Source organism: Salmo trutta, chromosome 5, assembly GCF_901001165.1.
Source record: "Salmo trutta chromosome 5, fSalTru1.1, whole genome shotgun sequence".
Lineage (NCBI taxonomy): Eukaryota > Metazoa > Chordata > Actinopteri > Salmoniformes > Salmonidae > Salmo > Salmo trutta.
This window is the reverse complement of record NC_042961.1, coordinates 48893757-48965845: the sequence shown is the minus strand read 5'-3', so window position 1 is coordinate 48965845 and position 72089 is coordinate 48893757. Positions and strand designations below refer to the sequence as shown.

The following is a 72089-nucleotide window of genomic DNA, read 5'->3' as shown; positions in this document are numbered from 1 at the left end:
CTCGGGAGGCAAAGGTCGAGTCATGTGTCCTCCGAAACATGACCCGCCAAATCTTTCTTACAGTGCCTTGCAAAAGTATTCATCCCCCTTGGGATTTTTCGAATTTCTTTGCATTGCAACCTGTAATTTAAATGGATTTTATTTGAATTTCTTGTAATGGACATGGACAAAAAATTACTTGTTTCAATTATATATATTTTTTTAAATAATGGAAAAGTGGTGCATGCATACAGTATGTATTCACCCCTTTGCTATGAAGCCCCTAAATAAGATCTGGTGCAACCAATTACCTTCAGAAGTCACATAATTAGTTAAATAAAGTCCACCTGTGTGCAATCTAAGTGTCACATGATCTGTCACATGATCTCAGTATATACCTGTTCTGAAAGGCCCCAGAGTCTGCAACAGCACTAAGCAAGGGCCACCACCAAGCAAGCGGCACCATGAAGACTAAGGAGCTCTCCAAACAGGTCAGGGACAAAGTTGTGGAGAAGTACAGATCAGGGTTGGGTTATATAAAAAATATCTGAAACTTTGAACATCCCACGGAGCACCATTAAATCCATTATTAAAAAATTGAAAGAATCTGGCACCACAACAAACCTGCCAAGAGAGGGCCACCCACCAAAACTCACGGACCAGGCAAGGAGGGCATTAATCAGAGAGGCAACAAAGAGACCAAAGGTAACCCTGAAGGAGCTGCAAAGCTCCACAGCGGAGATTGGAGTGTCTGTCCATTGGACCACTTTAAGCCATACACTCCACAGAGCTGGGCTTTACGGAAGAATGGTCAGAAAAAAAGTAATTGCATAAAGAACAAAAATAAGCAAACACATTTGGTGTTTGCCAAAAGGCATGTGGGAGATCCCCCAAACATATGGAAGAAGGTACTCAGGTCAGATGAAACTAAAATTGAGCTTTTTGGTCATCAAGGAAAACGCTATGTCTGGTGCAAACCCAACACCTCTCATCAACCTAAGAACACCATTCCCACAGTGAAGCATGGTGGTGGCAGCATCATGCTGTGGGGATGTTTTTTTATCGGCAGGGACTGGGAAACTGGTCAGAATTGAAGGAATGATGGATGGCGCTAAATATAGGGAAATTCTTGAGGGAAACCTGTTTCAGTCTTTCAGAGATTTGAGACTGGGATGGAGGTTCACCTTCCAGCAGGACAATGACCCTAAGCATACTGCTAAAGCAACGTGGTTTAAGGGGAAACATTTAAATGTCTTGGAATGGCCTAGTCAATGCCCAGACCTCAAACCAATTGAGCATCTGTGGTATGACTTAAAGATTGCTGTCTACCAGCGGAACCCAAACAACTTGTAGGAGCTGGAGCAGTTTTGCCTTGAAGAATGGGCAAAAATCCCAGTGGCTAGATGTGCCAAGCTTATAGAGACATACCCCAAGAGACTTGCTGCTGTAATTGCTGCAAAAGGTGGCTCTACAACGTATTGATTTGGGGGGAGGGTGAATAGTTATGCACACTCGAGTTTTCTGTTTTTTTTGTCTTATTTCTTGTTTGTTTTACAATAAAAAATATTTTGTATCGTCAAAGTGGTAGGCATGTTGTGTAAATGAAATGATACAAACCCCCCAAAAATCTATTTTAATTCCAGGTTGTAAGGCAACAAAATAGGAAAAATGCCAAGGGGGGTGTCATGACGTTGGCCTGTGGGTAAGGTTTATAACCCCCCCCATAAATACCTTTCTCCCTTCCCTCTCTCTCTGACTCTATTGAAGGACTCTTGAATCGCCTTTGTTAAACATAGAGAGTCTGGGAACATCAAACAAGTGGGGGGAAAGGAACCATATTTTGGTAATAGAACCAGTTGAAAATATGCCTTGGTACTTAATGAATATGATGTCAGTTCGGTTGTCATCTGAGACATTATGACTGATGACAGGACGACATAAACTGTATCTGTCTACACATTCTAGTTATCAGATTCACATGGAATTGTTGTGCAATTTAAATGTTTGAATATGAAACTATTTGTGAAAAGATTACATGTAATTTTAGCTTCCAAATGAGAGAACTGGGTTTTCATAAGGTTAGAGCTCTGCTCAATCAGTGGCCCGCCCCTCTGAAGAGACATTGGTTATAATCTATGAAACACACCCTTCTCTCCCTCCACTATAAAAGCCCTTGACGAAAATGTAACCTTCTGTTCCGAGTACGTGAGGCCTGCAGCCTCTGCGTTAAAAGGGCGAATACATTTCTGTTCCGGGTACATTAGGGCGACGGTCCGATGTCAGAAGGATTCAGATAATAACTACAGAACTAAGCCAACCTCAGCGTGAGCTTTGGTTGCGAATGGTATGAACTTTGAACTCTTATTCACTACAGAAGTGATACCTCCTCGCCGTTGAGTTAGCAGCGGCCGCTGTAAATGCGGGCTAGGAAAGGACGGACGACGTACCCAGTCCAACACACAACGACGATACTACAACATATCCCATTTACCACCAGAGACATTCTTCCGAGGACAGCAAGATCTCTGTTGGGGAACACGGCCAGCATCTACGACCAACCTACCGAAGCGCAGCTCAGAGTAAATATTTATTGCATTTCCCTTTTCCAAATGGGCGGTAATTTAGAATGCATAAGATACTGTATTTACGATAGCGTAGCTTCTCCCTTTGTTCCTCAGTCTTCAGTCCTCAGTCTCTTTCACTCAAACCCAACCCCCTTTCATTTGTGTAACCAGCCGTCATGTCGGCTCCGTCCACCAGGGACATTTTCTGTATGACATCATTTGCATTCTGTGTATATGTAATTCTGTGTGATTAGTTAGGTATTTAGTAAATAAATAATTAAACCCAATTTTGTATTGCTGATTCAACTTGTTAGCCAGGGTTCGTGAAGGTAACCAAGATTTTACAACTTTCATATGAGACTGAAATAAGGTGACGATTAATATTGACTGCTATTGATGTAAAATATTACTAGGTCTTTAAGAGTTTATTCGGAAGATAACAGCTCTATAAACACTCTTTCGTGGTGCCCCGACTTTCTAGTTAATTACATTTACATGATTAGCTCAATCAGGTAATATTAATTACAGAGAAAGGATTTTATAGAATAGCATGTCATATCACTTAATCCGGCATAGCCAAAGACACGACAGGGGTGAATACTTTCGCAACATCACTGTATAGGACAGACACAATCTAACAAACTTCTTTTTGATTTTTTTTGGGGGGATTATGTTGTTCCATGTAGTGAATCTGTTATTCAATGTGTTTGTATTGGCTAATAACATTAAGGCCAAATACAATGTATCATCAAATCATTTTTGTATATATTTTTTTATACTCAAAATCTAAATGATCCTTGGTAAGGCCTTCTTAAAACAATTCCATATAGCTTAGTAGAACTGCTTAGACCGGGCTTAGACTCTTATGGGTTATTAAAGTTAGATCAAGTTGAATCAATGTCTGCAAGATCTCACATAATGATCGTAGTATTCCACATAACAGAACTGGATATTTTACCCATATGAGAGAAAAATGCTCTGGTGTTTTTGTCTACAGTAATTTCATACTATGCTATTATATTCAGTTCTGTTATGTAGAATACTGTGATTATGATGTGATTTTGCAGACATTAATTCAGCTTGATCTTACTTTGATCTAACTTCGCCTTAGTAGCTTGTTCTCTGTGCATAAATAATATTGTCGTGACTTTACTTTCAGTAGTCTGATGACTTGTCACACCCTGATCTGTTTCACCTGTCCTTGTGATTGTCTCCACCCCCCTCCAGGTGTCACCCATCTTCCCCATTATCCCCTGTGTATTTATACCTGTGCTCTCTGTTTGTCCTTTGCCAGTTAGTCTTGTTTGTTCAAGTCAACCAGCGTCTTGTGTCTCAGCTTCTGCTTTTTCCAGTCTCTCTTTTCTCACCCTCCTGGTTTTGGCCCTTGCCTGTCCTGACTTTGAGCCCGCCTGTCTGACCACTCTGCCTGCCCCTGAGCCTGCCTGCCGACATGTACCTTTGCCCCCTCTGGATTACCAACCTCTGCCTTACCCTGACCCCGAGCTTGCCTGCCGCCCGGTACCGTTGCCCCACCTCTGGTTTACTGACCCCTGCCTGCCTTGACCTGTCTAATGCCTGCCCCGTTGGAATATTAAACTATTGTTTATTCAACGTGTTCTGCATCTGGGTCTTACCTTCATATCTGATATGACTTATTTATTTAATACACTAACTATGCTTAAATGTTACCCAATTAAATGAATCATGTAACAACTAACTCATTAGGAATTTGGGGCACCACAGAAGAGGTTGTTTAAGATATATATATCTATTACATTGATAAAACAGTCAACATATTAACCATTACCTCTTATCATATCATCATTCTGAACAGTTGTAACCTCATGCATCTGCAAAACCCCAGCCTTACTCATGATTCAGTACTACACCAATTGGTTTAATTATTTATTTAATAGCTAACTAAATAATAACAGAGTAAACATGCAACCTTTACATGAGACAAAGGTCCTTAGTGGGCAGACTAAAATATGACGGCTTGTTACAAGGTATGAAGAGGGGTGAGGAAGAGGGAGAGAGAAAAAAAGGGACACTTATCGTGGATACATTTTCGAAACTATTCTCACATTAATCATATACTTTGTTCACGAACCGCCGCCCATTTGGAATAAGAAATCATGAATGTATTTACATGTGTGACTGCCTTTGTTTGCCGTTTATCTCTGTCGGAACCAGGCATTCTTAGGAAGGTTGTCGGTTAGCCTTTCAGTGGCACACTGGTAAGGCTCTGATTGTCCAGAACGGTCCAGACCCGTCTCTTCAACTGTTGTTCACTCTGGAAGATAGCCAGCCATGTCGATGGTTCCCATTGGTGATGAGCGTAGTAGGATAGTCTCACTTAGATTTGCTTTTCTCGATATCTGACCATCTTTCCTGGTCTCTGAAATGTTAATTCTTAGCCAGTCCTTTTAAACACTCTGGTCAAAAAGGACAGTTCCATCAGGCTGACATGCTCACTGACCTCACTCAGGGCGTGGCTACTTAAGGTGCAAAGGATATGATTGGAAGTTATCTCTTAAGCCTCCTAAAATCCCATTCCTACGTTAACAATTTTTTTTTTTTTATATGCACAATGTATTGGATGGAAACTTGACAGTTAAAGGGGATATACTTTCCAAGTTACAGTATTTCGTCCATACCCTTTTTAATGACATCACAAAATAAAAACCAATATGACATTAGTTTTCTATTGCTCCCCACTGACCATTCCCCACATTCTTATGTTAGAATTAGAAATATTGTTCCACTATCCACTTTTGACCATGTTATAGTTTTGGCGGGAAAAGCCTGATAACAAAGACATTCCTCTGGTTGATTTTACTGGAGGTGGAGAAAGAAAGCCTCCTCCTGTAATTTACAACAGGGTGTGAACTGTCGACCACCCAGCAGCCCCCCCCCCCCCCCCCCCCCCCCGTGGGAGAGAGAGAGGCCTGGTGATCTGACCCATTGTGATCCTCACAGGACAGGCATTGTCACGACTTCAACCGAAGTCAGTCCCTCTCCTTGTTCGGGCGGTGTTCGGCGGTTAACATCACCGACCTTCTAGCCGTCGCTGATCCATTTTTCATTTTCCATTGGTTTTGTCTTGTCTTACATCACACCTGGTTCCAATCTCATCAATTACATGTTGTGTATTTAATTTTCTGTTTCCCCTCATGTCCTTGTCAGTGATTGTTTGCTTGTATGTGATGTGCAAGTTATGTTCTGGTGCGCGATGGGTTTTGTACCCACTTTTATTATTTTGTATATTTTGGTATTCGGAGTTTTGTGAGCACTTATTAAACGACTCCGTTTATACCAAGTTCGTTCTCCTGCGCCTGACTTCCCTGCCACCAGCACGCACCCATTACAGGCATGACAATATGCACATGGGCCGAATGTGATCCTGAAAAAGTCAGATCCATAGCCACTCCCTTAAAAAAAATACAATATGCAAAAAAAACGCTGGAGATAGAACTCACCACTATATCTGTGCCTCCACTCTAGCCATTTTGTTCACTTCCCTGTTGTGCTGTCTATCTGTCTCAGCATGTTCTCTGCTGTCACTCTCTGCGTCTTCTTCTTCTCTCTCTGTCTGTCTGTCTGCAAAATCCTTATACTTTATAAAAGCCAAGTTAACGAGGCTATATTGCAAATTAGTGCCTGTCATATGTGTTCCCCTGAATCAACACCTACCCTAAGTGTTAATTACTATTACAGGGCTCCAGACTAACATTTTCCCCTGGTGCCACTTTTACAGTTGGTGGCACCAGCCTCAGACCCAATCATGAGTAATCATCTTATAAAGTCATTCATAGTGCTTAATTAAGAATGTAAATAGACTATTCTAGAAAAAAGTTGTTTAATCTAACACATCCAAGAAGAAATGCATGACTCAAGATATTTTGTGCAACCTAATCCAGTGATTGTCATGAATTTTGGGTTGCCGATTAGACTATAGTTGCTATATTTTACTGTCAAAATAGGACTCCTTTCCTGATTTTTTTGTTGTTGTTCAATAGAGAGGAATTACATACATCTTTATAATAGCCTATGCTATTAGTACTAACACCTGAGGAATTAGAAACTCAAAACACATTAACTAGATCATTCACTCTAAATATAATACCCACTGCTAATAGCCATGTATTCATCCAACAGTAAATGAAATGTTCTAAATAAATGTTGCAGTTGTAGGCTACTACCCATGAGACCTATAGGCCTATGCCCTCACAACGGCCGGTACGCATTTTGCACCATATCAAATTTTGTGGTTGTAACATAACTGCTATTGAGCAGAATATTGAGAGGTGAGAAATAAAAATGATACCTACAGAAAGCTGAGGACCTCCTCTCTTCGACATGGACAAGGGAATGAAGCTTCCAAAGCTGTGCAACTGCATTTTGAAATGTTATATGATCATAACACATTTTTCTCTCTAGTAGTCCATGAAGGGAGAGGATGGCGTCTCGCTCATTACAGCAACAGGCCCCAGCAAAACAGGCACAGAGGGAGGGCACACACTTTCATTACAGGAATCATGAAGATAATGCACTTTACTGTTTCACTAAATCATGGTTTTAGATGCCCAAAAATAGGACGTTTTGAGTGAGGTGATAATGTAGAATGTGCTCTTTCTACGTTTATAGGTAACCTTTCCGTTTTTTACGATCCATGATCTTGGCTGTCTAACTAATGACAGAGTTGGAGCAGGTCTCTTTGGGGATGCCAAATTTGACTTTGAATGTGTGTTTGCGTGACCTCAGCTCAGCCTATCAGGAAACTGATCAGTGGGCAACGGCCGGCCCATCTTGGTAGTGGGGCCTGCGTTTCCCACTGATCAGCCATTATAGATTAGTATAACAGAGAAATTAAGCAAAAATCTTAACAGGCCCATTTATGTGTGTCAATTTCGACCAGCCCATCCAACAAAAGAATGGTCCAGCTCATCTGGCATTTGCCAGATTTGCCAGATTGCCAATCTGCCCCTGCCCAACAGTAAATCCACAACTCACTTTATGGATGCATGCACAATTTTCCTAGAGTAAATAGTTAACTTTGTTGCCAGACAAAACTTGTGTCCTCTTCTTGCGACCTCAATAAAACTCTGAGCTAGAATGGGCAGGTGCATTGTCCACATGCTTGTCCAAGCCCACTGATTGGGCTGAAACCGAAGGGCTGTGATTGACAGCTGAGATAGATATCTACCCTAAAGGGACAGTGGGGATAGTCACATGCACAGGCATGGACTTTTAAACTTCTCCATAATGTATCAGAATTAGCATACACGTGTTGTGTCTAGTGTGTGTGTGTGTCCTATGTGTTATCTGCTAAGTGTGTATTCTGTGTAAAAAATGCTGACGTTCGCTGAGAGAAGAGCTGGGGGTCGATCTTTTATTCATGACACGAACATCGTAAAATCACACACACACATATACACACACAGACACACACAATCATGTGGCGGAAAAATGTGCTTGTTTAATATTTCCATGAAGGGGCCTCCTCTCTCAAGGACCAAGTGAAATGTTACACACACACCAGTGGTTTGGATTACTGTAGGGGGGTTACTGCACTGATGAGCAGGGCCGGCCTTAGACTCCTGGAGGCCTTAAGCAAAATTCGGTTTTGCCAACATTGCGGCAAAACATTTTTGTGCCTGCCCTCTTGACGGCGGGGAGAAAAGTGTACTGCAATTCTACACATTTTGCCATTGGAAAGAAATTTGTGAGAACTTTTTTAAAGCTAATTTCTTGAAATGTTACATTTTTTTTCCATGACAAATGCCATGTTAATATAATATCTGAGGGAGACTAACAAAATCAATGAGGGCCCCTTGGAAGACAGGGCCCCTGGGCATTTGGGCTTCATAATTCGGCCATGATTACTACAAGTTTAAATAGCTGGCTAGACTAACTTAACAATTTAAAAATATTTTGCAGGCATGGGCTAATTGAGTGACTGTCAGTGACTGACATAAACATTTAAAAAAATGCTGAGGCACAACCAAATTCCTAAATTGTTTTATACTATTGTAACTCTCAACAGTAAGTTGACACCCCGACTGAGTTCCCCTCAAAAAATTGTTTGTAATAAAAGCCGACCCTGCTGATTAGCTTTCCCAACTGGCTGACTGTACCGACATTTCCATTCTATTACCAGCTGAAAAGATTGCATTATGTTGGTATATCATAAACTATGTGTGTGTCGGAGGGGTGTGTGTGTGTGTGTGTGTGTGTGTGTGTGTGTGTGTGTGTGTGTGTGTGTGTGTGTGCACCCTTGTTTTTTGAATACCTTTTTGAAAAGTAAATAGGACAACATTTCACAGGTAATTAAACAGACTGGGTCTGACAGTGCTGACAGAGGTAATTGTTTTGATTTATTTACTTAATTTCTCTTACGAATTTAGTTCCTGTTTGGTGGCACTTTACTGCCCTGTAAACAGAAACAGAGAGTAGGGAATGGAGAAATACTGATGTAAAATTAGAGCCTAAATCGAGTTTTGGAAACGAAATAAATCATCTTCCATGGAATAATGAGGTAGTCCAAAAGACCTGGGTTATCATGCTACCATGGGTGACATTATATGACATCATTGCCTTGGATGACTGAACAATCAAATGCCCTTCAGGCCTAAACACATTGGTTAGCACCATACATGTGATGATCTTGGATCATCTCTTCCAGTTACACAGTACACCATTTATAAGAGGATACTGATCCAGTGTCAGTTACTATACAGATAAAGTGTTGGTTCTATTCTATAACACTAAGGCTGCGTTTAGACAGGCAGCCCAATTCTGATATTTTTTCCACTTAGTGGAAAAGATCTGATGTGAAAAGATCTGATGTGATTGCTTTTCCACTCATTTGTTTTGTGGTCAATCTGAATTGGGCTGCCTGAGCTTGTGTTCCCCTGAATTAGTGTGGTACTTAGCCAGAACAGAGGAGCTCCACTTGCTCCTATTCCTCTAGTCTAGACATTCACCTCTTCTTCTTGTCTTGTTCACAACATATAACATGACAGGGAGGCTCAGTGAGCCCACAAATAAGCCTGCCATTTTTTTTCTCTCTCCCCAACATAAACAAGGTGGTGATTGCAGCTGTCTCTGCATTTTTTTCTCTCTCAACACTGAATGTGTGTGTGTGTGGGGGGGCGGCTTTTGTGTTTGTGCTTCCACGTGTGTGTGCTTCTGTGTGTGTGTGTGTGTGTGTGTGTGTGTGTGTGTGTGTGTGTGTGTGTGTGTGTGTGAGTGCTTTCGTGTTTGTGCTTCCACGTGTGTGCGCTTCTGTGTGTGTGTGTGTGTGTGTGTGTGTGTGTGTGTGAAGGCGACAGACAACAGACAACAGTGAACTAGGCTTGTCCCCTCATCTGATAACCTGTACGTCTACCTGAGACCCTGGGGGAAACACAATCACAACCTATTCTAATGAATGAACTTGTCAAATGGAAGTCATTCTATGGATGAGAGAAGGTAATCATCTCTCTTCTTAGCTATTATCTGGCTAGTTAGTTATAATAATATGTGTCTTGGCCTCGTAATTGAACTTGGAGAGACACACACGCACGTACGCACACACGCACACACACACACACACACCTTCAGGAGTCCAGCTGTCTGTCAACATCACGGTGCCCAGATTGAGATATTCAGATGGTCTAATAAGTAACCAGTGAGTCAGATGGGGTTTCATTAGTGAGAAGGAGGAGTGAGAAGGACGGGAAAAGAAGAAGATAGTCCAGGAGAAGTGTCTGAGATGGTTGACCTCTTGACTATACAGCCCTAAGACAGGACGTGACTGGATCACCAAACAAAGGGAAGAAACGTCTGGTCTGGTCAGACTTGATTAGAACGTCTTGTCTAACTAGAGATGTAGTTACACTGTAACTGCCAAACCATCAACACACTAAGCAGCTACAGTTTGGAACACTATAGGAACATCACACAGATAGACCGATGGATGGATTAAAGGAGCATTATGTAGAATTTTTGCATTATAATGTCATAAAATGTCCATAATACATCTGCAGTAATAGTGAAATGATAGTGTTTAAATTGAAATAAAAAATATAATGCTTTGGGCCCTTACAAAATGTTATTAAGAATTTCAGTTTTCCTATTGGTCAACAAAAGCAGGTGCGTCTCTTGTTTTCGAATTGGAGGTCTGCACCCTCTCTCTTCGAGCAGTGTCACTCGGATGCGTGGTTATCTTTTTCCGAGCACCATCAACATTGGTGGATTTCTAAGGCAAGGGTCCAGCCCCCCTGGTTGCTGATACAGGTTCCAAAAAAAGAAGAAGTTTAGCCAAGCGACTAAATGATAAGGCTCGGAGAAAAACCAGAGTAAATATAGGTAACAATATTAATCGCTCGAGAGAAGTTATGGCCCTAAATGGGCTGAAGTCTGATGCAGAGATGACCTGTCTTTTGCTTGAACGGTAACGTTACCAAGACGTTGAGCCAGCTAAAGTAGCTAGCTAGCTAATGTTAGCTGTGACGTTTGTGAATGGAGAATCCGGGTTAGCTTTATGCTATCTAAATTATATGGCTGTCTTGATAAATAACTAAGGTTTACATAGTATTTTACGATCGAAACCAGTCAGGATATAGACATAAGCATGTATGTTTTTGAGAGTCATGATAATTTAGAACCTACTTACATTTTTGCGTTGGAGGCTCGCTAACATTTCATGTGCATTTCTCTGTTTGAAAGTGATAGAACTGTAATGGCGCTCAGCTGTAACGTTAGCAGCTGTAATGGTGCTCGGCAGTATAGTTGCCTCGCCTTTATGAGACTTCCAAGGGACTAACGTTATTGCTAACATTGTTTCAGTAATGTTCTAGCTAACTAGCTAACATTATGTAGCTCGGTAGAAAGTTGACAAGCAAGCTCCCTAGCTAGGTTTTGTGACATACATTAGCAAGCTAGCTGGCTAGCTAGATATAATTTGATATAATACTTGGACGTGCGCAAAATAAAAATGTAATTTCTCATCTTCTAGTTAGGCCCCACCACAATCCACTCCAAGGAAAGTGTTACCTCTGCCTGCTTTATCAAGCATCAGAGTATCAGAGTGGCATCCAGCACCACACTGTCAGATAGGTGAGAATACATGCTTAATTTCAATAGGAGAATAGCTGGATACTTTTTTCCTATTCATTTCAATGATGGCTATTGGGTAGTGTGAACTTTCTTGTGTGTGCATCATTTATGGTTGGTTTCTGTGTTTTTGTGTCCCTCTCTTTGTGCTTGCCTTCTTTGAGTAGCCTATGTGGGGGTGTATCTCTCTGGTACAGTCATGCCTCCGTTTCTAGTATTCAAAATATTTGCCAGTAATGAAGATACTATATGCTTGGAGTATTACCGACTGTCTTTTTCTAAAGGGGGATGAGTTTCTGTACTCTCTGTACTTTGCTCTGTTTATCTTTCCCTTGATCCTGACTAGTCTCCCAGTCACTGCCGCTGAAAAACAACTCCACAGCATGATACTGCCACCACCATGCTTCACCGAAGGGATGGTGCCAGGATTCCTCCAGACATGATGCTTGGCATTCAGGCCAAAGAGTTCAATCTTTGTTTCATCAGACCAGAGAATCTTGTTTCTCATGGTCTGACTGTGCCTTTTGGCAAACTCCAAACGGGCTGTCATGTGCCTTTTACTGAGGAGTAGCTTCTGTCTGGCCACGTTACCATAAAGGCCTGATTAGTAGAGTGCTGCAGAGATGGTTGTCCTTCTAGAAGGTTCTCCTAGCTCCACAGAGGAATTCTGGAGCTCTGACAGAGGGACCATCGGGTTCTTGGTCACCTACCTGACCAAGGCCCTTCTCCCCCGATTGCTCGGTTTGGCCGGGCGGCCAGCTCTAGGAAGAGTCTTGGTGATTCCAAACTTCTTCCATTTAAGAATAATGGAGGCCACTGTGTTCTTGGGGACCTTCAATGCTGCAGACATTTTTGGTACCCTTACCAAAAAAAAAGAAAATCCTGTCTCGGAACTCCACGGACAATTCCTTCGACTTCATGGCTTTGTTTTTGCTCTGACATGCACTGTCAACTGTGGAACCTTATATAGACAGGTATGTGCCTTTCCAAATCATGTCCAAATCAATCAAATTTACCACCGGTGGACTCCAATAAAGTTATAGAAACATCAAAAAGGATGATTAATGGAAACAGGATGCACCTGAGCTCAATTTTAAGTCTCATAGCAAAGGGTCTGAATACGTATGTCAAAAGGTATTTCTGTTTTTTATTTTTAATACATTTGCAAAAATGTCTAAAAACCTGTTTACTCTTTGTCATTATGGTGTCTTGTGTGTAGATTGAAGAGGGAAAAAAATAATTGAATCAATTTTAGAATAAGGCTGTAACGTAACAAAATGTTGAAAAAAGGGAAGGGGTCTGAATACTTTCCGAATGCACTGTACTTTTTGGAGTTTTACATTATATTTCACCTCATCACTCGACATTCTGTGTGTCCAGTGGTTAGCTGGTAGACTGCTGCTGTAGCTGAAATGGCTGGCTAGCTAGCTATGCCTATGTAAACAAATCCACAAAGGTGGAGTGACTCTAGGCTTGTTGAGAAAGGGGGCAGGGGTGGGGAGGGGGGAGAGTTGTTTGAAAATAGCCTAACTTGTTTAAATACACCAAGCTTCCAGAATGTGGGGAAAAAAATAGCGATATCTCCTTTAACATCAGCTCACCATGCTCCTTCACACATGTAGAACCCGCTCTGGAAAGGGTTCTATATAGAACGCAAAAAGGTTCTACCTGGAACCAAAAAGGGTTCTAACTGGAACCAAATAGGTTCTACCTAGAACCAAAAAAAAGGTTATTTAAAGGGCTCTCCTATGAGGACAGCCAAATAACCTTTTTAGGTTCTAGATATCACCTTTGTACAGTACAATTCATTGATATGGGTCAGGCCAAGCAGAGCCATATACAGCAGATGAACAAGTACCATAGCAACTGCCATCAATGAGCTACACAATTTAAATCTACAGGTACACAGCTTCATCTAAAATCAGGTACAAACAAACACATCAATTAAGTTTCCATGACAGTTAAATGTTGATTAAGCATGAGATGATTGAAACCACGGGTTTAGTATGCTGCTGGATGCTGCTGAGTGAAGAGACGGGAATGTATTTATTTTAATGCAATAACATTTACTTAGCCTGTAACAGAGTTGCTGGCCTGTGCTTTTTCTAATTGGTGCCAGTGGCTAAATCCTATCCATTTGCATCGACCTCCTTTGAAGACAGATGCAGATGAGCCAAACAAGTTCGCTAATTATGCCGGAGCGGAGCACGCCGAGGAGTGTGTGTGTGTGCTCTGATTGCAACGGAGTACGTATGTCTGTGTGAGAGAGATAGAGAAAAAGAAAGAGAGAGAGAGAGAGAAAGAGAAAGTGTGAAAAGTGGCTGTGGAGCCAAGGGGATATACAGCCTGACATTTAACCAGAGTTCACCAGACACACCAATCATGAATGGTATCCCAAATTAAACTAATGCTATAAATTTACATAACTTTATATCACTGCACAAACACATTGCATGTCCAGCCCGGCGGCACCACACCAACACCCTCAGTAGGTACCAGAACTATACTCAACGGCTGTGGAAGGAATCACCTATTGGGAATATAATTCTGACAAATAAACTTTAAAATACCCCTTATGGACAATATGGTTGTATCCATAAAAGCCAATGTTCTTCCATCCCATCAAACCAAACAACAAGCAACAGTCCAGCTAAAATACGCAGATGGACACACGAATCTACACCCAACGATACCTAATCTCCACTCATTGGGCTGGGGTGCGTGATGTGCTGGTTGTGTCCTGGCCGTCTAATGGCTGGTGTTGTATCCCCCAGCACATAGACTAATGGCAGCCGACAGGCCTCTATCCACTGTGCACTGTGGTTGACACACACACACACACTGTCAAATTGTCCTGGAAATTCTAATCAATAATGAGGAGAGACAAGGTCAATCACCAATCAGGATATCACTTTATTCAGAACTTATTAATAACATCGATTAATTATTGCAATAATGAAGCTTGTCGACGACCCACCCGTCGGTGATTCATTGAGAAGCCCAACGAGCGGATTTGAGCCACAGCATTTTATAGCAAAGTCCATCCTCCTGGATGTTCATGACAAACAACATATGTATGGAATGGGTGACAAGGTTAAAATTTATACGAAAGACACAAATAATTCACAGCAAACAGCATCTGCAGTAAAGACTTCTCATTGTGTAGAAACCAGGGTCTGGCCCAGAGCCATCTCTCCCTGGTACCTTCCAGTCAGGCACACAGACACTAATCATGCTATGGAATGTTGTCTTTATCACCAATCCATCATAAATCCACTGTCTGTGGTAAATCCCCCAGAGGCCCACTTTCAGTTCCCACAGACACAATAGAGTTATAAGAACCCTCTATTCTGTTGCATGAAACAACCATTTGATGCAATAATAGTATTATAAAATAACCTTGTAATTTCTTTTCTGACACACACACACACACACACACACACACTCTCCACTGTGCATTGGGCTTATGTGTGTGATGTATAGTGAAGCAGTGAGTGAGTGTAGAACAAGCAGAGTGGTGGCAGGATGCTACTGATACACTAGGAGCAGGACAGTGAGATGTTAACCCCTCTGGAAGATTTCAATGTGACACATCGTTAGCACTCACAATAGGATGCAGTCTACCCTCTAAAACATATGCAAAATACATTCTCCCGAAAAAAATGCTTAGACATCTTGGACATCTATCAGCATCTTGATGAGAGAACATATTTTAGAGAGGATCTACCCCCTATGAAACATTCTAAAAGTCATAGTTACCCTTTCATTGTCAAGGCATTTCTTTGTTCAGCTGTCAGTGTATTGTTAATGCTTTTTATTTTTTTGGAGAGTAGCTGCTGCAATAGCGGGGAGCCTAATATAATAGCTATATAAAAAATAATGAAATAACTTAGGAGTTCATTTGATTGACGTAAAGCAGGTCAGGCAGAATGAAGAGAACTAGTAGAGGGCTACCTGAAATGACACATACACACAAAGCTGATGTAAGCCTATTTAATTCCCAGGAACAACTATTTAATAACATTTCTGTTACAAGGCAATAATAGTGCTTTTGTTAGCTACGAGTATTGAGCTCACTGTTCAGTTCATTCCCTGGTAGTTTTTTATAGGCAATGTTCTGTGTCGTGAGCTTCATGGCTTTACTCGTGTTGAATAGCTCCTTGAATAGCTCCATCACGACAAGGCAGGCTCACACACACACACACACACACACACACACACACACACACACACACACACGCGCACACACACACACACACACACACACACACACGCCAGGGGCAAATTGCCTGAAGATATCTGCCGCTGAACTGAAGCGCCCTAGACGGAAGAGGAGAGGCTCTCTGAAGTGAGATATATGTTTGCTTTTGAGGAACCTTACAGGAGACAGCTGCTGTGACTTACAGACCATTTGCTGCTTGTGAGGGAAAACAAGATGTAAAGCAATACTTTTCTGTGGTCCTTCCTCCATCTGTGTCTGGCTGGCGCAGGCCAAATTGAAAAGAACCTGTGGACTGTAATGAAAAAAGATAGAGTTTCGCGGTGTAACCGTGTAAGCAGGGGACATATATTGGCTACACACATGCAGGCACTGGCAGGAATACACACACAACTCAAACATACGCATGTACACACCGACACACGTACGCACCCACACACCTACCCACGCATGCATGCACACATTATACACTTACAGGGATATAATGAAGCCCTTTATCTACTTCCCCAGAGCCAGATGAACTCGTGGATACCATTTTATATCTCTGTGTGCAGTTTGAAGGAAGTTGCTAACTAGCACGATCAGTAACTAGTGTTGGGGCAATGATCGGAAGTCATTGTACTAACGGCAGTTAACTTTCCTCATACTGGATCCATTCACACCAACGCAAACTAATCATGACACATGAACACACTGCCAGACCCCCTCAGACAGGTATAGGAGAGAGAGAGAGAGAGAGAGAGAGAGAGAGAGAGAGAGAGAGAGAGAGAGAGAGAGAGAGAGAGAGAGAGAGAGAGAGAGAGAGAGAGAGAGAGAGAGAGAGAGAGAGAGAGAGAGAGAGAGAGAGAGAGAGAGAGAGAGAAAGAGAGAGAGAGAGAGAGAGAGAGAGAGAGAGAGAGAGAGAGAGAGAGAGAGAGAGAGAGAGAGAGAGAGAGAGAGAACAAGAGAGGCCTATCTCGCAGATGAGGGAGGACTGGAAGCCACAAGGCTTGTTTTTAATTAAACGCTAATTAAAAAGTGTTAATGACAAACATTGTATTAACATTCCTTACACATGCTTCTCTGTCACCCAGGATTTGATAGGATTTGATAATACATGCGGATGACTGTTTTCTGGGGGGGTTCTCAGCTACATGTATGTGCTGTGACCCTCATTAACATCAAACTATTAATTGGCAATAATGTAGGCCTACCCACATGAAAAAAATACTTTAATGTACACTATGGAAGGAATACTAAAGTATTCCCTGTAATGTTTTTTCATGTGGGTAGGCCTACATTATTACTGTTGTATTTACAGTTTACTATAGTATAAATACTGTAGTATTTATTTTTAAGCATTTTCTATAGTAATTACTGTACTGTTTTAGTGGACAGTAGTATACTGTTGTATTTACTGTAGTGCTTTGCAGACTGTAGTATACTGTAGTGTTTTTATAACCATTACTGTAGTATTTACTAAAAGTGTTTTTGTTTTATTATCTTTGACATAGAAGTGGGAGGTTTTCTCCTTGATGAAACCTACAAGAGAAATTCAAAACAATGACATTTTCCATAACCTGTAGGTAGGTAGGTAGGTAGGTATGGGTTCTGAATGGAGAATTCAGAGTTTTTTTTATGTGTTTTTGCAGACTGTATTGTTTTTGCAAACATTTCTGTAGTATTTACAACAGCATTTTGTTGGGCATAATACTATAGTATTCTACAGTATACTAAAAAATTCTATACTAAGTACTACACATGATCGAGGGATACTACAGTGTATAGTATAGTATTATACAGTATACTACAGTTGACTAAAGAATCCTATCGAAAGTACTGTAGTATTCTGTAGTAAATGGTAGGATTTTTTTTATGTAGGTAAGCTTTCTGGACAAATCTGCACAGTGGTTGAGACAGTAAAATAGTGCCCCCAGCTGGTCAACACAATTGTTCCACTTCTCAACAAGGAAGGATACAAGCAAATGTCTTATGTTATGTAGAAAAGTAAAGAACGTTATCGTTCCAGCATTTCCTGTTGACAGTGAAAATAGACTAGGCCTATATTCAAAATGTATCGTAACAAAGAAAAGGAGCTCACTGCTTGTGAAACATAAGTATTTTGAATTGTAATTGCATGAGCCATGAAGTGAACACTAATGCAACTCTCTTCACTGAGTCTCTGTAACTTTGTCAAGTTTTAGTGTGTAGTCTGTAAGGCAGTAATGGAGGGTTGGACAGACTAAGCCTTCTCTAAAGCTGGGTAACGTTTTAGAGTGAAAATGAAAATGGGAGAGTAGTGCTATAAATAATTTATGTGAACCGCATTGCTGTAATTCAAGCAGTCCTATGAATTATGGATTTCAAATGTAGCTCTTAAAACAGTCAAGGTAAAAAAGCTTGTTTTATATTTTATTTTATTTTAGCTGTGAATTTGAGGTTAGGCGGGTCATAGACAAGAGTGTGAGAGCTTTTATGCAGCCACTCTCCACCTCCCAAGGTTAACATTTTTAAGGCTATGCTGAGACAGGTCCAATTTTACCTGTGTACCTACAGTACATTGTCCAGCAGACAAATGACAACTATTGCCTACGCTCACATGACTGTGTTTTGTTGACTGTGCATAAGGCCCATTCAGAGCTAGGGAAAAAAAGTGTTCAAGGTCTCTGCCGCTTCCACTTGAAACAAGCTTCAAAATGTCCTGAAATTACAGGAGCTCATCCCTTTAAATTAGTTTAAAGCTAGAGTAAACACTATGATGGAAAATTAAGTGGGGGGCTGTCAATGTTTTGACACCTAGTTGGCCCCCCTAGACCCCCACACTTCCCCAAAATCATCTTTCTGCTCCATATGTAAATGTATGTTTTTAAACTGCAGTGCTTTATGTTTTATGCTGAATGTAGCTAGGTTTCCATCCAATTAGTGGCAGATTTTCAATTGAATATTCCAAAGTCTCCATGGAAAAAAGGTGTTTCCATCGAATTGACTTGTTGCGGATAAAAGGCTGTGCGTGATGACATATTCGCATAAAAATTACTTTTGCAATTAAATTCCCATGTACCAAATAAAAAATGCAAGTTAAATGGGTTTTCATTGCATTTTGAACTCTACCGGTGGTTCTGTTATGGTTACATAAAAGGTTATGTAGCGGAACGTGCCCACTCACGTGCACTCTAACCAACAGCTCGCAGATACATGGTGAGTATAGCCTACATGAAGAGATTTTATTGACAAAAGAGTGATATTATTTTTATTTGTCAAACGGCAGCCAGGCATCGATCATCATGTCACCAGAATGAGACCCTCGATATTTATTGGAAAGAAGCATCAAGCTCATCGCCATGCACCTTCACCACCCTGTGAAGTTCATCACAACTTATTTCATATGTACTTAAAGGTAGACACAGAGATATGACGTAGATGCAGAAAGTAAACAGCATAGTGGATCAATTTTTGCAACAACTAAGAGCGTTGAAGGTTGAGTCTCAACTTCTCCTCTGTTTTGGTGCCTGGATACCATGCTGTGAACAGCGTGAAGCGAACCCTGGCACATGCGCAGATACTGTGTGTGACTGTGTGACAGCAAAGTCTTGCATCTTGCTCATCTCAATATCTGCGTCGCTGCTAGCGTCAAAGTCATTTCACTGAGTCAACCTTTAATAAACTGCATGCTTTCCCGAATATTAGTGGGAGGACCACACAACATATCATCGCTTTACGCCAAGTTTACTTCGATATATGATAGTTATTATATCAATATTTGCACATAAAGGCATTTCCACCGCCATTTCTCGAATTATTAATTTTACATGCCTTTTCCATCAGGCCTGTCGTGCCATTTTTTTATCCGACATTACTCGCATAAAAAAGTTAGATGGAAACCTGGTTAGTGTGTCTGAAACTTTGTGTGCTTCAATTTTGGCCATGTCTTCTTGTAAAATAGATTGAGAGTAACAATGAGACTAGCCTGGTAAAATAAAGGTAAAATAACAATGTAATTGCACCACATGTACAACTCTGATTTGCACTGATAGGCCTAACAGTTTCTTTCTGTTATCACCAGTGTTAAGTTATGCTATTGTGATGGTGTACACTGGAGAGCGCCAGACATTTCATTTAGTGTCAAAATAGGCCTACGCTGTACAGTATATTGCAAATGCTTGCTAATTTTGGTTTATGTGACTAGCGATTTCTAGTGATGTTCTGTTTGATACCGGAGCTCCGGGGCATGCATCGAAATTGCTAAGCAATTTCCTTCAAAGCAGTGTGCCGATTGCTGTATCACTTTATTAGAAGCACGTCATCAATAACGTCCAAATCTTCATTTGATCATGTGCTTTTTCAGACCGTGGGAGAATCTCAATTGAACACTCCTCGCATCCTCTCTGTTCTCCTCGCCTCGTTCTCAAAACCCTGTGATGTGGTGAGATTGGACCCAGGTGCAGAGAAGAAACCAGACGAGGAATCAGTGGTTAAGGATAAACATAATTCTTTACTGAGAAACGGTAGCCGCAGGATCACAGTTCACCTGAAAACAACAAACACTAAGTCTCTAAATCTCACTCAGGAAATGAACGCACACGGAAAACAATTCAAGTTTCTGCAAAGGACAACAACAAAAAACACACCTCTTTTAAAAGGGAAAAGCATAATGAGTAAATTGGACACACCTGAGTGTTGTTAATGTCTCTAGGACGGTCTCTGACGCCCTCTGGTGACAGGTGGAACCATGACAAACCCATTGGAGGAGAAGGTAAGAGGGGAGGGACCTTTGACTTTCTCATCCAATGGGTTTTGAGGAGGTGAGGGACAAGAACAGAGGATTTGAGAGGTATGCAATTGAAATTCTCCCTGTGCTGCAAAATGCAAGATCCCACTGATTTTGCTGTGGTTCCGGTTCTTTCTTAGATTCCTAGCTGCTTTCAAACACCGAACTCGAATGGACAACGTACTTACAAATGTAGTTAGGATTTTTTACAGAAAGTTTCACCTGACCAGTCGCTTAGCAGGTAGAGTTGGGAACTATGGAACATTCAGGGACGGCAGGGTATGGGGTTGAATCCTGGTGAAGGCACACTTTTTAGAAAATAGTGTTATGTGAAACCACACTTTCTGCGCATTATTGTTCCAAAAATGGTTTAATTTAGTATACTATAAGCTTATGAATTAAGTATCCTAAATAATGCTATAGATTCACTGTTTTTGAAAAATAGTAAACTTGAAGGCAAAAAAAGGAAGCATGATGGCGCCGGAGGGGAAGGCTGACGTCTTATCGGCTCTTAACCAGCCATGCTATTTTGTTTATTTTTTCACGTTGTTCGTAACTTGTTTTGTACATAATGTTGCTGCTACTGTCTCTTTTGACTGAAAAGAGCTTCTGAACATCAGAACTGCGATTGCTCACCTCAAACTGGACGAAGAGTTCTTCTTCAATGAGTCGGATGGGAGGGATATAATACAGACACCCGACCAGATCCCTGTTATTCGCTGGAGAAGGAAACATAGATTTCACGGAAAGAGATCGGGCTGCCTTGTGAGGATCAGGCGACAAGTGGCTAATCTGACGATGCCTTCCGTGGTGCTAGCTAACGTTCAATCGCTGGAAAATAAATGGGACGAACTGAAAGCACGTTTATCCTACCAACGGGACATTAAAAACTGTAATATCTTATGTTTAACCGAGTCGTGGCTGAACGACGACAATAAGAACATACAGCTTGCGGGTTATACACTCTATCGGCAGGACAGAACAGCAGCCTCTGGTAAGACACGGGGCGGGGGCTATGCATTTATGTAAACAACTGCTGGTGCACGATATCTAAGGAAGTCTCGAGGTTTTGCTCACCTGAGGTAGAGTATCTCATGATAAGCTGTAGACTACACTATCAACCTAGAGAGTTTTCATCTGTATTTTTTGTAGCTGTCGACATACCACCACAGACTGATGCTGGCTCTAAAACCGCACTCAATGAGCTGCATACTGCCATAAGCAAACAGGAAAACGCTCATCCAGAAGTGGCGCTCCTAGTGGCCGGGGACTTTAATGCAGGGAAACATAAATCAGTTTTACCTAATTTCTATTAGCATGTTCAATGTGCAAGCAGAGGGAAAAAAATAATAGACCACCTTTACTCCACACACAGAGACATGTACAAAGCTCTCCCTCCATTTGGCAAATCTGACCATAATTATATCCTCCTGATTCCTCCTTACAAGCAAAAATTAAAGCAGGAAGCACCAGTGACTCGGTCTATAAAAAAGTGATCAGATAAATCAGATGCTAAACTACAGGACTGTTTTGCTAGCACAGACTGGAATGTGTTCTGGGATTACTCCGATGGCACTGAGTACACGGAAGCTTACAAGAAATCCCGCTATGCCCTCCGACATACCATCAAACAGGCAAAGCGTAAATACAGGACTAAGATCGAATTGTACTACACTGGCTCCTGTGGCAGGGCCTGCAAACTATTAAAAACTACAAAGGGAAGCACAGCCGAGAGCTGCCCAGTGACACAAGCCTACCAGATGAGCTAAATCACTTCTATGCTCGCTTTGAGGCAAGTAACACTGAAACATGCATGAGAGCATCAGCTGTTCCGGATGACTGTGTGATCACACTCTCCGCAGCCGATGTGAGTAAGACCTTTAAACAGGTCAACATTCACAAGGCCGCAGGGCCAGACGGATTACCAGGATGTGTACTCCGAACATGCACTGACCAACTGGCAAGTGTCTTCACTGACATTTTCAACCTCTCCCTGTCTGAGTCTGTAATACCAACATGTTTCAAGCAGACCACCGTAGTCCCTGTGCCCAAGAACACTAAGGTAAGCTCCCTAAATGACTACCGACCCGTAGCACTCACGTCTGTAGCCATGAAGAGCTTTGAAAGGATATCCCAGAAACCCTAGACCCACTCCAATTTGCATACCCCTCCACAGATACACAGATGATGCAATCTCTGTTGCACTCCACACTGCCCTTTCCCACCGGGACAAAAGAGAATGCTATTCATTGACTACAGCTCAGCGTTCAACACCATAGTGCCCTCAAAGTTCATCACTAAGCTAAGGACCCTAGGACTAAACACCTCCTTCTGCAACTGGATCCTGGACTTCCTGACGGGCCACCCCCAGGTGGTAAGGGTAGGTAACAACACATCCGCCACGCTGATCCTCGATACAGGGGCCCCTCAAGGGTGCGTGCTCAGTCCCCTCCTGTACTCCCTGTTCACTCATGACTGCATGGCCAGGCACGATTCCAACACCATCATTAAGTTTGCTGATGACACAACAGTGCTAGGCCTGATCACCGACAACGATGAGACAGAGACCTGACCGTGTGGTGCATGGACAACAACCTCTCCCTGAACATGATCAAGACAAAGGAGATCATTGTGGACTACAGGAAAAGGAGAACAGAGCACACCCCCATTCTCATCAACAGGGCTGTAGTGGAGCAGGTTGAGAGCTCCAAGTTATTTGGCGTCCACATCACCAATAAACTAACATGGTCCAAGCACACCAAGACAGTCGTGAAGAGGGCATGACAAAACCTATTCCCCCTCAGGAGACTGAAAAGATTTGTCATGGGTCCTCAGATCCTCAAAAGGTTTTACAGCTGCACCATCGAGAGCATCCTGACGGGTTGCATCACTGCCTGGTATGGCAACTGCTCGGCCTCTGACCGCAAGGCACTACAGAGGGTAGTGCGTACGGCCCAGTACATCACCAGGGCCAAGCTTCCTGCCATCCAGGACCTCTATACCAGGCAGTGTCAGAGGAAGGCCCTAAAAATGTTCAAAGACTCCAGCCACCCTAGTCATAGACTGTTCTCTCTGCTACCGCATGGGAAGCAGTACCAGAGTGCCAGGTCTAGGTCCAAGAGGCTCCTAAACAGCTTCTACCCCCAAGCCATAAGACTACTGAACAGCTAATCAAATGGCTACCCAGACTATTTGCATTGCACCCCCCAGTGAAAATCTCACTTTTAAAAGTTAATATTCTGTTAAATCATCCCCAAATAATGCTGTTGACTCATATTTGTGACTAAAGCATAAACTGGAGAAAAAACACTTCAAAAACCCCACCGTAAACTCTTATCTCAAACAGACCATTTCAAAAATGCTTGCTATTTCCTCATAGAGGGTAATATCATCCTCCTGAGGAGGATGAGCTGGGCAATCAGCGGTCTACTCGTATGTATATTTTTTAATGACTGGTATACGCCCACATCATTCTGTTGTTGGGGTGCGCTCACACCATTCCACCACAGAAAATGTGTTTTTTTTAACGTACTTAATTACAATTTTTTGGAAGGAAAACTATTTCACTCATAATGTAATTAACTATAGGTCATATTTTATAGAAATCTGGAAACACTGGACAATTACTTTGAAGGTAAACTTTTAAACTTTGGCCAAAAACGCTAAAATAATGGCTTTAAACTATATACCTTATCAATGCACCATCATACCAGGTCATTTAATGCTTAAAAACAGCAAAAAAATATGAATACGATATCTGGGACAGAAGTGCCATTTCTTACCGTTCTCTGCAGCTTCCGTCCAAAAACAAATCATTTGAAATGAAAATTGACAAAAACACGTACTGGGGCAGAAGTTACTGGCTAGCTACAAGTGTGAAGAGTTGGACTGTTTTTGTGCCCAAAGTAGTTTTTTAAAGCTAATTTCCTGCAATTCTAAACATTTTGCCATTGCTGATAACGTGTTCATGTGCTATCTGGAGGGCCCACAATTAAATAAATGATTGGGGGGGGCAAATCTGCCTGTTCTGCACATTGGGGGCGACATGTCCTCCCATCCCCTGAGGCAATTTCGCCTGTGATAAATAGCATAACTTTATAACAATGTCTGAAGATAGCAGAAAAGTACTGTTTTATGTGCAAATCAGTGTTGTGTTTGTGGCGCCATTCCATATGCATTTGTCTGAAGAGCTCTATTCGGCTAAACAAGGACATTTTCATTTTCCATAATGAGCAACAGTTATCTAAAAGTTATATAAAATGTATACCGAACATTGTAAACTGTAACACGATGGGCGCCATTATGGTTCAGTAAACAATTCTACCGGCGGATGTGCTCTCCCAGAAGAGCGCCCTACTGCCTGCAGTTTCCTTGATCTTTCAGTCATTTATCGGCTTGTAAAATTTAGCAATGACCGCGTCTTTGGTTGTGCAGAGGTTAGCAGGAGTGTCCGGGGCTCTTGCTGTCACGGCCGGGGCATACGGAGCTCACGGTAGGAATTCACGTCTTCGTAATTGTGCGGGGCATAACAACCAGATTAAATGATTGTGTAACGTTAGTGAACTTTAAAAGTTAGTCATGTTGTTGTGTATGCGCAGCAGGACAGGCTTATGTCACTCATTGGACCATGTTACTAGAGCTAAATAATAACAATGTATTTAGCTATATGTTGCCTACTGTGTGCTTTCCGGCTGCAGTTTCCAAGCTACTGTAAATGAAGCACATTAACCGAATGAAAAGGCGTGAATTGCAGGCTCCTGATGGCTAAACATAAAGTTACACAAATAGGCTTCACTGTTCTTGATATCACATGACATGACCACTCTGGCCCTTTACAATATCTCCAATTTGTTTATTCAGGTTTCAAAAACAAAGATCCAGAGGATTACTCGATAGTGGTAAGTGTTGTTTCATATGCTATTTAAGCAATAAGGCACCAGGGGGTGTGATATATGGCCAATATACCACGGCTAAGGGCTGTTCTCTTGCACAACGCAACGCGGCCGTGGTATATTGGCGATATATCACACCCCCTCGTGCGTTATTGCTTAAATAGCATTTTCTATTATAAACTGGTTACCAATGTAATTAGAGCAGCAAAAATAAATGTTTTGTCATACCTGTCATACAGTTGAAGTCGGAAGTTTACCTACACCTTGGCCAAATACATTTTAAACTCGGTTTTTCACTATTTCTGAAATTGAATCCTAGTAAAAATTCCCTGTTTTAGGTCAGTTAGGATCACCACTTTATTTTAAGAATGTGAAATGTCAGAATAATAGTAGAGTGATTTATTTCAGCTTTAATTTCTTTGATTTTTGAATTACTTTGAAGTTTACATACACTCAATTAGTATTTGGTAGCATTGCCTTTAAATTGTTTAACTTGGGTCAAATGTTTTGGGCAGCCTTCCACAAGCTTCCCACAAGAAGTTGGTTGAATTTTGTCCCATTCCTCCTGACAGAGCTCACTGCAGATGCACTCAGACCTGCCTGCTGCCATTCCTGAGCAAGCTCTGTACTGGTGTGCCCCGATCCCGCAGCTGAATCAACTTTAGGAGACGCTTGCTGGCGCTTGCTGGACTTTCTTGGGCGCCCTGAAGCCTTCTTCACAACAATTGAACCGCTCTCCTTGAAGTTCTTAATGATCCGATAAATGGTTGATTTAGGTACAATCTTACTGGCAGCAATATCCTTGCCTGTGAAGCCCTTATTTGTGCAAAGCAATGATGACGGCACGTGTTTCCTTGCAGATAACCTTGGTTGACAGAGGAAGAACAATGATTCCAAGCACCACCCTCCTTTTGAAGCTTCCAGTCTGTTATTTGAACTCAATCAGCATGACAGGGTGATCTCCAGCCTTGTCCTCGTCAACACTCACACCTGTGTTAACGAGAGAATCACTGACATGATGTCAGCTGGTCCTTTTGTGGCAGGGCTGAAATGCAGTGGAAATGGTTTTGGGGGATTGAGTTCATTTGCATGGCGAAGAGGGACTTTGCAATTAATTGCAATTCATCTGATCACTCTTCATAACATTCTGGAGTATATGCAAATTGCCATCATACAAACTGAGGCAGCAGACTGTGAAAATTAATATTTGTGTCATTCTCAAAACTTTTAGCCACAACTATATATACACACAAACAATTATAAACAGGGTAGCTTTGGTCTTGATGCTGATTGGCTAAAACAGCATTCCAGCTGTGTGTGTATGTCAGACGATATACCACAGGTATGATTCAAAAATACTTGTTAGGTGTTCTATGTATGTTGGTAACCAGTTTTTAAATCAACAAGGCACTTCAGGGGTTTGTGCAATATGGCTAATATACCACACTCCTGGGCTTATTGCTTAAAAATAACCAATATTAATATATTGCAATGTTATACCACCCTGTCAACTTATTTGTCAGACAGTTCTGGTCTCTAATGTATCTACCTCTCCTCAGCTGTATGAGACGGCCAACAAGTACCACTTCTACCACAGCATAGCTCTGCTGGGGGCCTCTCGCTGTAGGAAACCTGCTGTGGTATGTACTGTATACCTCGCTCCTATCATTATAATTACAGAATTAACTTTTGAACACTAGTGTTGTAATAGAACATACGGTGCCTTCAGAAAGTATTCATACCCCTTAAACTTATTCCACATTTTGTTGTTACAGCCTGAAATCAAAATGGATTAACCCATCTACACACAATACCGAAGTGAAAACATGTTTGTTGAAATTAAATGCAGAAATATTTACATAAGTATTCACACATGTAGAATCACCTTTGGCAGTGAATACAGCTGTGTCTTTCTGGCTAAGTCTAAGAGCTTTGCACACCTGGATTGTACAATATTTGCACATTATTGTTGAAATTCTTCAAGCTCTGTCAAGTTGGTTATTGATCATTGTTAGACATCCATTTTCAAGTCTTGCCGTAGATTTTGAAGCCAATTTAAGTAAAATTGATAACTCGGCCACTCGAGGAACATTCAATGTTACCCATAACATCATACCCATAACATGATATAGCCTCCACCATGCTTGGAAATATGAAGTGGTACTCAGTGATGCGTTGTGTTGGATTTTCCCCAAACATAACACATTGTGTTCAGGACATAAAGTGAATTCCTTTGCCACATTTTTTGCAGTTTTACTTTTGTGCCTTATTGCAACCAGGATACTTGTTTTGGAATATTTTTATTCTGTACTCTGTAAAGGCTTCCTTCTTTTCACTCTGTCAGTTAGGTTAGTATTGTAGATTAACTACAATGTTGTTGATCCATCCTCAGTTTTCTTTCACAGCCATTAAACTCTGTAACTGTTTTAAAGTCACCATTGGCCTCATGGTGAAATCCCCAAGTGGTTTCCTTCCAATAGGTGCCCATCTTTGCGAGGCATTGGAAAACCTCCCTGGTCTTTTGTTGAATCTGTGTTTGAAATTCACTGCTTGACTGAGGGATAGATAATTGTATGTGTGGGGTACAGAGATGAGGTAGTTGTTCAAAAATCATGTTAAACACTTATTGCACACAGAGTGAGTCCATGCATCTGAACTTATTCAGGCTTGCCATAACAAAGGGGTTGAATACGTATCGACTCAAGACATTTCAGCTTTTCATTTTTAATTAATTTGTAAAAATGTCTAAACATAATTTCACATTGACATTATGGGGTATTGTGTGTAGGCCAGTGACACAAAATATAAATGTTGTAACAACAATGTGGAAAAAGTCAAGGGGTGTGAATACTTTCTGAAGACACTGTAAATATGTATCTCTATGGTTTATTATAATCCTCCGCCTGCATGTATTTTCCATTTGTGTTTGCATTAGTGATTTGATGTCCAAATACATGTATTTTCAGATACTGTATGCCACATTCTGAGAAGGCTGTGTGTACGTCTTAAATGGTCAGCCTTAATGGTAAGCGGAGAAGCACACAGTCACTTTCCCCTCTTCCCTCTGCAGGCGGGCACCCTCCTGGTAGTGGGCATGGGGGCGTTCTGTGGCTCCCTGTATCACCAGGCCCTGACGGAGAACCCTGTCCTGAGGAAACTGGCTCCTTATGGGGGCATGTTCCTGATCGCTGGTTGGCTGGCCATAGCCATCTGAACTCTGACATTTTAACCACTGACCCCTACTTGGACCCCACTGGTGGTGAATGACCTCTCTCTACAGGACACAAACTGACTTATGTTCAGAGAAGAAGGGGCGTTGGTAAAATGTCACTTATCTAAACCCTGCTGTTGTTCTGTCATGGGTGTAAAGAGAAGATAAGGTTGTGAGGGATCACTTTTTACATTTTTCCGTCGTCATCACAGGCTGCGACGTACCCGTGACTTAAATTTCTCTTGTTTTTATGTGTGGGTGTTAACGCACGCACGTTTCAGTTTGAATGGATCCGAAAGACTAATGTATATTAATCCTTTATCATAAATAAACCTCTTGAAAAGAGTTGATGATCACCTCTCTGTAACCCGTGATTTGTTCCTTCTGAGGAAGCCTTCTGATAGTGAATGTCTCTATGGCCCCTCAGCATTTGATCTTCTAAGTACCGGTGTACAGAGAACACGGAGTTCATTAAACACTGGCCTCACTTTAGCCGGGGCTACGTTCCTTCAAACCTATCTGTATTCAAATTGGAAGTGAAATTCATTGAAGCGCTAATTCCTTCCTTCATTCCATCCTCCCGTTCCCTGATTGTAGGCTGTGTGTGTGAAGGCCGTCTGCGCAGGGATCTTTTGAAAATTGCTTTATAAATCTCCAGGTCAATTTGCAGGGGGTGGCTCGACGCTCATAAGCCAGCCGACTGACTCGGAGTCCATTGAAAGTAGAAATCCTGTTGACTAAAGCACATCCCAATGAACTTTGATCACGACTCATAAAATGCTCATTAGAAGGCCGATTAGTGGGCTTTGGGGAAAGCGGGGTCAGGCTATCAAACTGCCATTGTTATCTCTGGAATGGAAACACGATACACAAGTTAGTTAATTTGGGCTCCTGAGACAAGGAGAGGAAACAGGAAAATGTATGGACTGTTTGTGTAGGAGGGCTGCTGGAGGCATCCGTCTGCACATTGTAAGTTGAATATGTGAGATGGTGCCACGGACAGAGAAGAGAGATCTGCACCATCATAATGTGTTCAGAATCCATTCACACTCACCCAGCCACATCACATTGTGCCTGTGTTTCCCTCCACCTCCTGGTTGCTGACATTTTGGGCGTGCAGCATTGGGACTACACACACACACTCCCAAACAGTCACTCATTACTGAAGCAGCACAGTATCCCCTTGTTAGAATTGATAACCCTGATCACAACGTTCTGCTCCAATATGCTGTGTTAAAAAACAAAAAGGGAGTTCTTTCTCTGGTCTCTTCTCCCTCTCTCAGGCTGTGTCCCTCGCACTTGGGCTCAGTCTCTCTCTCTCAGGGCCTGTGCTTCACACTCTTTTTTGGTCTGTTCACTATCCCCCTCTTTGTTTTTGCAGGCCAAAGAAATCTCTGGCCAATGAGGATTCACCCTGTGAGTTTATTGCCTCAGCAATAAACTCTGCCGTTCATTCTGCATGTCCTCACTCTGCTTTTATTATCCTACAGTTGTGTGAGGCTGGGCACAGACTGTAAAGCAGGTTGCAATGCAATTAGCCCTTTGGCTAAGGGGTTAGGAATGGTGTTCTAGCTATAACTGGACCTCTCTCTGGTGTAGTGGGTGGGAGAGAAGGGAGATATTGTTAATTGTATCTTAAGGGAGTTTTGCTTCACAACCCTCTACTTTTGTTTATTTGTATTTTTTTACACAGAATTTATTAATTAGTTTTAAAGTATTTTTTTAATTTGTTTCTCTCTCACACCACCAAACTCAGTTGGGTAATTACCTCAGAACCGGGCTGTGTCCCAAATGGCAACATATTCCCTGCATTGTGCACTACTTTTGACCATGGCCCTTAGTGCTCTAGTCAAAAGTAGGGCACTCTGAAGGGAATATGGTGCCATTTGGCATGCAGACCAAGCTTCTTTAGGGAGAGCTCAACAGCCAATTGATTTCTTGGTTGTGGTCAGAATGAGCGTGAAGCTTGGCTGGTGTGAGACTATCACTCACACAAATACAGTCTGTCTGAATGCTGGTGGGACTGAGGAGAGAGAGATTGACGACTAGGTGGGAAGATGTGCTTCTCAGGATATTTTCCTCTGAATAAAAGTGTGAAATGAAACTACGCCTATAGCACCCGACACGATTACCCAAAGCCTCTCTCTAATACATACAACACACACACACACTATTCTATTGAGAGAGCACAGCAGCAACTAATCCTCTCTCTGAAGCATCAATTCACAGTACACAGAAGCCCACACATTGAAGCGGAATAAAATGTAATGGCTGTTCAAAGCTCTCAAACCACTGCTCCCTCCTGACCTTTACAGACCCTTAAATAGTCAGCACTATCAAACTTTCAGGTAGATCATCATCCCCTCACTTCAATGGGCACCGCGCCTCCGCATTAAACACTGGCCAAGTCCCAAATGACCTACATAGTGCACTACTTTTGACCAGGACCCATAGGGTGCCATTGAGACTCAGCTACTGCCTCTTTCAGCAGCACACACCTCTTTCTCTCTATCCCATTGTTTTACTGCAATTGAGGCTTCTATACAGGTTAGACACGATGCATGTGAGGCTAAGAGGAGTATGTATGAAAATGCATATAAAAATCCCCCCAGAAACCACCCAATGATTGCTACCTTTGAGGGAATGACTGAGGCTGCAGAGTAATGTTGACAAATAAATAGACAGCATTCACACAGAAATCGTATGTCATAGACGTAAACTGTAGCTATAAGTGCTGCCCCTCTCTGCCCTGCACCTCTCTCTGTCTCTCCACCACTTCCCTCACTTTGTCTTTGATGAATTTGCTGATGGATAGAAGAATTTGAGAAGTGGTTCAACAGATTCCAGTTCCTGGTTGGCTCTAGGTCCTCTCAGGTCTCTCCTCCATTACCTCCACTGGGCCAATTATCTGCACTGTCAGCCTCTCTGATATGGCTTCAAAGGGGGAGGTATTTCAAGGTGACACCGGCAAAGATGGGGTGATGGAGGGGAAACTGGCAATAGTTTGAAGATCTTTTGATCACTTTGCAAATCTCTCCCCTCCTGAAGAAAAAAGGGCAAAGGAGGAGAGGAAAGAGTTCAGAAGCTGTCAGAGGCAGAGCATCTCGTTCTGCAAGGGGAGCCTGTGGTGTCCCTTTGTCTTTTAAAAGCAGAGGGGCTTGTACAGGCGCCATCTCGCCCCCTTGTTCTGCATTGGAGTAGAGGTGTCACTTCACGTCAGCTGTGTGGAAGCTTTATTTTGCATATTTATTTTTTTATTTAACCTTTATTTAACTAGGCAAGTCAGTTAAGAACACATTCTTGTTTCAATTATGGCCTACCAAAAGCCTTCCTGCGGGGACGGGGGAATAAAAATATAGGACAAAACACACAATGACAACAGAGACACCACAACACAACCTAAGGAGAGACCTAAGAAAACAACACAGCATGGCAGCCACACAACATGACAACAACATGGCAGTAGCACAACATTGTAGCAGCACAAAACATGGTACAAACATTATTGGGCACAGACAACAGCACAAAGGGCAAGAAGATAGAGACAACAATACATCACACAAAGCAGCCATAACTGTCAATAAGAGTGATTGAGTCTTTGAATGAAGAGATGGAGAAAAAACTGTGAGTGTTTTTTGCAGCTTGTTCAAGTCACTAGCTGCAGAGAACTGAAAAGAGGAGCGACCCAGGGATGTGTGTGCTTTGGGGACCTTTCACAGAATGTGACTGGCAGAACAGGTGTTGTATGTGGAGGATGAGAGCTGCAGTAGATATCTCCGATAGGGGGCAGTGAGGCCTAAGAAGGTTTTATAAATAAGCATCAACCTATGGGTCTTGCGACGAGTTTACAGAGATGACTAGTTTGCAGAGGAGTATAGAGTGCAGTGATGTGTCGTATAAGGAGCATTGGTGGCAAATCTGATGGCCGAATGGTTAAGAACATCTAGCCCATCGATAGCACCCTTACCTGCTGATCTATAAATTACGTCTCAGTAATCTCACATGGGTAGGTTGGTCTTCTGAATCAGGGTTAGTTTGCCAGCTGAGGTGAAAGAGGAGTGATTACGATAGAGGAAACCAAGTCTAGATTTAACCTTAGCCTGCAGCTTTGATATGTGCTGAGAGAAGGACAGTGTACCGTCCAGCCATACTCCCAAGTACTTGTATGGGGTGACTACCACAAGCTCTAAACCCTCAGAGGTAGTAATCACACCAGTGGGGAGAGGGGCATTCTTCTTACCAAACCACATGACCTTTGTTTTGGAGGTGTTCAGAACAAGGTTCAGGACAGAGAAAGCTTGTTGGACACTAAGAAAGCTTTGTTGTAGAGTGTTTAACACAAAATCCAGGAAGGGGCCAGCTGAGTAAAAGACTGTCATCCTACTGCCTGAGCTATGTTGTTGATGTAAATTGAGAAGAGAGTGGGGCCTAGAGTCAAGCCTTGGGGTACTCCCTTGGTAACAGGCAGTGGCTGAGACAGCAGATGTTCTGACTTTATACACTGAACTCTTTGAGGTAGCTAGCAAACCAGGCCAAAGACCCCTCAGAGACACCAATACTCCTTAGCTGGCCCACAAGAATGGATTGGTCTTCCATATCAAAAGCTTTGGCCAAGTCAATAAAAATATCAGCACAACGTTGCTTAGAATCAAGGGAAATTGTGACATTATTGAGGACCTTTAAGGTTGCAGTGACACATCCATAACCTGAGCGGAAACCAGATTGCATACCAGAGAGAATGCTATAGACATCAGGAAAGCCAGTCAGTTGATTATTGACAAGTTTTTCCAACACTTTTGATAAACAGGGCAAAATAGGCCTATAACAGTTAGGGTCACCTTGATCTCCCCCTTTAAATAAAGAATGCACCAGGGCTGCCTTCCAAGCAATGGGAACCTCCCCAGAGAGGATAGACAGGCTAAAAAGGTCAGAGATTGGCTTGGTGATGATAGGGGCTGCAACCTTAAAGAAGAAAGGGTCCAAACCATCCGATCCAGATGGTTTTTGGGGTCAAGTTTAAGGAGCTTCTTTTGCACCTCAGACTCGGTGACTGCCTGCAGGGAGAAAGTTTGTAGCTGGGCAGGGGAAAAAGAGGGAGAAGCATCGGGGCTAGTTGCATAAGAAGGGGTGGGAGATGAGGAAATGTTGGATGGGCAAGGAGGCATGGCTGAGTCAAGTAGGAATCCTGACTTAATGAATTGGTGATTAAAGCGCTCAGCCATGTGCTCCTTGTCAGTAACAACTACATCATCAATATTAAGTGACATGGGCAGCTGTGAGGAGGAAGATTTATTCTTTAACCGTTTTCCAGAACTTCTTAGGGTTAGACCCACAGAAAGAGAACGGCTCCTTTAAGTAACTAACTTTGGCCTTCCGGATAGCCTGAGTGCACTTATTTCTTGTTTGCCTGAACGAGAGCCAGTCAGCCTGAGTATGCGTGTGCCGAGCCTTTCGCCAAATGGAATTCTTGAGGTGGATTAATTCAGATCACAGTCGAACCAGGCGCTGAACCTGTTTTTAATTCCAATTTTCTTTATGGGGGCGTGTTTAACAATACCACTGAAAATATTAAAAAAGAAAGTCCAAGCATCTTCGACAGAGCTAATTCTATACCAATTTACAGAGGCCAGGTCATGTAGGAAGGCTTGCTCATGAAAGTTTTTTAGCAAGAGTCTATGACAAATCAGCATATGTCGTTTTACTGAGCAGCCATTACGAACACAGGCTATAAAACAGTGATCACTAAGGTCATTACAGAAAACACCAGACTGATACATATCAAGATTATTTGTGAGGATAACATCAAGGAGAGTAGCCTTTTCTGGGTATTTGGAGTCATACCTTGTGGGATTGGTAATACTCTGAAAAAGATTTAGGGACTCCCATTGCTTTAGGACTTGGTCATGTGGTTTAAGCATGTCCCAGTTTAGGTCACCCAGCAGGACAAATTCAGACTTAGTGTAAGGGGCCAGGATATAACTTAGGGCAGGTAGGGTACAGGCCGGTACTGATGGTGGATGATAACATCCAGCGACAGTCAACAAAGAGCTATTTGAAAGTTTAATGCTTAAAACCAGCAAATCAAATTGTTTGGGGACAAACTTGGTGGAGACAACTGAGCACTGAAGGTGTTCCTTGGTAAAGATTGCTACTCCACCACCTTTGGAAGATCTGTCTTGCTGAAAAAGTTATAACCAGTGTTCAAAACACTCTTTCTTAACCACGTCTCAGTAATGACCAACACATCTGGATTGGAGCTGTGAGCCCACACTTTCAATTGATAGATTTTACGTAATTAGCTTCTAGTGTTAACGTGCAGAAAACCCAGGCTTTTATGAGAGTAGAAATCAATTAAGCAGATATCAGAGCACAAGTCAGAATTGGGGCTAGCAACTGTAGATGGGCCAGGATGTACATGCACATTTCCAGATATCATCAGCAGTAATACAATCAGGGCACGGCAGAGGACAGGGAGAGCTCTGCAGTGTTGATTTTTTATGACATTTGAATGTGCATCAGATGGCCACAAGATCATATTGTACAGTAATTTCATCAGGTAACATGAATACAAAGCCAGCGAGAGCTGGTTAGAATAGGATGGGAGGCCGAGAGTCCGTGTAACCAAAAGAGACTCCTGGGTGTGGGGACAAAAAGTCTGTTCTACGGTCTGGTAAACAAGCAAGTTCAGAGTCAACAAAGCACGCAGGAGTCATGAGGAAAATCGCATAAAGCTCAAGAAAAAAATATAACAACTTGGGGCTAGCCATTGTAAGTTCAAAGAGTCACTCAACCCCAACAGTGCTTGTGTGCTGGAGGCGAGCGAAAGCTCCGGAGAAAGGGGGGATTGTGGCGGGGGTACCTGTACCAGACAGGGGGAGACAGGCCAGGGCAGATAGCGAACAGATCGCCAGGTGAAATCCAAGCTGCAGTGCAGCAGGCAATGGAGTAGGTGTCACACCCACTTGGGAGAAGCTTTTTTTCGGGAGGCAGATTCCTTGTAGAAAATCCCATCTAGCTAGCTAGCTAGCTAGTCTCTGTCCACTGTTTTTTTCCACATGGAAAATTAGGTCGTTAGCTAGCTATGTCTCTTCAGTTTCGGTGAATGGTCCTTTACGACAGCCAAACAAAGTTGTCCTGTCGCTGTTGTATTTTGGAGATCGCGAGGAGGATATCTTCTGATGTGATCAAAGCAACAATATTGTTTCTTATTGAGGTAATTTACAACTGAAGTGTCCTGGCTGCATATCAGTTCAAAACAGAGATGAATCCAGGGGTACTGTGTTGTAATGACCTCTGCAGAGGGAGGGGGCTTCAATGGCCTCTGCATTTGGGTGGGGGAGGCTGGGCTTTGACACCTCTCACTTCACACCTAAGTGCTAATTGAAGTTGCAGTCAGATATGTTCTGTCCTAGCAAGCTTGGTAGCCTTAACTTAGCATTCAGTCCTTATAAAGTAAAATCTATAATTTGTATGTATTTTTCTGCTTGGCTTTAAAAGTAGCTTCAGAGTAAACATTACTCACTCAGTTCCAAGTTGGATGGTGTTTTCAGGTTTCCGTTGTGCTTCTTTTGCTGGTCATTGGTTTGCTAGAGCATTTGCTGTATTGACATTGGAATTATCATGTAAATTATAGTCCTATTAATTGCAAGCAAATGCTTCATAATCATGTTAACCATGTTCTATTGGGAAATAATAATCTTGATTTTTAATTGCATTAGACTCCAACAGATTTGATAATCATAGCACCATATCAAATCTCTGACCAGAGCTGTGCTGCACTGTCCTTATCTCAAGTGATCCACTTTACAGTAGGCCAGGGTTTCCCAATCCGCCAGCACTACACAGCTGTTTCAAATAACCAACTCATTCATCAAGCTTTGATTATTTGAATCAGCTGTGTAGTGCTAGTGTAAAAAACAAAACGTGCACCCAGGGGGGGCTCAGGACCGAGCATCGGGAAACCCTGCAGTAGGCTACAGAGTGACACAAATGTAATCATAGGCAACAAATCAGTTTTGTAGTTTTGGGGAGATATTACAAACACTACTAATCCCAAGATTCTCAGTGGAGGGCCGTGATTTCCGGGTTCTGTGTTGCTAGGGGGAAGGTGGCGCAGAGGACCTGTTGGAAATGACGGTGGAAGAAATCGGATTTCAATATAAAGTCCATAACAGTAAGCCTGGAAGATAGCAAAGAAACTTCACCAGACCTGCGTGCTAAGGGTGTGTGTGCGCGCGCTTGTTCAAATGTGTATTTATGTATTCAAATAGTGCAACGCTGCGGTGTGTGAAAGAATCGCTGTCTCGCATGCTGCTAGCTCAGCTGTGTTGTTGCACTTATCCCCACCTGTGTGGGTAACACGCCAGCCGGCTAGCTAGCTAGCTAATTTATTATCGAAAATCGACTCCGGTGTCCTCTCCGAATAATCTGAACTAGTTAGGAAGTCTAAACTGTCATCCATATATGGCTGTTGTGTTAAACTAATTTGCAGTTTACTTGCTTTCTAGCTAGCTAAGTAACTGGCTAACGTTACTCATAAATTAGCCAGCTAATTAGCATGCTAGCCAGTTAGCTAACTAGCTAGCTAATTGACCTAGTTTTGAGGACAGCGCCCATGCTTTCACTGCTTGACTACTGTATAAGTGGTGTATCAGATTAATATTCATTTTGATATTCATTTGAGGTCTGCGTTTACTGTGGATTAACAGATCAAAATAATGACACTTAGTCTAACTTGTTAGCTAGCTAAAATAGTTGATATGATTAGCTAATAATCAATGTGTGTGTGTGTGATTCACAACCCTCCAAGTTCCTGGTGTCACGCCCTCAGAATTCCAGTTAGCTAGTAGTCAGTGCTAGGACTGAGAGTGTAATAACAAAGTTACAATTCACTTTGTTTGCCTCTCACACACACTATGCAAACAACTGTTCTCTCCCCTCCATGATAAACATTCCTGACACCCGTCTGCCCCCTCCCTCCCTCCCTCACCCACCTCCATAGGGTGTGACTCACCATGGAGTCCCTGATGAGTGCGGTGGCCCCCCGGACCCCAGCCCTGGTGAAGAAGGCCTCTGAGGTGGACTTCCGGTCGGGGGCCACACTGGAGCAGCTGTCGGCCCAGGTGTCTGAGCTGGTCACCCTGGAGCAGGGGGACTTCGGGGACCAGCTGGCCCTCGAGGTCCACACAGCCAAAGACTTCATCTTCAACATGCTGGGTAAGACTCACCAACAGGCAGGATATTATATATGCTATTACATTTGGGTTAATACATGTTTGATTCACTACTGATATAGCAAGCATTATTAGCAGGGTGGTTCAAACCCTGAATGCTGATTGGCGGACAGCTGTGGTATAGCAGACCGTATACCACGGGTATGACACACTTATTTTTACTGCTCTAATTATGTTGGTAACCAGTTTATAATAGCAATAAGGCACCTCGGGGGTTTGTGTTATATGGCCAATATACCACGGCTAAAGGATGTATCCAGGCACTCCGCTTTGCGTCGTGCATAAGAACATTCCTTATACCTGGTCCATTCATGCCATATACAGTATATAAGACTCATCTTTCTTTGACCGAGGCCTATTGTGTGCTTGATAAAAACATATTGTGAGTAATGTGGTTGTAGATAAGTACAGATAGAGAAGGTGGTGGCTCAGCTGTGTTTATTTTCTGTGTCATGGATCAAGGTCCTAATATGCTTATCAGCCAGGTGAAGTGAGGTTCTTTGTCCAATAGGTGGCACTATTCCCTCTCCCTCTGTTCCTCAAGCTCTTCCCCTGCCTGCTCCTACGCTCTCTCCTTTTCTCTCCTCTCCTCTCTCCCTGCCTTTCCCAGTGCAACTGGAACCAAAGCCCCTTTTGGCCGGGATCCCTCCCTCTTTTGAGCTGCATATCCTCTCCTCTATTTCACTTTCTTGTCTTTTACTATTCCATCCCTCTTTTTCTTTCTCTCTTTCTGTTTTGCTTATCCCGCCCTCCTTATTGTGCCTGTTTGTTGATCATGTGCAGTTTGAGTGGGAAGCACAATACAAACACGCTATCTAGCACTAAGTCCACTCCCCTGTCCATCCCCCTATAGCTGTGAATAGGAGCCACGATTGGCAGTGAGTATTGTTTGCCCTAAAATATCGTAACAGCCCCTTCTTCTAATCCGGTCAAATATTGGATTGGTTTACTGCCAACACTCCTGTATCTCTCTGCCTCTCAGCCTCTGCACTAGATAGCCTAGCGTCCTCTTTTCCGCTCTCTTGCCTCTCTCTCTCTCGCCTCTCTCCCTCTACTCTTTCTCTACTCTCTCTCCTCCCTCTTTCTCTCTTCACTCTCTCAATTTGTACATGCCTGAGAAACCCCCCCAAAACAGTGATCTGTGCCTATTATCATCCTATTAAGCCGGGTGACTGAGAAGCATGTGTAAGGAATGTTAATACAATGTTTGTCATTAACACTGTTTAATTAGTGTTGAATTAAAAACAAGCCTCATGCCTTCCTGTCCTCCCTCATCTGTGAGAAAGGTCGCTCACTCACACACTTAATCCTCTGTCCCAATTGAATGACTCCCCCTGCCCTCACGGTGCACCCCCCCCCCTCTTTTCTTACCTCTCCCCTATTTTTTTATATTAATTAACTTATCCACTTTTTGTCGCTGTCTCCATTGACAGTCAGACTGACTGCTCTTTCATTTCCAACCGTTTGCCATTAAAAAGAATATCCATTTGCACTGTGACAAGGAAAAGAGATGGTGTGCGTGTAGGATTTTAGATTATTTGTAAATGCACGGTGTGTGCATTAGCGAGTAGCACTGTGACACTGTGTTTTGAAGAACCTTTAAGAGGAAGCCCAGGCAGTTGAAAGGAAATATCTCCACAACTACTAGAGCTCTTTATATGGAACATTTGCTGTGGTGTCTGTGTGTGTGCATCTCTATGGCTGTGTTTACACAGGCAGCCCAATCCAGCTCTTATTTTCCGCTGGTAAAACAAATAATATAAATCACATTTTTCTGAGCTGGTCTGATTGGACTAAATACCAATTAGTGACAAGATCAGAATTAGGCTGCCTGTGTAAACGTAGCCTACGTGTCTATCTGTGTGCATGTTAGCCCGCGCGCGTGTGTTTGACTTTCTTTTCTAGTTGGGTCTTTGTAAAAGTTCTCTCTCTAGCCTAGTTTGAGAAGCAGGAGGCTCCCCACCGGGAATTCAGTGCTGACAGAGAGGAAGAAGAGAGGAGGCGATGCATTGCACCACACAGTGAAACAGATCCACAGTTTGACAGATCCAAGGATGGAAAAGCCACTTATTTACCCGGTAGCTCGTCAGTAAACAGTGTTAGGCTAGCCTACAGCATGCCTGTGGAAACATGGATCTAGAATTCCCACAGGACTATATGGGTTGTGGGAATGTAGAATAATGACCAAAGGCTGGTTTTTACTTGGTCTAACGACATGTGGTGTACACCACAAGTCATTGATCTTATTTACAGTTAGATAATATCTTATTATTGTAGAGGTGTAGCTTAAACCCCTTCAGGTTGATGTGAAATCTAATTTGTATAAATAAAAAAATCCCCTTAATCTGTCAGTTTAAGGTAGATGCAGTGCATTCGGAAAGTATTTAGACCCCTTGACTTTTTCCACATTTTGTTAAGTTAGTCTTATTCTAAAATTGATCAAATTAGTTTTTCCTGATCAATCTACACACAATACCCCAAAACGACAAAGCGAAAACCGTTCTTTACAAAAAAAATTGTAAATGTATTAAAAAATAAAAACAGACGTTAATTACATAAGTATTCAGACCCTTTGCTATGAGACTCGAAATTCAGCTCAGGTGCATCCTGTTTCCATTGATCCTTGAGATGTTTCTACAACTTGATTGGAGTCCACCTGTGGTAAATTAAATTGATTTGGAAAGGCACACACCTGTCTATATAAGGTCCCACAGTTGACAGTGCATGTCAGAACAAAAACCAAGCCATGAGGTCGAAGGAATTGTGCCTAGAGCTCCGAGACAGGATTGTGTCAAGGCACAGATCTGGGGAAGGGTACCAAACAATTTCTGCAGCATTGAAGGTCCTCACGAACACAGTGGCCTCCATCATTCTTCAATGGAAGAAGTTTGGAATCGCCAAGAATCTTCCTATAGTTGGCCGCCCGGCCAAACTGAGCAATCGGGGAAGAAGGGAGGTGACCAAGAAGCCTATGGTCCCTCTGACAGAGTTCCTCTGTGGAGATGGGAGAAACTTCCAGAAGGACAACCATCTCTGCAGCACTCCACTAATCAGGCCTTTATGTTAGAGTGGCCAGTCGGAAGCCGCTCCTCAGTAAAAGGCTCATGACCGTCTGCTTGGAGTTTGCCAAAAGGCACCTAAAGGATTCTCAGACCATGAGAAACAAGATTCTCTGGTCTGAAACCATGATTGAACTCTTTGGCCTGAATGCCAACCGTCATGTCTGGAGGAAACCTGGTACCATCCCTACAGTGAAGCCTGGTGGTGGCAATATCATGCTGTGGGGATGTTTTTCAGCAGCAGGGACTGGGAGACTAGTCAGGTTTGAGGGAAAGATGAACAGAGCAAAGTACAGTGAGATCCTTGATGACAACCTGCTCCAGAGCGCTCAGGACCTCAGACTGGGGCGATGGTTCACCAACAGGACAAATTCTTCAGATTCTAAACTTTAAAATGTATGTCAATCAAAATCCATATTTTTTTAATTTTTATGAATAACATTTGACAACAGATTTACTTGGTCAGTGCAGATGCAAAGTTTGGTAACAGAATGATGGTTTGTGCTGTAATTCGTCAGTACCAGACTTTGCATCTACACTGTTCTTCCAGTAAGTTGTCCTTGTGCATAGAGTTTATTGAACTTTTAAATCAATGGATTTTGTTTGGCATACATTTTAAAGTGAAAAATGTGAGTCTCAACGTAATTCCGTTAGAGCGGATTTTCCCTCTAGTAGCGCTTCCTTCACTGGTTTTCAGTGTCATAATCTATTTCATATTGAATAATATTTGACAATGTAACGTTTCACTAAAATCAAGCTAGCTAGATTCATTAAAGGTTTCTAGCATGTTTTTCTGTCAGTACTGCCAACCCAATCACTCAGAATGTGAACTGAATGTTGATGTGTTGTTTTTATGGCTACGGGCTAGGCTGTAGCAGCTACTCTCATTCCGCCTGTGTTCAGGTAATGATCGGTTGTATAATGGTTGTGCTGACTGCTCCCAGCTGGTCTGTATTTTCTAACTTCCTGTTCTCAGGGCGTCGCTCCCACTCGCGTCCTTTTTGACGAATGTCGCTGTAAATGCCTACGGTCCGCTGTAGCTCTGGCAGCCGGCAGAGACACAGCAGCTCCCGCTGGAGCCCTTAAGGTGAAGAAAGAGTTCAGTACCGTCGCTTATATGGGAATGAAAAATTCGGAGCGTGTGTCGCAAGGCTTTTGGTTGAAGTTCTCCCAGAGAATCTGATGGTCGGTTAGGCCTCGTTTTGACATGAGCAAATCACTACAGAGCGTGGGAGTGTTCCCGAAGAGGATTGTTGGTCCCACTTGGGGACACGGCTCACCTCGGTATGGAGTGCAGTTCACTATGCATGTATCATCTCATCAGCTGGTGACTTTTTTTTGCTGTGATCGGTAAATTTGCTCCTGCATGGCCTCTAGGCAGGCTACACAGTAATGTCATTGCTTTAATTCAACCGGCGCGCCCTCCATTCAGATAGGATTTCTGGGCCTTGTTAACTGTCAAGAGCAGACCCATCCCTGATCCAAGTGGTTGCCTAGTCAGGCCTAGGCTAGATGCCGTTTCAATGAAACATGCATTCAAAACGCAGATCTTTTGAGCGTTTATTTGGAAGACGTATTCACTGTAGTTTACACTATAGACTAGTGTTGTACTCACTCGAAAGCGACAATACCATTCTTCGTTGCGTAGTCTTTTTGGGGAGATTTTCGAACTGCGTGCGCTTACTGTGAACGCACCTGTCATTTCATAATCTAACGTTTTTTTTCTTTCTTGCACTGTGATATGTAAATTTAGCCTGTATGTATATGCTCTGTTTTAAAAAGATACGGAACTATGCATTGCGCAGGTAATAAATTCAATGCAGTATTAACCTTGTATTTAGCTAATGTATGATGGGTTACTATGCATAAGCTTCTAACTCATCTAGTCTATGTCTTACTGTTCTCTGACGTGTTAAGAATATACACCACTGCTCTCCTCTTGTGCAGTCCCAGGGAAAGCTGGACTAGAATAGCTTGGACATTTATTTTGATTTTTTTACTAATATACTGTTCGAAGAGCGACGCAAGCGTGCTCTTCTTTTAGCTGAATGTAAAATACTTGTGCAGTTTGAAAGCGAGAATGAGCGACGCGTACAGCAGTTATTTATTCAGACCCATAAACATTAAGCTCTCGTGAAGAGAAGGCTCTTCTGATCTTATTCTAGTCTTGTGTTATGAGAGTCAACCTATTAATGATTTAAATGGGCCCTATAATTTAATACCAGTTGAAATTGACTAGCCTGTAATTGTAACTTTGTAGGCTGCATGTCCTGCACAAATCAATGAACTATCACTGTTGTGCGTTTTCTCCCAGCTTCCTGGTTTGACAGTGGTGTGTAATTCCACTCCATATAATACAATATACTACAGTACAATCCATACTACAGTACAATCCATACTACAGTACAATCCATACCAAAAAACTAGTTTTTTTTACATTTCTTTAAACTAGAGCTTGTTTAATTTATTTACCCAAGAGTGCATCCATCTATGGGCTGTTATGTTTTTCTGTTGTGCATAATGTACATGGGACTGGTCTAAATTGCTAGTTGGACCATGGGGTGGGGGCATTCTGATGAGTTGGGTCTGGGGGGGGAGCCGAGACCGAATGTAATTGATTTAAAACTAACCTTTATCACTCACTGTCATAGCAGCTCCGCAACCACCATCGTTGATGGTCCCGTGTGGCTCAGTTGGTAGAGCATGGTGTTTGCAACACCAGGGTTGTGGGTTCGATTCCCACGGGGGACCAGTACGGGAAAAAAATAATGTATGAAATGTATGCATTCACTACTGTAAGTTGCTCTGGATAAGAGCATCTGCTAAATGACTCCTGCGATCGCTAACGCACGCCAAGTCTCACTCCTACGAACTGCTCTGTGTGTGTGTGCAGCGACCCTATCCATATGACCCCGCCCCTCTGGTGTAGGGTCGTATGGCCAGCAGGAAGGTTACGGCTCATTAACTGAAGACTAACTGATAATTAACCATGCGAGTGCCATCATATGGTTGAACTGCTACAGCCAAATGTACATTACCCTCTCCCTCTGGGCTCTCTCTCTCTCTGGTCTTTCTCTCTCCCTCCATTTAGTGAATCACTTTTAATGTACATTACATGAAAAGCAATTTGACATTTACCACGTGTGAAAACCCAAAGGGACATATTGTGTTCAGATTTGTAATTATCCAATCTGATGTCACAGATCGCTCTATTAAACTCTGCACTCTATGGATCACACACACCTTTCAATACCCTTGGTTATGCTGCCCAGTGTTAGATAGCCTTTGACCCTCTTCAGCTTCAAGAGGGTTTCTCGTCGCGCTAACAATCCCAGACATTACACCCAATCGGATAAAATGGGAACAAATTCTCCCTCTGTTTTATTTAAAGAATGAGCGTGGCCTGTTTTTTTAAAAGCTTGATGTGAATTCATAAACACGGGAGTCGGCAGGGAGCAACACACAGCAGAACCCACCGATGACCGACACAGCTACATGTGTGTTAATCCATCTGTTTGAAAGCACATTCTCTTTAGATGGCTGATAATGCCTTTCTGGTGCTAATCGTTGGCTCTTTAAAAGAGCAAACGAGTGTAAAGCAGAGAGAAAGTGCTCCATGGTAATTGAATTGGTGAAACACTCTCTGTTGGAAGGATCTGTGTTGTACGATTTATTGGCTGGTTTGGCCTGGCTTTTTACATTTTTTTATTTATTTTTATAGCTAAGGCCTATTGTCTGGCATCCCAACTTTTCCATTGGGTGTCGATGTATTTACACAGCTACTCTTACCCTTTGTCTTTTGCTCTACATCCCCCACCCCTCTTTTGCTCTACATCCTCCACCCCTCTTTTGCTCTACATCCCCCACCCCTCTTTTGCTCTACATCCCCCACCCCTCTTTTGCTCTACATCCTCCACCCCTCTTTTGCTCTACATCCCCCACCCCTCTTTTGCTCTACATCCTCCACCCCTCTTTTGCTCTACATCCCCCACCCCTCTCTTGCTCTACATCCCCCACCCCTCTCTTGCTCTACATCCCCCACCCCCCTCTTTTGCTCTACATCCCCCACCCCCCTCTTTTGCTCTACATCCCCCACCCCCCTCTTTTGCTCTACATCCCCCACCCCTCTCTTTTGCTCTACATCCCCCACCCCCCTCTTTTGCGCTACATCCCCCACCCCTCTCTTTTGCTCTACATCCCCCACCCCTCTCTTTTGCGCTACATCCCCCACCCCTCTCTTTTGCTCTACATCCCCCACCCCTCTCTTTTGCTCTACATCCCCCACCCCTCTCTTTTGCTCTACATCCCCCACCCCTCTCTTTTGCTCTACATCCCCCACCCCTCTCTTTCGCTCTACATCCCCCACCCCTCTCTTTTGCTCTACATCCTCCACCCCTCTCTTTTGCTCTACATCCCCCACCCCTCTCTTTTGCTCTACATCCCCCACCCCTCTCTTTTGCTCTACATCCCCCACCCCTCTCTTTTGCTCTACATCCCCCACCCCTCTCTTTTGCTCTACATCCCCCACCCCTCTCTTTTGCTCTACATCCCCCACCCCTCTCTTTTGCTCTACATCCCCCACCCCTCTCTTTTGCTCTACATCCCCCACCCCTCTTTTGCTCTACATCCCCCACCCCTCTTTTGCTCTACATCCTCCACCCCTCTCTTTTGCTCTACATCCCCCACCCCTCTCTTTTGCTCTACATCCTCCACCCCTCTCTTTTGCTCTACATCCCCCACCCCTCTCTTTTGCTCTACATCCCCCACCCCTCTCTTTTGCTCTACATCCCCCACCACTCTAACCTTTTCATTTATTGGTCGTTTTTTGGCCCTGTATCTCTTTGTGTAGTACTGGAATTGCTCTATCCTTTTAACCTTTTTAAAGCTCTCTTTTCCATCTATCCTCTCAACGTATATGGAGGAATCCAATTTCCCCCGGAATTACATTACTATGTTTATACTGTAGCACCATATAGGCTACGCTACTGTGAATCTGAACATGGCAACAGACTTTGAATGGTGATTCAAAGGTTTTCATCACTCTCTGCACTGTCCGTTATGGGGAGTTTGTCAGTGTGACATGTTGTGTGTGAGACAGCAATCTTGGGCAGTTCGCCAGTGCTAATCGTCACAGTTCCCAGAGTGGCTCTATGGAAATGACATCCGCTATGATTGACCTCCCAGTTAGCTGCTGTGTGTGTGTGTGACCTCCCGGTTAGCTGCTGTGTGTGTGTGTGTGTGTGACCTCCCGGTTAGCTGCTGTGTGTGTGTGTGACCTCCCGGTTAGCTGCTGTGTGTGTGTGTGACCTCCCGGTTAGCTGCTGTGTGTGTGTGTGTGTGACCTCCCGGTTAGCTGCTGTGTGTGTGTGTGTGACCTCCCGGTTAGCTGCTCTGTGTGTGTGTGTGACCTCCCGGTTAGCTGCTCTGTGTGTGTGTGTGTGTGTGACCTCCCGGTTAGCTGCTCTGTGTGTGTGTGTGTGTGACCTCCCGGTTAGCTGCTCTGTGTGTGTGTGTGTGACCTCCCGGTTAGCTGCTGTGTGTGTGTGTGTGTGTGACCTCCCGGTTAGCTGCTGTGTGTGACCTCCCGGTTAGCTGCTGTGTGTGACCTCCCGGTTAGCTGCTGTGTGTGACCTCCCGGTTAGCTGCTGTGTGTGTGACCTCCCGGTGAGCTGCTGTGTGTGTGTGTGACCTCCCGGTTAGCTGCTGTGTGTGTGTGTGTGTGTGACCTCCCGGTTAGCTGCTGTGTGTGACCTCCCGGTTAGCTGCTGTGTGTGACCTCCCGGTTAGCTGCTGTGTGTGACCTCCCGGTTAGCTGCTGTGTGTGTGACCTCCCGGTGAGCTGCTGTGTGTGTGTGTGATCTCCCGGTGAGCTGCTGTGTGTGTGTGTGACCTCCCGGTGAGCTGCTGTGTGTGTGTGTGACCTCCCGGTTAGCTGCTGTGTGTGTGACACTGGGGCTGTTTTAAATGACAAATGGATTAATTCATTTTAGTACTCCTCAAACACAGAGGGGATTTTTAGTTTTGAAAACTAGGCTAGTGTGGTCCTTACTGTAGAGTTTCTCATCCAAGCTACAAAGCTTTTTTGGACCTCGCCTAAATGATGTAAACTAAACTGTTGGCCACAACCTTTGTGTAGACTTGTGTTTCTATGTACGTCATGGTTTGCCTGTATTTCTGTATGCGCAAAGGAGACAGTAAGTGGCCCATGGGATTGGGATTAGAATGTAGATTGTGTTCTCTGGAACAGCCTCATCTCCTCTAGGTCAAACAGACCAGGGCCTCATTAGTGGAGAGAGAGATTCTGCCTCCCTCTCTTCTGCCTCCTTCCCCATCATTCTCTCTCTTATTCTCTTTCGCGCTTTCTCTCTTTCGTTCCTTCCCCATCGCTCTCTTTTTCCCCTCTCTTCTCTGAGCACCACACTAGCTACTGGAGAGATGAGACAAAGATCTCTGCTCCCCATTTGACCCAATTGATCAACTGTAGAGAAAACAAATCAGAGGGAGTTCCTGCTTGCCAACTCTGCCCTTTGCCTGTCTGTGAGATATTTTCTCCACCTCAGCTCTACTTGGCTTCTCAATTTTTGTTTTTTGGGGGGGGACTGATAGAGAAATCAAATCTATCTGATTATTGCTTGGTGCTCTGTGCATTCTTTCTTCCCCTCTCTCTTTCTCTGCGCTCATTATGTCCTTTTCTGTCAGTAATACACACTGTGTAGAAAGAACAGCCTGGACTCAGAGCTACCATAGCTGAGAACACAGCTAAGTACTTGATTGGCTGCAGTGTTCTTCATAAACTCTTTAGAGTTTTTGGTTGTTTTGCAATTTTATGGAGTTACAGTTCATATAAGGAAATCAGTCAATTAAAATGAATTAATTAGGCCCTAATCTATGGATTTCACATGACTGGGCAGGGGCGAGCCATGGGTGTGCCTGGGATGACAGGCCCATCCACTACTTTTCTCAGTATAGCAGACTTTGTCCTGTAAAATGCAAGATTAACTTCAAGGAACAACATTAGGGAATGTAGTTGGCTACATACATTCTATGATAAACATTAGAAATAGGATGGCCATGCATTGTTTTTTGTCCCCTAAAAAACGTGCTTTTTCATCATCTTATTTACTTGTGTGGCTGCTTGCCAAATGATAGCGTGGCACTTCTGTTGTCATTTGATGAAATAATGTATAGCTTAATTTTTCTTTCCTATTCTCCCACTCCTTTTCCCCTCTGTCTAAGCAGACAGTCAGTCTGTCTGCATTCAGTAAAGACTCCCTCTAGGAGGGGAACGCCAGGGTTGGTTGAGGACGACCAGCTAATGCGGAGAATAACATAAAATGGTTTTATTTTTTAAATTTAACTAGGCAAGTCCGTTAAGAACAAATTCTTATTTACAATGACGGACTACCGGGGAACAGCGGGTTAACTGCCTTGTTCAGAGGCAGAACGACCGCTCGGGGATTCTATCCAGCAACCTTTCGGTTACTGGCCCAACATTCTAACCACTAGGCTACCAGCCGCAGTCACGAAGGGAGCTGTGTGGACCTCATATGACCCAGCAACTATTTTCAGTCTTATGTAGCAACATTCCATTTTATTTTAATTTTACATTGGATAAAAGTACAGACTCGGCAACAAAATGGTATGTCATACACTGCTGTTGAGGAACAAAGGGAAAGTAATTCTGCTTTGAAAGTTGATAAACTTGTAACCCCACTTTTGAGAAATGGCCCTTGAAAAAGTTTTGGTTCAGTTTTTACACCTCTTTGTTCACACCCATTCAGCAGGATTCTCACCCTAGTAAGCTTTAGCCCCCCCCCCCCCCCCCCCCCCCCCCTCCGTCTCTTTAAGGATTCACATGTGAGGCCATGTGCTAAACAGAGTAAGTTAGTGTAGTAAACAACCAAAGATTTCAAGACTAAAAGTGGCCAGTAGTAGTAAAAATACACTTTCTTGGCATATATCGTAATCGACATTGGTGCAGGTCATGTTCTTCACATTACTGTCTCTGGTCAAATCTAAGTTTGTCACATGCACAGGATAGACTGTGTGAAAGGTACAGTGAAATGGTTACAAGTTGTTACATTTTTGATATGACTAGCTATGCCAATCGTAATCACCCCCTGGCTAACTTGATGGGTCATGTAATCATCTGGCAAAGTGGATTTTTTGTTGTTGTTGTTTAGACATGCAAGTTAACTAGCTAGCTAAACAATAATCCCAGCTCATACGTTACTAGCAATACAAACTGATTGTCATAGCTAGCCACCATTCATGAAATGCTGTAGTATGAATCTGCAGGTAGCTAAAGCTAACCAACTAGGTTCAATGTTAGCTAGCTAGCTAATTAGCAATGCAAATGTTACCTAGCTATCTTAACAATGAACCATAACCGTTTATTCCTCATCACTGTCATCAGAAGACTCCACAATGTCTGGTTCAATGAAAAATGTTCTTACCTAAATCAGGGATTTCCTTATCGTCTGATTCATTTTCAGAGACATGGCAGAATCGTCCTCCAGAAAGTAGCCCATTACAACTTTTTCCCACTGATCTTTGTCGATAGTGCTTGGTAAATTCAGGGCAGCAATGTTGTTGAGAGCAGTAGCAACACTTTTGCAGTTGTCGATATCTTTCCAAAAAGCCACGGTAGCAAGGATTATGTACACCTACTGAGCAGCTCATGTTATGGACAGAGGCATGCTACATGACAGACCAATCTGAACTCATCTCTCGGCATGTCCAGCCCATCCATTATCTCAGCCAATCATGGCTAGCGTGAAGGTTCCTTCCTTTTTCCGCGGCTAAATCAACTAGGCTTGTAATTTGACAATTGTATTCACAGACGGCTTACACGTTTAAGGCTCAAGAAAGTTTACATGTTTCAGAAGGCATTTCTGGCCAAAAACGCATTTTGATAAAAAAATACATGCTTACGTTCAATGCCTCTCCTGTGAAGTAGTGACGTGCGACAGACTCCTAGTTTCCTGAAATGAGTCAAATGTACTTGTTTCATAGTGTAGGCGTTTACCCCACTCATGTTCACCCTTGTACATACTTTTGTATATATAGTGTATGTGGACACCCCTTCAAATGAGTGGCTTTGGCTATTTCAGCCACACCTGTTGCTGGCAGGTGTATAAAATTGGGCACACAGCCATGCAATATCCATAGACAAACATTGACAGTAGAATGGCCTTACTGAAGAGCTCTGGCACCGTCATAGGATGCCACCTTTCCAACAAGTCAGTTCATCAAATTTCTGCCCTGCTAGAGCTGCCCCGGGCAACTGTAGGAGCTGTTACTGTGAAGTGGAAACATTTAGGAGCAACAACGGCTCAGTGCTGTTATTAAAGCACATGAAAGTTTACATGTTCCAGAAGGCATTTCTTCCAAAAAATACGCATTTGGATAATTATTTTTTTTTCACGTTCAAGTGGCTCTCCTGTGAAGTAGTGACGTGCGACATCCTGAAATGGGTCACATACTTTTGTCAATATCACTACTGCGCTTTTTCATGAATACTTCATGAATGTATGCATTGCATTCGCTTCTGACCAAGAAGAACTGCTGAAGTGTCTGCTTTTAGAATTTCATATTATGCTCATTCTTTGTTTTTTCTTCCTCCAGGCCTAGTACAGAAGGTGGACCAGCGTCTCCCGGTGGCCAATGAGTACCTGCTCCTGTCTGGGGGTGCCAGGGAGGGGGTCCTGGACCTCAACCCAGAGGAGCTGGGGGACTACGCCAAGGGGGCCGACTTCGACCTGGACTTCACCCTCCTGGTGCCCGCCCTCAAGCTCCATGATCGCAACCAGGTTGGTGCAATATGGATGGAATGGGAAACGTTTCATTTGTTTTGTATGCATCTTATTGATATTAAGTTGTGTTTTGTGACGATGTATGTGACGTTTCTACTGTGCCCTTTTTAAACTTTTATCTATGTTGTGTCATATGAAGTTTGATGCAAAACAAATACTAGTATTGTCTCAGGAAAAAGTATAATGAAGTATTGTTTCTTCTAATGTCAACCAGCCGGTCACCCTGGACATGCGCCAGTCGGCCCCCTGCCACTCCTGGCTCTCCCTGCGGCTCTGCGACCCCAACACCCAGGCAAGATGGAGGATCTGCTGCCAGGAGGAGACAGACTTACCCCCCGACGATGATGATGAGGAAGAGAAAAGGGAAATGGGTCACACAGCCTCTGGTGCCGTCCCCCCCTCCCTCTACGTAATGCGTTTTCTAATGTTCTCCTTCTCTTTTAGTGCTTATAGTTTTGTATTTTACTGTGTTGTATTTTACTGTAAGGTGTGTTGCATTGGTTTTAATGAAGTTCAATTTGTATTTGATTCCAGTCGCCCCACCAGTCTCTTGATGGCTGCTACTTGTCCCCGGCACTGGTGGCTGACTGGTTCTGGGGAGTGGTGGGTGAGGCGGTGGACGAGCTGAGGCGTTCCCCCAAGAGGGGCATCCCCGTCCCGGAGAGGCTGGAACGCAACGGGCCCCTGACCACCCTCATCCTCCAGGCGGGCTCCAGCCGGGTGCTCTATGACCTGCTCCCAGTAGTGTCCTTCCGGGGCTGGCCCGCCGTGGCCCAGGGCTGGCTGACGGCCAACCACTTCTGGGACGGGAAGATCACGGAGGAGGAGGCCATCTCTGGGTTCTACCTGCTGCCCTGCCCGGCTCCGCTGGGGGGGAGGCCCGACCGGGAGTGGAGGCTGGCCTTCTCACGCAGCGAGGTGGGTAGCTAGCTGCACGTTGTAGTTGGCTAGTTAGCCATCGGGTAGCTGCTTCTTTTGAATAGCTATATAGTTAGTTAGATTGGGCATGGGATTTCTGCTGGACAACAATGGCTAGCTAGCCTAATTTGTTCAACTGAAACTCAGTGGTATGTAATTGCCACAAGCAGCCAAATGAATTGCAGGTAAACTCGATGCACCCAGAGTATCTGCGCTTGTGCATGGGTGTGCTTCATGCTGCTACAACATGATAGCTGCGGGACCAAAACAGCATAAAAGTTTTAGCCATCTGTGTCATACTCTTAGTTGTTGCCGAAGTCTGTCCTATTCTGGTGTTTACTTTGTGCACCACTGACTTTAGCGTAAATAAAACTGAGCGGAAGTACAAGTTCACTTACTGTTGAAACGTGACACTTAAAGGTGGAACATTTTGAAGTTTTAAATATGAAAGTAGTAAGGTTCTTAACTGTCTTGAAGAACCATTGAAAATGGCTAGGTATAACATCCAGGCTGTGTCTCTGGTGCATGCATATGTACTTTCTGTCAGTACTGTTTGCATCTTGCTGGTGGCAAATCTAATTACCCCTGGTTGGATTAATAAAGTGTATTTGATTCAATTCAGTCAGACCTGACTGCCATTGTCTCCTGTCATGTCTGTCTCCAGGTGCAGCTGAAGAAGTGCATCCCGTTCCCCATGGCCCAGGCCTTCCAGGCTGCCAAGGCTGTCCTCTCCCGCCTCCTGGCTCGCCCCCGCACTGGCCTCAGCCCCTACCACCTCCGCACCCTCCTCTTCTGGGCCTGCGACCGCCTACCGCCCGCCTACCTCTCCTCGCCCGACCCAGAAACCCCCGCCCGCCTCCTCCTGGGCCTCCTGGATGATTTGGCCCACTGCATCCTGGGTAAGAACTGTCCCAACTACTTTCTGCCCCAGTGCAACATGCTGGAGCACCTGTCGGACAGCCAAGCCCTGCTGGTGGCCCGGAAGCTGGCCCATGTCCGATCTGACCCGACCGAGCACCTCCGGGCGGCCCTGGACCAGGCCAGACAGGCGAGCCAGCTGAAGAGGGAAGCGGCGAGCGCTACCAACGGGCACGGAGGGTCGCCCAGGCAAGGTTACCCGGCCAGCGGCATCATCTCGCCCTCGGATGACAAGCTGGCTGCCAGGCTGCAGCAGCTGGTGACAGAGAACCCCGGGAAGTCGATTTCTGTTTTTCTCAACCCCGATGATGTCACAAGGCCGCACTTCCGCATTGATGACAAGTTCTACTGACCTGAGAGTAATGGTGTGATATCGACACACACTCTCTTCAAAACACATGTAAAACGGCGAGTCAACTAGGATGGCTCGAGAGTCAACACTACAGAGCCTCACTGCTCTCCTATCCCGCCCCCTCCTGGAGGCTAACGACAATGATGCTACGCTAACAACGCTGCTGAACTATGACACTACCAAAAACACCTTTGCACACTCCCAGGAGCAGGAGGCTGACCCTAGAGAGCCTTAGGCTAGATAAACCAACACTCTTCTATCCATTTAGTAGTGAGTGATGTCATAAAGAGTCCTCACCACAGGAAAAAGGCTCATTGAGTTACCACGGAGACCGCTGCTCTTTTATGAGCTTACCGTAACGATATGTTTTTTTTTAGAATAAAGAACCGCTTTAGAATGAAGTCTGCTGCTGCTCCCATTCAATGGCATGGCGTACCCAAAGGGTTTCTCCTCTCTCCACACCAACGAGAAATACTGTATTTGCCCCTTTTTTTCCCCCCCTGCCCAATCAAAGTGGGTGATAGTACCAGGATTCTCCATTTTATATTCAACTATGATGTAACTGAATGTAATTTGGTGTGGGGCAATGTCTTTGAACAAATAGTATTTTCTTTTTATCCCTTTTTCTGTTTGCTCTCTGCCCCTTTCTCGTTCTCATACTTCCTTTCTCTCTCTCTCTCTCTCAGGTATTTTTAACGTTGTTTATTGTTTTTCTATGTGACTCCTGACTCCCTCTGGGAGGGCTATGGTTCCCCTCCATCTATCTTGAATGGTATAACCCAGGGTTGTCCTTCCATTTCAACACTTACTATGTGACGTAACGCACCAAAGAGCCACCGGATGGGTGTTTCGAGGGGCCTTTGCTTCTTCAATCTACCACCCCATAAGAAAGGTATCTACTCACTGACCCAGAGTCAGTCTGTACTCTTAAAGGAAAGATTCACCCATTTTGAATGCTATATTATTTTTGTTCATCTCTGAGCGACGTTATATCTATTCCCGGGGTAATTTCATGTTTATCTGGACTATTGCCGTTCAAGCAGGCCGAAATAAAGCTGCTCTTTCTACACTGGAAGTTAATTTGAATACGACTTTTAGATCGCGGAAACGTCTATCATACATGTCAGATTTCAATACTGGCTTGATGTCATGTCGCGGGAGGTTATTTTCTCTCAAATTAGCCAATGATCATATTTTTGCAATATTCCTACCTCGAAATTTCATATGAGGGTCCACCACATTTCTCCTATTTGTCTGCCTCTTCAGTCCAGGGTGCATTGTATGGTGCCGTTGCATGGCCGTTGTGAATGTCAGACTCCACTCTGCGAGGTACATCGAACTGCAGGTTGAACATGGTGAGCTTGTAGACTCCTAAATTCATAGTGCAGTTTAGGTGATTTTCTTTACAGCCAACTCGCAACTTCACATGCTGATATTGTCTTTGGTGTTATTGTGTCTAGCTACGCTTGCTAGCCAGCCAGCCCATAGAGGGAGCATTGCATTGTGGGTTTGGTAGTCGATCTGAGCTGCAACAGATTTCCACATGTTGCTACCAACCTTATTATAACGACAAAATGCAACATTTGTTCACCAGAATTATTGATCTCACATAGTGTTATTTAACACTGTAAATTATACCAATTAGTGGTTTTGGGTGGATTTTGTCTTTAACGCTCATATTACCCACCTTTTACCTTCCTGACCAACATGCCGATCAGCAGTCACCTCATCAATTTGCCTCGATTCAGAGGGTTGGGTTAAATGCAGAAGACCCATTTTCAGTTGAAGGCGTTCAGTTGTAAAACTGACTAGGTCTCCCCCTTTCCCTTTATCCCATGAAAGCTTGAAGCAGCAGTTTATCATCAAATAAGGGTAATATCATAGGGGCTATAAACTTTAATTCAGTTTTTTTCTTACAGTCCCTTTGAAAATGTGTACCATGGTACAGTTTACATTGGGGCTCTAATGGTGGGATGTGGTCATTAAATGTTGTATGATATTAACAGACTACCTATATGGAGACCGTTTGGTGCGGAAAGGAGGAGCGGTACGGTAGGGTTAGCTGCTGAAACGGTTGGCACACTGCTTGATTGTATTCTGATCTCCATGTTACGAAATGAAAGCACTGCCATGGCTTGGCCAGGCTACATCATGTCATCTGTCTGAGGCTTGTGTAAGGGCTATTTTCTTTCTTCCACTTTTGTGTGTGTGTGTGTGTGTATGAAGATGGGTGAGGTTTTCATGGTTTGTGGTTGAAACTCAGAGGAAAAGCTTTTTGTCTCGTCTCAGATTTTAATTGGAGGAAACTTGACTGGTTTTGTAATGGTCCCTCTCTCGCTCTTCTCCTTGGTTTGCCTGTTTTAATAAGCTGTGTGTGTGTGTGTGTGTGTGTGTGATCGGACCACTGATCAAGCTCTTTAAATGTGCTGATGTAGAGAGTTAGAGATCCAGAGAGATGGAACAGGAACAAATGCATAGCAGGACACAAACAAAAACCCAATGTGCTATCCTCCTTTCTACATCCCCTTGTGCCCTCCTCTCTCTCTGTGTGAGAGTCTTGGGGGCCTTATCTTGTCCACCCAGATGTGTTAGCAGAGGGATGGGTGGGGAGACGGGCCAGCCTCTGGCCCTTTGTACAGATTAGTGGTAAAGGATGGGGCTACAGGGAACTGGGACAGCTGCTTGTCTCTCTCTCGTTATATATCTGCGTCTCTCTTCTCACTTGTTTTCCTCTCATATCCTCCTATCCAATGAGTGGAAGTCACATCTCCTGAATACAAACAGTATCAACACCAGTCTATGATCAGGTTGGCTCTAATCGGCATTAGCTTAGACCGAGGGTGTGTCCAAAATGGCACCCGATTCCCTATATAGTGCACTACTGCCCCATGGTCCCAGGTCAAAAGTAGTGCACTGTATAGGGAATAGGGTGCCATTTAAGACGCAGAGTATCAGAGGTGCTTGTTGAATATCATTAGTGGAATGTCATGGTGGACATCACTCAAGCATCATCAGAACACTAAATCAAATGACATTTGATTTGTCACATGCGCCGAGTTCAACAGGTGTAACCTTACAACAAAGCAGTTTTAAGAAAAATAAGTCTTAGGTAAAAAATCGATAAGTAAGAAATAAAATGAACAAATAATTAAAGAGCAGCAGTAATATAACAGTAGCGAGGCTATATACAGGGGGTACCGGTACAGACTCAATGTGCGGGGGCACCGGTTAGTCGAGGTAATATGTATGTAGGTAGTTAGTGACTATGCATAGATAATAACCAGAGAGTAGCAGCAGTGTAAAACAGGGTGGAGGGACAATGCAAATAGTCTGGGTAGCCATTTGATTAGCTGTTCAGGGGGTAGAAGCTGTTAAGTCTTTTGGACCTAGACTTGGTGCCCCCGTACCGCTTGCCGTGCGGTAGCAGAGAGAACAGTAAATTTTTAGGGCCTTTGACACACCGCCTGGTATAGGTCCTGGATGGCAGGAAGCTTGGCCCCAGTGATATACTGGGCCGTACGCACTACCCTCTAGTGCCTTGCGATCGGAGGCCGAGCAGTTGCCATACCAGGCAGTGATGCAACCAGTCAGGATGCTCTCGATGGTGCAGCTGTTATACTTTTTGAGGACCCATGACAAATCTTTTCAGTCTCGTGAGGGGGAATAGGCTTTATCGTGCCCTCTTCACGGCTGTCTTGGGGTGTTTGGACAATGATAGTTTGTTGGTGATGTGGACACCAAGGAACTTGACGCTCTCAACCTGATCCACTACAGCCTTGTCGATGAGAATGGGGGTGTGCTTTGTCCTCCTTTTCATGTAGTCCACAATCATCTCCTTTGTCTTGATCACGTTGAGGGAGAGGTTGTTATCCTGGCACCACATGGCCAGGTCTCTGACCTCCTCCCTATAGGCTGTCTCATCGTTGTCGGTGTTCAGGCCTACCACTGTTGTTGTCGGCAAACTTAATGATGGTGTTGGAGTCGTGCCTGGCCATGCAGTCATGGGTGAGCAGAGAGTACAGGAGGGGACTGAGCACGCACCCCTGAGGGGCTCCCGTGTTGAGGATCAGCGTGGCAGATGTGTTGTTGCCTACCCTTACCACCTGGGGGGCGGCCCGTCAAGTCCAGGATCCAGTTGCAGAGGGAGGTATTTAGTCCCAGGGTCCTTAGCTTAGTGATGAGCTTTGAACGCTGAGCTTTGTCCAGGTGGGAGAGGGCAGTGTGGAGTGCAACAGAGATTGTGGATCTGTTGGGGCGGTATCTGGGAGGATGCTGTTGATGTGAGGCATGACCAGCCTTTCAAAGCACTTCATGGCTACAGACGTGAGTGCTATGGGTTGGTAGTCATTTAGGCAGGTTACCTTAATGTTCTTGGGCACAGGGACTATGGTGGTCTGCTTGAAACATGTTGGTATTACAGACTCCGTTAGGGACAGGTTGAAAATGTTAGTGAAGACACTTGCCAGTTGGTCAGCGCATGCTCGGAGTGCACGTCCTGGTAATCCGTCTGGCCCTACGGCCTTGTGAATGCTACAGGTCTTTGAAAACTGTTCTTTGTGATTTGATATTCTATGTTCTCTAGAATGTGATAGAATCACTACTTCATTGGTACTGCATATATTGGGTACAGTACTATTATATCAGTATTGATACTGTTTTTTGAATAGCTTCAGTTAGTGGAGTGAATTAGGAACTACTGGTGAATTGTGTGGGTACTTCTGTTCTTTATAGCCTTGGTACAGGTGATCGTATGAATCAAAAGGACACCGTGACAAACCAAAGAATATAGTGTTGCTGACAATACAGAAGGATTCACATCCAGAGGATAGAGTTGAGTGTGGGTATGTAAACTGCAAAGTAATCAAATTATGTGTATTGGTCGTGTACACAGATTTGCAGGTGTAGCGAAATGCTTGTGTTTCTAGCTCCGACAGTGCAGTAATACCTAGCAATATAACAAAATAAGCACAATCCAAAAAATGTATTAAAAAATAAATTAAGAGATATCAATATGAGAAGTATAATATAGAAGTATTTGTGGGTGGCCCTAGCACTTTCAAGGTGGCGGTATTCGACACACCACAGCCCGACGTTGTAATAATGTTCATGAACGTTGCCTTGAGCATTTATGAAAGTTGTCAGGATGGTTGAGACTTCCTTTTGTAATGTTTTTCCTTCCTGAATGCTTCCCTAAGTTTTTAACACGCCACAGTTCAACGTTGTAGTAAAGTTGTTAGAACATTGACAGACTTCCTGAATGCTCCCCTGAAGTTTTAAATTCAGTGCCAGCGTTTGAAATATGCAATGTCAGGTGTATCTCACTTTGTACTGCCTAGTTAGTAGGCATATACATTAGTATGATGCTTTAGCCTATCTGTGAAAAAATGGAAACGTACACAATTTGATACTGGTGCAGAATGTCAATTTCAAAAGTTAACAGCAGCAGTGCTATGCAATCGTGTACCCAATCTAACTTCTAATGGACTATCTGCTGCAGAAAAAGCTGTTTGCCAGCAATATGAGGTAATTGTACTGATAAAACTACTAAATGTTATATTATTTTGTGCTTAGACTACTGATAATTGTTTTTGATTGAAAATGAACAAATAATGAATGTAACCAATTTCACCTCCTTGACTCACTCAATCAATTAAAATATAGTTGAAAAAAAAGATCCATGCAAATCCTGGCTGAATTACCATAAAGTGCTGCAGTATCGTCAATGACGCCACCCCATATCTGGAAATATTTGCAATTTAAAACTTGACTACTTTCTACTTCCTCTTCCTTCATAAAGTGCAAATTAACTTTATCATGAATGCTTTGCTGTATTTATTTTTATCTGGGTTGTATTGAATGATGATCATGGATGGTACTGCTGTAGCATGAAATAAATCTACATCTTGATCACTTTGGGTCTTTCAACTTTCTTTTGACTCTGTATGCAACTTCCTTGTAGAATGTCTGTCTGTGCTGTATAGCCAACTCCTAACATGCTGACCAGACTGCACGCATGTTGATTTTGTCCACCCCACACCAGACGCAATCAGGACACGCAGGTTGAAATATCAAAACAAACTCTGAACCAAATATATCATTTTGGGGACAGGTCGAAAAGCATTAAACATTTGTCAATTTAGTTAGCTAGCTTGCTGTAGCTAGCTAGCTTGCTGTTGCTAGCTAATTTGTCCTGGGATATAAACATTGGGTTGTTATTTTACCTGAAATGCACAATGTACTCTGACAATTAATCCACAGATAAAAGGGTAAACCGCGTTTGTTTCTAGTGATCTCGCCTCCTTCAGACAACGACTTCTTTGGACTATATGGCGGTTGGCAACCAACTTTAAGGTGAAATACCACCACCAACTGGAGTGTGGACCTCCAGTTAATCTTTCAATCACTTACGTAGGTATATGCTCCTAAAACCCAATGAGATGAGAGAAGGACTTGCAGTGCGTCAAGCGTCACAAATAGAACCAAGTTCTATTTAGCTCATTGATGCGTCGTTGATGCTCGCGAGCAGTGTGGGTGCAAATGATTGAATACCATGTATGTATAAAACATTTTTGCAGCGCACGCGATGGGGGCAGGTTGGTCGGCATGTTAGGTTGGCATGAACAGATCTGGGACCGTGCTAGAAGAATGTTAAGCTTCTGATGGCTGCGTTGGTTCAAGAAACATCAATGTTTGTAGTTTTGATCTATACATTGGCTACATTTCGTTCCTGTCCTGGAAAAGTCTCTCAAATTGAAAGTAGTCATCCCCCTGAATGTTGAGTTTTATAACTAGGAGTAATACGTCATTCAAAACACCTTGAACTTCCATTAATACATGGCGGTGGATTTGAAGAGAGAAAAAAATCCTGAAAAGGTTTTTCCAGGACACCAGCAATATGCTGTGTAATGTATATTAAGTAACTTTTGGATAAAACATGTTATGAAGTGTAAAAGTCCTCAGTTTGGAGTGGAGCTCTCTTTTCTGTCTGGGATGCAGTGCAGTTCCAACAGGGGGCGGTAGGAGACAGCACTTCTGCCTCCAGCACCATGTACTCTGTCCAGCGCTGCTCTGCTCGTCTGTCACACTGGGATAAGAACATCAGGAGAGGTTACCGAGGAGAGAGGGGGTGTGTGTCTGTGGCCTATATATATATATATATATATATATATATATATATATATATATATATACACACACACCCTGACTAACACTGCAGCAATCTGCTGGTGTATTCAGAAGATTACTAGGCCAAGAACTTCCAGGTATGTGTGACACGTCTGGCACAGAACATCCTGCCAGTGAACTCAGGACTGACCTCACTGCCAGTTACATCACCCCGGCTCTATATCAGCCACACTGGCCTGGCTCAGCCGCTCTGGCTGGGGATGAGATGGCAGAGGACGGGGTTATGTATGACTCTGCCCTTCTGGGTCACTGAAGAGCAGTGGAGATGAGGGATGTAGACAATCCTAGATCCCTTGGATGTTGTATGTAGTATGAAGGAACGTTTAAGAACACACTGGTGCCCTACCTAAACAGACAGTCCTGCAGAAAGAGGGAGGGAGAGGCAGAGAAGAGGAAGGAGGGAGGGAGCTCTGTTCTGTTCTCTCCCTAACATCTGCCAGTATGCTGGGCTGCTGTGACTGAGACACACTAGTGACTGAACGCTCAGGATATTCACTGCACTTTAGGTATAATTGCCTATACACTAGTCATTATCACAACACAGCTAACTGAAAAGGACCAGATGTGTCTACTCGTATATGCGCCGAGACCGTACAGTGTTTAACGGTGTAGGATACAACAGCATTAACTTGTCTGTTACATTATTTGATGTAGACCCTTCTGGTTTAAGTTGTTTGATTGTTAACATCTATTTGCATGTTCGTCTTTAAATGCTGTCACCAGTCCAGTCTCCCCTGTTTTGTACATGTAAAGTGGGCCAGTGTAACCTCACCCTTAGATATGGTTACTAACTGCAGACAGACTGCTGAAGCAGGCCTGGACGTGGACACGACGTATCTCACTCAACAGGTACATCCTGGTCACTATCCTATTGTGTGACGTAACGCTCTCTACAGGTCAAATTGTATATAATGGTAAATGGTCTCTGTTTCCCCTAGCGAGCATAGTATATCTCCATAAATATTTAAAGCATGTACAGTATAGGGATACTGTAAAACACTACTTTAAAGCAAGGCGAGAGGATGTGGAAGTACCTCTGGCATAGATATCCCTAATCATTAAAAACAGTCAATGTAGACTACTACCACCCACTGTTTGCTTGTACTGTACAGTAGTAGCTCTATTTGACGAAGTCAACTTTAACAAAGCAATTTCACTTCAAAAGATTTTGAGGCATGACCAATTTCTTGCTCGACTCTCCAATTCCCTTCAGTATGACTGTAATTACTGGCCAATTTAATTAATATGGGATGAGTGGGGGGGGTGAGGAGAGCAGGGAAGGAGGGATGAAATCTTTGAACTGTCACTGTATTCAGAGATGCTGTAAGAGGGAGGGATAGAGAGGAAGAAGACACGCTGTTTGTGATCTCAAACAGATGCTTGAGTATACAGTTGTAGAAACTATCTCTTTCTCTCTCATGGGCTAACTTTCTCTCTCTTTTCTCGCTCTTTCTCTCTCCGACTCCCTTCTCCCTCCCGGGCAGTGGAAAGGAGAGGAACGGCAGAAGACAACTTCTCTGCGCTGCGTCAGTACAGCCCCCCTCCAGAGAACAACGAAATAGAGGAATAATTCACCACTCAGGAACGGAGTAGTGAAGGGGGGATGGATGGGGTTGTTCAGTGGTTAGGGAAGCGGACAGAGAAACGGCGGTGGCAGGTGTTTCCAATACCAGGTGGGACAGTCCACCAGTGGCTGAGCACCATGGTCTATATTGACATATAAAGTTATACGGTAGAGATGATGTAGTGAATTAGGTTTGGGTTCGTTCAAGTGACCTTGAGTTTGCCCCGGGAGAGTCACTTCTTGGGTAGTATTCACTAGGCACCAAACGGACAAACAGGATGGGACTATACGTTTTCGGTTCCAGTTGCAGAGCGTTTTTCTACGGTGTGCACTAATGAATACAACCCTGAAATCACCTCCAGTATTGTGAGGTTAGACTGGAGGAACCAGCGGGGGGGATAAATAGGAGTAAAGGTGGGAAGACACCCAGGCCTAGTCTGGTGGCAGATCTGTTTGTGTTGTCTTGCCAACTCCTTGCCAGCATTGCTATGTCAAGACCGCACAAACAGATCTGGGACCAGGCTAACCCAGGCCAGCACTGGTGTAAAATGTGCCTGTGGAATGTCGCAGCAGCACCAGTAGTAGCAATCTCCTCTCTCTCGTTCTTCTCTGTCTGTCTCACCCCAGAAACTCTTAATACACAGGATTCTATAATGGAGATTAATGCAGACTGGCAAAGGAACAGGTTCTCAGAGAGAGCGAGTGGATTTGGAGGGGAAATAGGGACAAGGATGAAGAATGGATCGAATTAGAAAAAGGAGATGGAGAAATGAAAGCAGCGTTGACCCTCAGGTGAAGAAACACAGTTGAAATAAACAAAAACATCAACAAATAAATAATGAACAACCACAGAGAGATTTATGGCACCGCTGGTGTCCCCGCACGACTCGAGTCCTATAGCCTGCAACACAGAGTGGTGACAACCTCCACTTAACACACACGCTCAGAAATACCACCAGTAATACGTTTAATTTAATTAAAAACGCACAATGAAACTATCATTTGGGGGCGGCAGGGTAACCTAGTGGTTAGAGCGTTGGGCTAGTAACCGAAAGCTTGTAAGTTCAAATCCCAGAGCTGACAAGGTACAAATCTGTTGTTCTGCCCCTGAACAAGGCAGTTAACCCACTGTTCCTAGGCCGTCATTGAAAATAAGAATTTGTTCTTAACTGACTTGCCTAGTTAAATAAAGGTACACATTTTATAAATGAAAAGTAAGATGAGTCCTGAAATACACTAAAGATAAGGAAATTATGAAAAATGATTAAGTTATTCTGGAAATGACGTCACACACTTTGTTCAGAGGTCTTCCTTATTCTCACGCTCTCTGTATCTCCTTCTGTTTGTGAATCCCTTGTTCTCCTTGGAGAAGACCTTTCGGTCTCGCTGCTCCCTCCATCTCAGTTTGATGTCGCGAGGCGTCCCCTCGGCTCTCACAGAAGGGGTGCGTTCAGCAGGACGTTTTGCAATGTTCAAATAGAAATGTGCTATGTAGATTAACATGCCTCTCTGACAGCAATTGCGTCGGCTCTATTCATGGCATTTCTATCTGCAATGTTCTACAACGTTTGGCTAACGGTACAGCCCCAAAACTGCAAACCCTGCCCATGTGGCACTCAAGGCAGGCTAGAGAAAATGAAATATATAACATAGTGTTGAACCCAGCTCTGACAGGAATAGATATCAGTAAGTATGAATGGGCCAGCTGTGGGGAAATATAACACCGCATCATTTATGGGTTATTATTCATCCTCAGATATTAACCTCTTAAAGGGCAGTAATTACCCTACGACCTGTTATCACCTCTCTGTTTGTGTTTATTTACCAGTTATTACCATGGTGATTACAGCAGGCGCTCACATGGATTATACTGCTAGAGGAGTAGCTAGTCTGCAAGAGTAGACCCAATGGGCTTTGAACTTGAACTCTCCACATGCATGTAAACACAAACACAAATAGAACAAAAATATATGTAGGGACGCAGGCAAATGTACACGTAAAGGACATCACGCTGCTTGCTTAGCGAGTACCACTTCCTCGTGATTCGGTTCACACCGAGGCTCAAACCCAGGACCTCTGCCTTGCTAACACACGTGACTGCCCTCCTGAAGCGTCTTACCAGTCTGCGCAACGTGAAAGGCTAGCAATTTAGCGGCGCAAGTAGCAACACTTATCAAATCAAACTTTGTCACATGCGCCGAATACAAGTCTAGACCTTACCGTGAAATGCTGCAAGTCCTTAACCAACAGTGCAGTTCAAGAAGAGTTAAGACTGCATAGATAATAATTCTGAGTAGTAAGTTTCACTCATCCCCATGTGCCACATAAGCACGTACATCCTCTTGATGCAGATGATGCATGCTTAGCAGTTTGATGGACAGAGTATCCACCCTTCATCTATCTACCTCCCCTCCCTGTCTCTCACCTCTTTTTCTACTCTTTCTATCTCTCTTTGTACTGTACTTGATGTACTTTATTTCTCTCTCTCTCTCTCTCGCTTGTCCCTCTCTTCCTCATGATGAGTAGGTCCAGTCTTGGTAATGTTGTCCATGAATAATTTGGGAGCAGACTTGTGTTTATTATTGCACTTAGTTTAATGGGACCAGCTTTTTAAAGGGAGTGAGGAGTGTGTGTGTGTGTGTGTGTGTGTGTGTGTGTGTGTGTGTCGCCAGACGGCCACAGTTGGGAGATGATGGGATATCACTTATCCCCTCCATCCCCCCCCCCCCCCTCCCCACCTCTAGCCCCCCCCCCCCCCCCCCCCCCCCCCCATCCCTGTCTACTAACTAGAAGAATTGATTCTAAGAATGGAAACTCATTGAGAGGAATTAAAATCCACATGGCGACTTGCCTACGTAAGCATATACGCGCGTGAGCACATACACACGCAGGCACATACACATGCAGGAACATACACACACACGCACATGCACACGTACACACTGTTGAGTGAAATTAAAATGAGGCACGTGTTGATGGAAAAGGGATTTCCTAATGGGACGCCCAATCCGCCTGTACAGTCAGTGTATCGCTGGCACAGACTGTGTGTGTCTATCTATTGACATTGAGGACGGTGGAGGGCGAGAGGGAGGGGGGATGGGGGTGTATGCTTGTGTGTTAAGTATTGTCTCCTGTACTCCTGTCTACACTCCAGACAGACAAACAGGGTAAAGTGACAGCAGCGTAATTGTACCACCCTCACCTCCCACTCACTCACACACCTCCAATCCCAACAAGATCTCACGGCTTCACCAATTTGACTTCAGATTCGGATGTCAACATATCCACGTTTCTCCAAACGTCAAATTTTGAAGTGTTTTTGACACCCTGGGTTGACTCCTGCTCAGCATCGTTCCTTCACATTTTTACGTTGAGTTAAGGTTTGGGATAGAAAAGAAAAATCTAATGTCTACCATTTGGCTTGAACGCGCAACCTTTTGTTTCAGAGTCATGGAAGGGAAGGGAAAGGGGATACCTAGTCAGTTGCATAAATGAATGCATTCAACTGAAATGTGTCTTCTGCATTTAACCCAACCCTCTGAATCAGAGAGGTGGGGGGGAGGGGCTAGTCTTAATCGATGTCATCAGCGCCCGGGAGCAGTTGTTGTTGGGGGTTAACTGCCTTGCTCAAGGGCAGAACAGAAGATTTTGCCACCTTGCCGGCTCGAGATTCAATCCAGTGACCTATTCAGTTACTGGTGCCCAACGCTCTTAACCGCTAGTCTACCTGCCACCCATCCGCCACCTCTGTCCACAAGGTAAAACCCAAGCCTACTTGATGGTAATAGCGCTCACGGTTGCCCCCTAGTGGCCGGTTTGGAAGGCATTCTTCCGACATCCTCAAGACGTCCAATTTCGAAGTTAATCTTGAGGGATCTGCCTCCCAATCCCCAATCCCCACACCCCCTTTTTCAAATGGATTATTCCCTTCACTGGGCTAATGAATTAGGAATCATATTGTAAGGACATTTACTCCTGTTCTTTACTCCAGTCTGACCTCTCTCATTGTTTACTGATTGTATATTGTTCATTTCGTTTTCCTCCTAGATATCTGAACTGCACACTGGAGAGGAGAGTAGTTCCCAATGGCCCCACATTATACTGGGAGGATGGTAAAGCTGTAAGTAAAATAAAGGTTTAACACACACACACACGCGCTAGACACACGATACACTCCTCCGACACTATAATCTATTATCCTGGCTGCTTTTGGACAATAAATTGCTAAGAAAGCTACTGTAATTAAAAAACAGAAGAACAAAAAATTGTCTGGGATTGTAGGAAATATAGAACAGTCGTGAGATAATTAATAGTGGAAACCGATGAGCGGAGGAGAGGTGTAGAGATGTGTCCGTTCCTAATATTGCTTTTGTGTCAGGGCACTGGTGTGAATGTGTCATTACAACACCAACCCAGTCAGGTGTGTGTGTGTCTTCATGCATCTTGCAGGTCTTCTGATGTCAAGCCCATAGTGAGACTACAGTAGATAAATACACCCTTGTTGCAAACATACAGCCCTTGCACGTTACATCAGAGAGAAGACCAGACGTGCATTGACACAGGGGAGGCTTAAGTGCAGAGCCATGTTCCCACAAGGGTTCCACATATTTGTAGAACAGGCACAACACACACTCATGCATGCACAACCACATGATCTCTCCACAAGACCACAGCCAAGGGTATAACACCTTCATCACGCTATAGGTTTCCTTCTAACGGTCAAACATACAACACATGTACCCCTTACCAGGAACCATGCATATTGGTCACATACTGTATCGTATTCATGGCTACATATAGGTCAATGTGAGACTCCAGTGCAGAGATGGAGAGGGCTGGAGTGATGACTGGGGAAGGACACGGGGAGGGAGGGAACGGTGCTGGGCGGAGCTGCTGGCTGGTATGTCTTGGAAAAGATGGAGGGAGGGATGGAGGGCAGAGCGGGAGGTTGGGAGGGAGGGAGGGCTGTCGGACAGAGCGGGAGGTTGGGTGGGAGGGAATGAGGGGCACCGGACAGAGCGGGAGGTTGGGAGGGAGGGAGGGCTGTCGGACAGAGCGGGAGGTTGGGTGGGAGGGAATGAGGGGCACCGGGCAGAGCGGGAGGTTGGGTGGGAGGGAGGGCTGTCGGACAGAGCGGGAGGTTGGGTGGGAGGGATGGAGGGGTTGCCGGGCAGAGCGGTTGGCTGGTGTTTCTTGTCTTTCACACAGTAGGATGAGTCATCTCACTCAGCACTGCACTGAGAATGAAACACAGAGGGGTGGAGACACCTGGAGAGAGAGAGAGCGAAAGAGATGGGAAAGGAGAGAGAGAGAACTACGGCAGTGGTACAGGACATTGTGTATGCCTATACAGGTGTATGTGGGCATATGTGTGTGTATGACGGTGTGAGAGAGAATACACAACAGAGGTCTATGAAATCAGTCTGTGGTAACTACAGCATCTCTCTCGTTCCACCATCCCTCCCTCCCTATACTCCATGTGACAGTGGAGACGAAGCTGGAAGATTGTCAGAGCCAGCGGGAGGGCAGGGCAAGAATGGTACCTGTCACTCCCTATTCCCTCAGACATACATCTCCCCCTCTCCCCTGTCCCTCTCCACACACAGAAGGCCAGTCCTCAGATACACTGTTCCACTATACCCCAGGGACTTGGCCTTCTACTTTCAGATCACAAACGGATGGAGAATACTGTAGCGTATTGAAGATCATATTGAAGAGCATATTGAAGAGCGTATTGAAGAGCGTATTGAGAAGCTAGATCTTGAAGATGACTTGAAACACTCTGCTAGTGCACTCTTTACACACTACTGTGTTATATCCTGTTACTGTAAATGAGAATGTGTCCTCAGTCAACTTCCCTGGTGAAATAGTAAAGGGTTAAAATAAGTTAGGAGGGAATACTTGTTCAAACAGTTTGAGTAGGGCCAGAATGTCACATCTCCTATAGACTGACCAAATTAAAGGTAAAATCTCCAATAACCTCCGTTCACTACAGCGTTGGAGTTCCATGTCTCAAGACAGGATTTGGTCTTTTATTTGGTATGACACCCTTTTACGACAGAGGTCAATGGATGAATCCGTTCCTCTATCAATCCATCAATCAATGCTAAAGTCATTTGTGACAGTGCATAGCCCTTCAGCAACAGTGTCACAAGGGACTTCTGCATTAAATAACACATTTTGTGAGAAAAAACACGAATTGTGAAATTAGTGATTAGTGACATAAATACAAAAATACCAATATCAATAACAGCATCTGTTGTGAGAGACAAAATGAAACAATAGATCAGATCAGTGTAATAGAACAGCAATCAGGGTAGTGTAGTATTGAGCTGGGTTGAGTATTGGTAGCTTTGGTATATTGAAGCCAGACAGAGAGAACCCATACACAGAGAGAGAGAACCCATACACAAAGACACACAGAGAGAACACACACACACACACACACACACACACACACACACACACAGAGAGAGAACCCACACACAAAGACAGAGAGAGAGAAAGAGTCCACACACGATGACACAGAGAGAGCGAGATAACCCACACACAAAGACACAGAGAGGGAACCCACACAAAGACACAGAGAGAGCGAGAGAGAGAGAACCCACACACAAAGACAGAGAGAGAGAGAGAGAGAGAGAATCCACACACAGACACAGAGAGAGAGAGAGAGAATCCACACAAAGACACAGAGAGAGCGAGAGAGAGAGAGAGAGAACCCACACACAGACACAGAGAGAACGAGACAGAGAGAGAACCCACACACAAAGACACAGAGAGGGAGAGAACCCACACACAAAGACACAGAGTAAGAGAGAACCCACACAAAGACACAGAGCGAGAACCCACACACAGAGACAGAGACAGAACCCACACACAAAGACACAGAGCGAGAACCCACACACAAAGAGACAGAGAGAGAACCCACACACAGACACAGAGTGAGAGAGAACCCACACACAACGAGACAGAGAGAGAACCCACACACAAAGACACAGAGTGAGAGAGAACCCACACACAAAGAGACAAAGAGAGAACCCACACACAAAGACACAGAGTGAGAGAACCCACACACAAAGACACAGAGCGAGAGAGAACCCACACACAAAGAGACAGAGCGAGAGAGAACCCACACACAAAGAGACAGAGCGAGAGAGAACCCACACACAAAGACACAGAGCGAGAGAGAACCCACACACAAAGACACAGACATAATTTAGCAATTTATCAGTTTGTTTTTCTGTTCAAGATCCGCAGGCGGGCTGGCAGTACTGATGAAGATTTAGGAGTTAAACCCAGGTGTGTGTGTACGTACGTGTGTACATGCACATTTCTGTGTGTTTGCGTCTATGAGTGTGTTTGTGTGTCCCTCTGTGTGTGTCTATGTGCATTTGTGTGTGTGTGTGTTTCTGTCTGTGTATATCTGTCTCTATGTGTGTCTCTGTGTGTGTGTCTCTGTCCATCTTTCTGTGTGTGTGTGTGTGTGTCTGTCCGTCTCTGTGTGTGTGTGTCTGTCTGTCTTTGTTTGTGTATCTCTCTGTCTCTGTGTGTGTGTCTCTGTCCGTCTTTCTGTGTGTGTGTGTGTGTCTGTCTGTCCGTCTCTGTGTGTGTGTCTGTCTGTCTGTCTTTGTGTGTGTATCTCTCTGTCTCTGTGTGTGTGTCTCTGTCCGTCTCTGTGTGTGTGTTTCCTGAGCGCTGCTCACTGGTGTAATGGATTCTCACACTCAGGTGGCAGATGTCACACTCACAACTTATGAAGTTATCTTCTATCATACATCCAGGGAGACCTTGGGGATGGCTGTCGTGTGTGTGTGTGTGTGTGTGTGTGTGTGTGGGTGGGTGGGTGGGTGGGTATTGGAAGCATTATTTATTTGTATGTGTTTGTCATGGAGCCACACTCCCAAAGGCAGTGTCAGGACTAGATTAGTATGATTGGATAAGAATTACATCACAGGGGGAACACACCGTCCTTGGGGGGGTGTGTGAGGCGGGGGGTGTCAGTTTTGGTAATGTGCAGATTCATCTCATGAGTACTTTTCACGAGAGGAAGAGGGGGGAGTCCATGGAAGATTGTGTATGCCCAAACATTTGTGTGTGTGTGTCAGTGCGTGTGCATGTCTGTGTGCATGTGAACCATATGTGTTTGTGTATGTATATGCGTCTATGAATGCTTGAGTGTGTGCGAAAATGTGTGTGTGTGTAAGGTGAATGGAAACGTCTGGAAGCCTCCTAGGGAGTCAGTCAGTCATAGCAGTGGTCTGTGTTGATGGCTGCTGATTCACAGTGACCTCTACAAAGATCAACCCTATGTTCCCTAAAGCACTGGGTAACACTGAAGGCACATAGTCAGAAGTTTACATACACTTAGGTTTTGAGTCAAACTCGTTTTTCAACCACGCCACAAATTTCTTGTTAACAAACTATAGTTTTGGCAAGTCGGTTAGGACATCTACTTTGTGCATGATACAAGTAATTTTGCCAACATTTGTTTGCAGACAGATTATTTCATTTAATTCACTGTATCACAATTCCAGTGGGTCAGAAGTTTACATACACTAAGTTGACTGTGCCTTTAAACAGCTCGAAAAATTCCAGAAAATGATGTCATGGCTTTAGAAGGCGAATTGACATCATCTGAGTCAATTGGAGGTGTACCTGTGGATGTATCTCAAGGCCTACCTTCAAACTCAGTGCCTCTTTGCGTGACATCATGGGAAAATTTAAAAAAAATCAGCCAAAACCTCAGAAGAAAATTGTAGACCTCCACAAGTCTGGTTCATCCTTGGGAGCAATTTCCAAATGCCTGAAGGTACCATGTTCATCTGTACAAACAATAGTACACAAGCATAAACACCATGGGACCACGTAGACGTCATACCGCTCAGGAAGGAGACGCGTTCTGTCTCCTAGAAATGAACGTACTTTGGTGCGAAAAGTGCAAATCAATCCCAGAACAACAGCAAAGGACCTTGTGAAGATGCTCGAGGAAACAGGTACAAAAGTATCTATATCCACAGTAAAACAAGTCCTATATCGACATAACCTGAAAGGCTGCTCAGCAAGGAAGAAGCCACCGCTCCAAAACCGCCATTAGAAAGCCAGACTACGGTTTGCAACTGCACATGGGGACAAAGATCATACTTTTTGGAGAATTGTCCTCTGGTCTGATGAAACAAAAATAGTTTGGCCATAATGACCATCGTTATGTTTGGAGGAAAAAGGGGGAGGCTTGCAAGCCGAAGAACACCATCCCAACGTGAAGCACGGGGGTGGCCATCACAAAGCTCTGACCTCATCCTACAGAAAATCTGTGGGCAGAACTGAAAAAGCATGTGCGAGCAAGGAGGTCTACGAACCTGACTCAGTTACACCAGCTCTGTCAGGAGGAATGGGCCAAAATTCAACCAACTTATTGTGGGAAGCTTGTGGAAGGCTAACTGAAACGTTTGACCCTAGTTAAACAATTTCAAGGCAATGCTACCAAATAATAATTGAGTGTATGTAAACTTCTGACCCACTGGGAACGTGATGAAAGAAATAAAAGCTGAAATAAATCATTCTCTACTATTATTCTGACATTTCACATTCTTAAAATATAGTGGTGCTCCTAACTGACCTAAAACAGGGAATTTTTACTAGGATTAAATGTCAGGAATTGTGAAAAACTGAGCTTAAATGTATTTGGCTCAGGTGTATTTAAAATTCTGACTTCAACTGTACATCAAACACACAACCACTTACATACAGTATTCTACACACTACCTATACTACCGACACAACACCACCAGACTCCATTTTGTATAACACCTCAAAGACTGCAAAGGATTTTGCTGTTACTACAAACATACTGTATCACTGCTGAACACACCTACTCATTCAAGGGATTTTCTTTATTTTGACTGTTTTCTACATTGTAGAATAATAATGAAGACATCAAAAGAAATAACACATATGGAATCATGTACTAACCCAAAATGGTTGAACAAATATGTTCTATTTGGGATTCTTCAAAGTATGCACCCTTTGCCTTGATGACAGCTTTGCACACTCTTGGCATTGTCTCAACCAGCTTCATGATGTAGTCACCTGGAATGCATTTCAATTAACTTGTTAAAAGTTACTTTGTGGAATTTCTTTCCTTCTTAATGCATTTGAACCAATCAATTGTGTTTTGACAAGGTAGGGGTGGTATACAGAAGATAGCCTTATTTGGTAAAAGACCAAGTCCATATTATGGCAAGAACAGCTCAAATAAGCAAAGAGAAATGACAGTCCATCGTTACTATAGGACATGAAGGTCATCCAATGCGGAACATTTCAAGAACTTTTAA

General features: G+C 43.7%; 2 protein-coding genes across 3 annotated transcripts; both read left to right on the top strand.

Moving 5' to 3' along the window:
* The first annotated feature begins 24928 nt into the window (after positions 1-24928).
* On the top strand, positions 24929-29067 carry LOC115194354 (transmembrane protein 256). Its single transcript, XM_029753987.1, has 4 exons — positions 24929-25100; positions 25469-25506; positions 27060-27140; positions 28571-29067. The coding sequence occupies exons 1-4, from the start codon at positions 25019-25021 to the stop codon at positions 28712-28714; spliced, it is 345 nt and encodes a 114-aa protein (XP_029609847.1). The 5' UTR covers positions 24929-25018; the 3' UTR covers positions 28715-29067.
* A 7656-nt stretch (positions 29068-36723) lies between these two features.
* LOC115194353 (protein MB21D2) lies at positions 36724-56138 on the top strand. Of its 2 annotated transcripts, none has more exons than XM_029753985.1 (6): positions 36724-36884; positions 37713-37927; positions 50631-50815; positions 51033-51227; positions 51353-51736; positions 52401-56138. In XM_029753985.1, the coding sequence occupies exons 2-6, from the start codon at positions 37726-37728 to the stop codon at positions 53004-53006; spliced, it is 1572 nt and encodes a 523-aa protein (XP_029609845.1). In that variant the 5' UTR covers positions 36724-36884; positions 37713-37725; the 3' UTR covers positions 53007-56138. The 2 variants fall into 2 exon arrangements, with proteins under 2 accessions (XP_029609845.1, XP_029609844.1); XM_029753984.1 differs by having other exon boundaries at positions 36725-36933.
* Positions 56139-72089: the final 15951 nt, after the last annotated feature.

Coding starts and splice junctions, on each gene's coding strand:
- LOC115194353 (XM_029753985.1), top strand. CDS start 37,726: ATGGAGTCCCTGATGAGTGCGGTGGCCCCCCGGACCCCAGCCCTGGTG. Junction 37,928..50,630: donor CTTCATCTTCAACATGCTGG/GTAAGACTCACC, acceptor TTCTTCCTCCAG/GCCTAGTACAGAAGGTGGAC. Junction 51,228..51,352: donor CCGTCCCCCCCTCCCTCTAC/GTAATGCGTTTT, acceptor ATTTGATTCCAG/TCGCCCCACCAGTCTCTTGA.
- LOC115194354 (XM_029753987.1), top strand. CDS start 25,019: ATGACCGCGTCTTTGGTTGTGCAGAGGTTAGCAGGAGTGTCCGGGGCT. Junction 25,101..25,468: donor CGGGGCATACGGAGCTCACG/GTAGGAATTCAC, acceptor TTGTTTATTCAG/GTTTCAAAAACAAAGATCCA. Junction 27,141..28,570: donor GCTGTAGGAAACCTGCTGTG/GTATGTACTGTA, acceptor TTCCCTCTGCAG/GCGGGCACCCTCCTGGTAGT.